The following is a 66,026-nucleotide window of genomic DNA, read 5'->3' on the forward strand; positions in this document are numbered from 1 at the left end:
CTTATTTCTAGTTGAAAATGCTTATTTTTTAATTTAATTGGGATGAAAAGTCAAAGTCTAACATAAAGAACAAGGTATTTCGGAGGGGAGCAGCTCACTTCATATACGGGATAATTTACATTCGTCTTAGTTTTTAACGATGCTCCTTATTTCTAGTTGAAAATTCTTATTTTTTAGTTTAATTGGGATGAAAAGTCAAAGTCTTACATAAAGAAAAAGGTATTTCGGAGGGGAGCAGCTCACTTCATATACGGGATAATTTGCATCCGCCTTAGTTTTTAACGATGCTCCTTATTTCTAGTTGAAAATACTTATTTTTTAATTTAATTGGGATGAAAAGTCAAAGTCTAACATACAGAGCAAGATTTTTCGGAGGGGGCAGCTCACTTCATATACGGGATAATTTCCATTCGTCTTAGTTTTTAACGATGCTGCTTATTTCTAGTTGAAAATGTTTATTTTTTAATTTAATAGGGGTGAAAAGTCAAAGTCTAACATAAAGAACAAGGTATTTCGGAGGGGGCAGCTCACTTCAGATACGCGATAATTTCCATTCGTCTTAGTTTTTGACGATGCTCCTTATTACCAGTTGAAAATGCTTATTTTTTAATTTAATTGGGATGAAAAGTCAAAGTCTAACATAAAGAACAAGGTATTTCAGAGGGGAGCAGCTCACTTCATATACGGGATAATTTCCATTCGTATTAGTTTTTAACGATGCTCCTTATTTCTAGTTGAAAATGCTTATTTTTTAATTTAATTGGGATGAAAAGTCAAAGTCTAACATAAAGAACAAGGTATTTCGGATGGGGCAGCTCACTTCATATACGGGATAATTTCCATTCGTCTTAGTTTTTAACGATGCTCCTTATTTCTAGTTGAAAATGCTTATATTTTAATTTAATTGGGGTGAAAAGTCAAAGTCCAATATGAAGAACAAGGTATTTCGGAGAAGAGCAGCTCACTTCATATACGGGATAATTTTCATTCGTCTTAGTTTTTAACAATGCTTCTTATTTCTAGTTGAAAATGCTTATTTTTTAATTTAATTGGGATGAAAAGTCAAAGTCTAACATAAAGAACAAGGTATTTCGGAGGGGGTAGCTCACTTCATGTACGGGATAATTTCTATTCGTCTTAGTTTTTAAATTTTTTTTTTTTTGGACTTCGAAATTATTCAACTTTTTTTTTACATCTCTAAATCATATCAGAAAAATATAATGGCACTTTTGATTTAAATTTTAAAATATATCATTATTCATAACCATACTCGTATTGATGAGGACTGATGTTTCTAATTAAATATTTTTTTCATGAAAACAAACTATTTTCTTAACAATTTTTTTTTTTGACTTCGAAATTATTCAACTTTTTTTTTACATCTATAAATCATATCAGAAAAATAGAATGGCACTTTTGACATAAATTTTAAATATATTCTTGTGCATACCCATACTCCTATTGATGAGGACTGATGGTTCTAATTCAATATTTTTTTCATGAAAGCAAACTTTTTTTTTTTTACATAAATTTTTTTTGGACTTCGAAATTATTCAACTTTTTTTTACATCTCTAAATCATACCAGAAAAATAGAATGGCACTTTTGATTTAAATTTTAAAATATATTCTTGTGCATATCCATACTCCTATTGATGAGGACTGATGGTTCTATTTCAATATTTTTTTCATGAAAGCAAACTATTTTTTTTTAACTAAATTTTTTTGGACTTCAAAATTATTCATTTTTTTTACATCTCTAAATCTTATTAGAAAAACAGAATGGTAATTTTGACTTAAATTTTAAAATATATTCTTGTGCATACCCATACTCCTATTGATGAGAACTGATGGTTCTAATTCAATATTTTTTTTCATGAAAGCAAACTATTTTTTTTACTTCGAAATTATTCAACTTTCTCTTTTTACATCTCTAAATCATATCAGAAAAATATAATGACCATTTGATTTAAACTTTAAAATATATTCTTGTGCATACCCATACTCCTATTGATGAAGACTGATGGTTCTAATTCAATATTTTTTTCATGAAAACAAACTATTTAAAAAAAAATTTTTTTTTGGACTTATAAATTATTCAACTTTTTTTTAAATCTCTAAATCATATCAGAAAAATAGAATCGCATTTTTTTTAATTTTAAAATATATTCTTGTTCATACCCATACTCCTATTGATGAGGACTGATGGTTCTAATTCAATATTTTTTTCATGAAAGCAAACTATTTTTTTTAACTAAATTTTTTTTGGACTTCGAAATTATTCAACTTTTTTTTTACATCTCTAAATCATGTCAGAAAAATAGAATGACACTTTTGATTTAAATTTTAGAATATATTCTTGTGCATACCCATACTCCTATTGATGAGGACTGATGGTTCTAATTCAATATTTTTTTTCATGAAAACAAACTATTTAAAAAAAAAATTTTTTTTTGGACTTCGAAATTATTCAACTTTTTTTACATCTCTAAATCATATCAGAAAAATAGAATGGCACTTTTGATTTAAATTTTAAAATATATTCTTGTGCATACCCATACTCCTATTGATGAGGACTGTTGGTTCTAATTCAATATTTTTCATGAAAGCAAACTATTTTTTTTTAACTAAATTTTTTTTGGACTTCGAAATTATTCAACTTTCTTTTTTTACATCTCTAAATCATATCATAAAAATATAATGACACTTTTGATTTAAATTTTAAAATATATTCTTGTGCATACCCATACTCCTATTGATGAGGACTGATGGTTCTAATTCAATATTTTTTTCATGAAAACAAACAATTTAAAAAAAAAATTTTTTGGACTTCAAAATTATTCAACTTTTTTTACATCTCTAAATCATATCAGAAAAATAGAATGGCACTTTTGATTTAAATTTTAAAATATATTCTTGAGCATACCCATACTCCTATTGATGAGGACTGTTGGTTCTAATTCAATATTTTATTTTTTTTGAACAAAATTTTTTTTTGGACTTCGAAATTATTCAACTTTTTCTTTACATCTCTAAATCATATCAGAAAAATATAATGAAACTTTTGATTTAAATTTTAAAATATATTCTTGTGCATACCCATACTCCTATTGATGAATTGATGGTTCTAATTCAATATTTTTTTCATGAAAACAAACTATTTTTTAACAATTTTTTTTTTTGGACTTCGAAATTATTCAACTTTTTCTTTTACATCTCTAAATCATATCAGAAAAATAGAATGACACTATTGATTTAAATTTTTAAATATATTCTTGTGCATACCCATACTCCTAATGATGAGGACTGATGATTCTAATTCAATATTTTTTTCATAAAAAACAAACTTTTTTTTAGACTTCGAAATTATTCAACTTTATTTATTTTTTTTATTTTTTTTTGTACGTATCTTAAAATGACAAAATATACTTACGGCTCTAACAATTGTACTCTATGCTTGTTCAGAGACACGATGCGGCTTTCCCACTGTTACTCTATGGCCGGTTATCGACACTACCTAGTTTGTTGCATGTATTAAATCAGTATTTTTTACACAGTGGAACGATAAACACATAGCTAATATCTCTAAAAAGTGAAGATGAAGCATTTTAAGAAAGTGTGTTCACATGATAGTGTTATTGTAGCATTGAATGCTGACAAGGAGCATTATTTGAACTATGAAACAAGTACAAGTGGTAGTACTATTGGAAACGTATGCGTGCATTGTGATGACAGTAAGGAATTGAATTTCTTTGGAGTACCAAAAAAATTCAACTCTTATGATGGTGGATATGCGAGATTGAGATCTCCGGAGATGATCGCACTCAAAGACAATGCCAAAATAAAAATAATCGTTGATAAAGAGGGGCATCTTCTTGCTAGTGCTTGTGGTAACATGTTACCCAGTGTTAAACCATATCGTCAGCTTTCGAGTATTAGCATTCAACGGAAGGTCAAAAAAGAAAGGCCTACTCTTCTACTAATATCATAAACCATATCTTGTCTACGTGCCGAAACTGTTACCTGTTTAAAAATAGTGTGATAATAGACAGTGAAATTGCTAGAAAAATAAAAAGGGCATTGGCAGAAAATATTACTAAGGAATATAAAGATGAATCGATGAAAAAAAAAGTACCAGCAAACGTTACTGCCATTGATCAAACAGTCAATGAACCAAATAATACCAAAGACGAAAAGCATATTGAAACTGTTGATGACACACTATAAAAATTGTGTATGAGTCAAAATGGAATAATGATTATTCTACTGATTACGAACTAAGAGAAGAGAATAGCTACAATATCAAGAGAGAACAGGGTGAACTATTTTATGGAACAGATTCAAAATATCCAAAGTTGTTCATTGATATTAATAATGTATAATAATATATATTTTTGTATTAATATTCTACATGGCATTATTTCATTAAAAATATATTATGCATTACATTGTTATGTTTTCATTATTTTTAGAGTAAGATAGCATATCAAACGTTTAGAATGTCTATTAAAACATCGGAGATGTAAGAAAAGGAATTTGCATACATGTATTGTCAGATACATGGGATAACATTGACAAAATCTTGGTATCAGAATGAATAAATTATTTATCAACATCCGTTGTTGGATATATGATTATGAAAAAATTGTAAGTAAGTAAGTAACAAACTCTTTCTTCAATTCACCTCTTGGATACACAATACAGAAATTTAATTAAGGAAATTATGAAAAAAAATTGTAAGTAAGAAACAAATTCTTTCTTGAAGTCACTTCTTGGATACATAATGCAGAAATTTAATTTAAGAAATTATCAAAAAATTGTAAGTAAGTCGCAAATTCTTTCTTGAATTCACCTCCTGGATAAATAAAAAAGATATTTCATTCTAGAAATTATGACAAAATTATAAGTAAGTAACAAACTCTTTATTGTTTTCACGTATTAGATACACGATGCAGAAATTTCATTCAAGAAATTATGAAAAAATTCTCAGTTAGTAACAATCTCTTTCTTGAAGTCCCCTTTTGGATACACAATACGAAAATTTCATTCAAGAAAATATGGAAATATTTGTAAGTAAGTAACACACTCTTTCTTGAAGTCACCTCTTGGATACACAATACAGATACTTCATTCAAGAAATTATGAAAAAATCGCAAGTAAGTAAGAAACTCTTTCTTGAATTCGCCATTTGGACGCACAATACAGAAATCTAATTCAGTAAATTATGAAAAAAAAAATGTAAGTAAGTAAGTAACAAACTCTATGCTTTTTCAGCATCAATTGTCGGATATGTTGAATAAAATAAGCAAAGTCGACATAGCTTTATTTCATTTTTTAAGCTTAATTACCAAGTCACATGATAGTTACGCTATTGTAGAAAATAATTTCAAAGTACCAAGAAATTTATATCAGGAAATTATGAAAAAAAAATTAGACGGGGTCACGTGCGTGCACGTAACCCCGTCTAATTTTTTTTTTGTTACTAAAAGAAAGAGAAAGAGATTGTTTTTTACTGAGAATTTTTTCATAATTTCTTGAATGAAATTTCTGCATCGTGTATCTAAGACGTGAAAACAATAAAGAGTTTGTTACTTACTTAGAATTTTGTCATAATTTCTTGAATGAAATTTCTTTTTTATTTATCCAGGAGGCGAATTCAAGAAAGAATTTGCTACTTACTTACAATTTTTTTATAATTTCTTATGTGTTTTTTATGTGTTTTTTATGTGTTTTTATGTGTTTTATGTGTTTTTTATGTGTTTATCGTTCCACTGTGTAAAAAATGCTGATTTAATACATGCAATAAACTAGGTAGTGTCGATAACCGGTCATAGAGTAACAGTGGGAAAGCCGCATCGTGTCTCTGAAAAGGCATAGAGTACAATTGTTAGAGCCGTAAGTATATTTTGTCATTTTAAGATACGTACAAAAACAAAAAAAATAAAAAAAATAAATAAAGTTGAATAATTTCGAAGTCCAAAAAAAGTTTGTTTTTTATGAAAAAAATATTGAATTAGAATCATCAGTCCTCATCATTAGGAGTATGGGTATGCACAAGAATATATTTAAAAATTTAAATCAAGAGTGTCATTCTATTTTTCTGATATGATTTAGAGATGTAAAAAAAAAGTTGAATAATTTCGAAGTCAAAAAAAAAATTGTTAAAAAAATAGTTTGTTTTCAAGAAAAAAATATTGAATTAGAACCACCAGTCCAAATCAATAGGAGTATGGGTATGCACAAGAATATATTTTAAAATTTAAATCAAAAGTATCATTATATTTTTCTGATATGATTTAGAGATGTAAAAAAAAGTTGAATAATTTCGAAGTCCAAAAAAAATTTAGTTAAAAAAAATAGTTCGTTCTCCTTAAAAAAACATTGAATTAGAACCATCAGTTCTCATCAACAGGATTATGGGTATGCACAAGAACATATTTAAAAATTTAAATCAAAAGTGACATTACATTTTTCTGATATGTTATAGAGATGTAAAAAAAAGTTTAATAATTTCGAAGTCCAAAAATTAAAAAAAAAAAAATAGTTTGTTTTCATGAAAAAAATATTGAATTAGAACCATCAGTCCTCATCAATAAGAAGATGGGTATGTACAAGAATATATTTTAAAAATTAAATCAACAGTGTCATTCTATTTTTCTGATATGATTTAGAGATGTAAAAAAAAAGTTGAATAATTTCGAAGTTCAAAAAAAATTTAGTTAAAAAAAATAGTTTGCTTTCATGAAAAAAATATTGAATTACAACCTACAGTCCTCATCAATAGGAGTATGGGTATGCACAAGAATATATTTTAAAACTTAAATAAAAAATGCGATTCTATTTTTCTGATATGATTTAGAGATGTAAAAAAAATGAATAATTTTGAAAGTCCAAAAATTTTTTTTTTTAAATAGTTCGTTTTCATGAAAAAAATATTGAATTAGAACCATCAGTCCTCATCAATAGGAGTATGGGTATGCACAAGAATATATTTTAAAATTTAAATCAAAAGTGTCATTCTACTGTCATTCTACAAAAGAGTCATTAAATCAAAACTGTGATGGCAGCTGGCTGTCATAGAGTAGTTACAGTGTGATAGTTTGGGGGCGTATTGCTTACAAAAAAACCTCAGTGGATGACTTGAAAATAAAATTTTTAACGAGAAATGGCTGAAAAGTGTTTTGTGGGGAGGTAGTTTGATGGCAGAAGGATGTTTTAGCGTAGTTATAGTGGGATAGTGGGGGGCCAATTGCTTGCGAAAATACCCGAATGAATGAGTTGAAATAAAATTATTAACTAGAAATGGCTGAAAAGTGTTTTGGGGGAGATGGGGCAATGACAGAGGGGTGTCTTAGCGTAGTTATAGTGTGATATTGGGGGGCAAATTGCTAGCCTAAAATCCGAGCTGATAAGGGTTTATGACCGTAAACTCTATTTTTTTGTAAGAAAATTATGGAAAATACAATTCTCTGGTTCAAATGTGAAACTTAGTTCTATTTTTGGATCGAAAAATACAACTATCTCTGTAAAATCTGAGCTAATAAAGGTTTTTGACCGTAAACTCTAGTTTTTTGTAAGAAAATTATGGAAAATACAATTCTCTGGTTCAAATATGAAACTTAAGTCCATTTTGGATCGAAAAATAAAACTATTTCCGTCAAATCTAAGCTAATAAGGGTTTTTGACCATAAACTCTAGTTTTTTGTAAGAAAATTATGGAAAATACAATTCGTTGGTTCAAATGAGAAAATAAAGTTCATTTTTGGCTAGAAAAATAAACTATTTCTATAAAATCTGAGCTAATAAGGGTTTTTGACGGTAAACTCTAGTTTTTTCTAAGAAAATTATGGAAAATACAATTCTCTGGTTTAAACGTGAAACTTATGTCCATTTTGGATCGGAGAAAAGAACTACTTCCGTAAAATCTGAGATAGTAAGGGTTTTTGACCGTAAACTCAAGTCTTTTGTAAGAAATTTATGAAAAATACAATTCGTTGGCTCATAGGTGAAACTTAAGTCCAGTTTTGGATCGAAAAATAAACTATTTCTGTAAAATCTGAGCTAATAAGGGTTTTTGACCGTAAACTCTAGTTTTTTGTTAGAAAATTATGGAAAATACAATTCTTGGGTTCAAATGTGAAACTTAAGTTCATTTTTGGATAAAAAAAAACTATTTCCGTAAAATCTGAGCTAATAAGGGTTTTTGACCGTAAAATCTAGTCTTTTGTAAGAAAACTATGAAAAATGCAATCCTCTGGTTCAAATGTGAAACTTAAGTCCATTTTTGGATTGAAAAATAAAACTATTCCCGTAAAATCTGAGCTAATAAGGGTTTTTGACCGTAAACTCTAGTTTTTTGTAAGAAAATTATGGAAAATACAATTCGTATGCTCATAGGTGAAACCTAAGTCCAGTTTTGGATCGAAAAATAAACTATTTGTGTAAAATCTGAGCTAATATGGGTTTTTGACCGTAAACTCTAGTTTTTTGTAGGAAAATTATGGAAAATACAATTCTCTGGTTCAAATGTGAAACTTAAGTTCATTTTTGGATCGAAAAATAAAACTATTTCCGTAAAATATGAGCTAATAAGGGTTTTTGATCGTAGAATCTAGTTTTTTGTAAGAAAATTTTGGAAAATACAATTCCCTGGTTCAATTGTGAAATTTAAGTCTATTTTTAGATCGAAAAATATAACTATTTCCGTAAAATCTGAGCTAATAAGGGTTTTTGACCGTAAACTCTAATCTTTTGTAAGAAAATTATGGAAAATACAATCCTCTGGTTCAAATGTGAAACTTAAGTCCATTTTTGGATCGAAAAATAAAACTATTCCCGTAAAATCCGAGCTAATAAGGGATTTTGACCGTAAACTCTAGTTTTTTTGTAAGAAAATTATGGAAAATACAATTCGTTGGCTCATAGGTGAAACTTAATTCCAGTTTTGGCTCGAAAAATAAAATATTTCTGTAAAATCTGAGCTAATAAGGGTTTTTGACCGTAAACTCTAGTTTTTTGTAAGAAAATTATGGAAAATACAATTCTCTGTTTCAAATGTGAAACTTAAGTTCATTTTTGGATCAAGAAATAAAACTATTTCCGTAAAATATGAGCTAATAAGGTTTTTGACCGTAAACTCTAGTCTTTTGTAAGAAAATTAAGGAAAATACAATCCTTTGGTTCAAATGTGAAACTTAAGTCCATTTTTGGATCGAAAAATAAAACTATTTCCATAAAATCTGAGCTAATAAGGGTTTTTGACCGTAAACTCTAGTTTTTTGTAAGAAAATTATGGAAAATACAATTCCCTGGTTCAAATATGTAACTTAAAACCATTTTTGGATCGAAAAATAAAACTATTTCTGTAAAATCTGAGCTAATAAGGGTTTTTGACCGTAAACTCTAGTCTTCTGTAAGAAAATCATGGAAAATACAATTCGTTGGCTCGTAAGTGAAACTTCAGTCCAGTTTTCGATCGAAAAATAAACTATTTCTGTAAAATCTGAGCTAATAAGGGTTTTTGAAGTTTCAAATGTGAAACTTAAGTTAATTTTTGGATCGAAAAATAAAACTATTTCCGTAAAATATGAGCTAATAAGGGTTTTTGACCGTAAACTCTAGTTTTTTGTAAGAAAATTATAGAAAATACAATTCTCTTTTTCAAATGTGAAACTTAAGTCCAGTTTTGGATCGAAAAATAAAAACTATTTCTGTAAAATCTGAGATAATAAGGGTTTTTGACCGTAAACTCTAGTCTTTTGTAAGAAAATTATGGAAAATACAATCCTCTGGTTCAAATGTGAAACTTAAGTCCATTTTTGGATCGAAAAACAAAACTATTTAAGTAAAATCTGAGCTAATAAGGGTTTTTGACCGTAAACTCTAGTCTTTTGTAAGAAAATTATGGAAAATAAAATTCGTTGGCTCATAGGTGAAACTTAAGTCCAGTTTTGGATCGAAATATAAACTATTTCTGTGAAATGTGAGCTAATAAGGGTTTTTGACCGTAAACTCTGTTTTTTGTAAGAAAATTATGGAAAATACAATTCTCTTTTTCAAATGTGAAACTTAAGTCCATTTTTGGATCGAAAAATAAAACTATTTCCGTAAAATCTGAGCTAATAATGGTTTTTGAGCGTAAACTCTAGTCTTTTGTAAGAAAATTCTGGAAAATACAATCCTCTGGTTCAAATGTGAAACTTAAGTCCATTTTTGGATCAAAAAATAAAACTATTTCCGTAAAATCTGAGCTAATAAGGGTTTTTGACCGTAAACTCTATTTTTTTTTGTAAGAAAATTGTGGAAAATACAATTTTCTGGTTCAAATGTGAAAATTAAGTCCAGTTTTGGATAATCATAATGATGAGGACTGATGGTTCTAATTCAATATTTTTTTCATTAAAACAAACTATTTTTTTTAAATTCGAAATTATTCCACTTTATTTTTTTGTACGTATCTTAAAATGACAAAATATGCTTACGGCTCTAACATTTGGTCTCATAGGTGAAACTTAAGTCCAGTTATGGATCGAAAAATAAACTATTTCTGTAAAATCTGAGCTAATAATGGTTTTTGACCGTAAGCTCTAGTTTTTTGTATAAAAATTATGGAAAATACAATTCTCTGGTTCAAATGTGAAACTTAAGTCTATTTTTTGATCGAAAAATAAAACTATTTGCGTCAAATCTGATCTAATAAGGGTCTGTGACCGTAAAGTCTAGTTTTTTATAAGAAAATTATGGAAAATACAATTCGCTGGTTCAAATGTGAAACTTAAGTCCATTTTTGGATCGAAAAATAAAACTATTTCCGTAAAATCTGAGCTAATAAGGGTTTTTGACCGTCAACTCTAGTCTTTTGTAAGAAAATTATGAAAAATACAATTTGTTGGCTCATAGATCTAACTTAAGTCCAGTTTTGGATCAAAAATAAACTATTTCTGTAAAATCTGAGCTAATAAGGGTTTTGACCGTAAACTCTAGTTTTTTTGTAAAAGAATTATGGAAAATACAATTCTCTGGTTCAAATGTGAAACTAAGGTCCATTTTGGATCGAAAAATAAATTTTTTTTCGTAAAATCTGAGCTAATAAGGGTTTTTGACCGTAAACTCTTGTTTTTTTTTGTAAGAAAATTCTGGAAAATACTATTCTCTAGTTCAAATGTGAAACTTAAGTCCAGTTTTGGATATTCATAATGATGAGGATTGATGGTTCTTATTCAATATTTTTTTTCATAAAAACAAACTATTTTTTTTTAAACTTTGAAATTATTCAACTTTATTTATTTTTTATATATTTTTTTTGTACGTATCTTAAAATGACAAAATATGCTTACGGCAAAAACAACTGTACTCTATGATTGCTCAGAGACACGATGTGGCTTTCCCATTGGTATTCTATGTCCGGTTATCGACACTACCTAGTCTATTGCATGTATTAAATCAGTATTTTTTACGCATTGGAACGATAAACACATAAGTCATATCTTTAAAAAAAAGTGAAGATGGAGCATTTTAATAAAGTGTGTTCACATGACAAGGTTATTGTAGCATTGAATGTGTACAAGGAGAAGTATTTAAACTATGAAACAAGTACAAGTGGTAGCACTATTGGATATGTGTGCATGGATTGTCATGAAAGTAAGGAATTAAATTTCTTTGGAGTACCGAAAAAATTCAACTCTTATGTTGGTGGTTATGCGAGACTGAGATATCCAGAGATGATTGCACTCAAAGAGAATGCCAACTTAAAAATAATCGTTGATGATAGAGGACAACTCCTTGCTACTGTTGCAGGTAACACATTACCTACTGATACATCCAATCGTCAGCTTTCGGGTATTAGCATTCAACGGAAGGTCAAAAAAAGGCCTACTATTCTACTAATATCGTAAACCATATCTTGTGTACGTGTCCAAACTGTTACCTGTGTAAAAATAATGTGATAATAGACAGTGAAAGTGCCAGAAAAATAAAATGGGCATTGGCAGAAAATATCACTTTGGAATATAGAGATGAATCGATGGAAAAAAAAGCGCCAGCAAACGTTACTGCCATTGATCAAACAGTCAATGAACCAAATAATACCAAAGACGAAAAGTATATTGAGCCTGTCAATGACACACCAGTAAAAATTGTGTATGACTCAAAATGGAATAATGTTTATTCTAGTGACTACGAACTAAGAGAAGACAATAGCTACAATATCAAGAGAGAACATGGTGAACTATTTTATGGAACAGATTCAAAATGTCCAAAGTTGATCATTGATATTAATAATGTATCATAAAATATTTTTGTATTAATATTCTACATAGCATTATTTCATTAAAAATTTATTATGCATTACATTGTTATGTGTTCATTATTTTTAGAGTAAGCTAGCATATCAAACGTTTAGAATGTCTATTAAAACATTGGAGATGTAAGAAAAGGAATTTGCATACATCTATTGTCAGACACATGGGATAACATTGACAAAATCTAGGCATCAGAATGAATAAATTCTCTATCAACATCCGTTGTTGGATATGTCATTATCAAAAAATTGTAAATAAGTAAGTAAGTAAGTAACAAAGTCTTTCTTGAATTCACCTCTTGGATACACAATACAGAAATTTAATTCAGGAAATTATGAAAAAAAAATTGAGCAAATTCTTTATTAACATTCATTATCAATTGAAGTCGCTTCCTAGACAGACAATACAGCAATTTCACGAAATCTAAGTATAAGAGTGATTAAATTCTATATCAACATCCATTTCTCGGATACATAGGAAAAAGTTGACAAAATCTAAGTGTTAGAGAGAATAAATTTTATTTATCAACATGTTTTGTCAGATACATCGGATAAAATTGACAGAATCTAAGTGTTAGAGTGAATAATTTTTTTTTCAACATCCTTTTTCAGATACATCAAATTAAATTGACAAAATCTAAATTTCAGAATGAATAACTGCTTTAACAACACCCTTTATCGGATATATCGGATAAAATTGAAAAATCTAAGTATCAGAGTGACTAAATTCTATATCAGCATCCTTTTCTCGGATACATAGGATAAAATATCGGATAAAATTGACAAAATCTAAGTATCAGATTGATTAAATTCTATATCAACATCCCTTTCTCAGGTAAATGGGAATAAAATTGACAAAATCTAAGTATCAGATTGATTAAATTCTATATCAGCATCACTTTCACGGGTACATGGGATAAGATTGACAAAATCTAAGTATCAGAGTGAATAATTTATTTTTTATTTACATCTTTTATCAGTTACAACAATTATAATTAACAAAATCTAAATATCAAAGTGAATAAATGCTTTTTCAGTATCCTTTGTCGGATATGTTGAATAAAATTTGCAAAGTCGACATAGCTTTATTTCATTTTTTAAGGTTAATTTAGACGAGGTTACGTGCGCGCACGTAATTTGTGAAATTGCTGTATTGTCTGTCTAGGAAGCGACTTCAATCGGTAATGAATGTTAATAAAGAATTTGTTCAATTCTTTTCATAGTTTCCTGAATTAAATTTCTGTATTGTGTATCCAAGAGGTGAATTCAAGAAAGAGTTTGTTACTTACTTACTTACTTACTTACTTACTTACAATTTTTTCATAATGACATAATGACACACCCAACAACGGATGTTAATAAAGAATTTATTCATTCTTATACCTAGATATTGTCAATGTTATCCCATATGACTGACAATAGATGTATGCGAATTCCTTTTCTTACATCTCCAATGTTTTAATAGACATTCTAAACGTTTGATATGCTAGTTTACTCTAAAAATAATGAACACATAACAATGTAATGCATAACATATTTTTAATGAAATAATGCCATGTAGAACATTGATAAAAAAATATATTATGATACATTACTAATATCAATGATTAATTTTGGACATTTTGAATCTGTTCCATAAAATAGTTCACCATGTTCTCTCTTGATATTGTAGCTATTGTCTTCTGTTATTTCTTAATCACTAGAATAATCATTATTCCATTTTGAGTCATACACAATTTTTACTGGTGTGTCATCAACAGGCTCAATATGCTTTTCGTCTTTGGTATTATTTGGTTCATTGACTGTTTGATCAATGGCAGTAACGTTTGCTGGCTCTTTGTTTTTCATCGATTCATCTTTATATTCCATAGTGATATTTTCTGTCAATGCCGTTTTTATTTTTCTGGCAATTTCACTGTCTATTATCACATTATTTTCACACAGGTAACAGTTTCGGCACGTAGACAAGATATGGTTTACGATATTAGTAGAAGAGTAGGCCTTTCTTTTTTTGACCTTCCGTTGTATGGTAATACCGAAAAGCTGACGATTGGATGTATCAGTAGGTAATGTGTTACCTGCAACAGTAGCAAGGAGCTGTCCTCCATCATCAACGATTATTTTTAAGTTGGCATTCTCATTGAGAGCAATCATCTCTGGATATCTCAATCTCGCATAACCACCAACATAAGAGTTGAATTTTTTGCTATTCCAAAGAAATTTAATTCCTTACTGTCATGAAAATGCATGCATACATTTCCAATAGTGCTACCACTTATACTTGTTTCATAGTTTAAATACTTCTCCTTGTCGGCATTCAAGGCCACAATAACATTGTCATGTGAACACACTTTATTAAAATGCTCCATCTTCACTTTTTTTTTAAAGATATGACTTATGTGTTTATCGTTCCAATGCGTAAAAAATACTGATTTAATACATGAAATAGATTAGGTGGTGTCGATAACCGGACATTGAATACCATTGAGAAAGCCAGATTCTGTCTCTGCGTAATCGTAGATTAAAATTTTTAGAGCCTTAAGTATATTTTTTCATTTTGATATACGTACAAAAAAAAAAAAAAAAAATAAAGTTGAATAATTTTAAAGTTTAAAAAAAATAGTTTGTTTTTATGAAAAAAATATAGAATTAGAACCATCAGTCCTCATCATTATGAGTATCCAAAACTGGACTTAAGTTTCACATTTGAACTAGAAAATTGTATTTTCCATAATTTTCTTACAAAAAAAATAGAGTTTACGGTCAAAAACCCTTATTAGCTTAGATTTTACGTAAATAGTTTATTGTTCGATCCAAAATGGACCTAAGTTTCACATTCGAACCAGAGAATTGTATTTTCCATAATTTTCTTACAAAAAACTAGAGTTTACGGTAAAAAACCCTTATTAGCTCAGATTTTACGCAAATAGTTTTATTTTTCGATCCAAAAATAGACTTAAGTTTCACATTTCAACCAGAGAATTGTATTTTCCATAATTTTCTTACAGAAAACTAGATATTACGGTCAAAAACCCTTATTAGCTCAGATTTTACAGAAATAGTTTATTTTTCGATCAATAACTGGACTTAAGTTTCACCTATGAGCCCAATTGATAGAGCTGTAAGCATATTTTGTCATTTTAAGATACGTACAAAAAAATAAATAAAAAATAAATAAAGTTGAATAATTTCGAAGTTTAAAAAAAAAGTTTGTTGTTATGAAAAAAATATTGAATTAAAACCATCAGTCCTCATCATTATGAGTATCCAAAAATGGATTTAAGTTTCACATTTGAACCAGAGGATTGTATTTTCAATAATTTTCTTACAAAAGACTAGAGTTTACGGTCACAACCCTTATTAGCTCAGATTTTACGGAGATAGTTTTATTTTTCGATCCAAAAATGGACTTAAGTTTCTCATTTGAACCAGAGAATTGTATTTTCCATAATTCTTTTACAAAAAACTAGAGTTTACGGTCAAAAACCCTTATTAGCTCAGATTTTTACAGAAATAGTTTATTTTTGATCCAAAACTGGACTTAAGTTTCATCTATGAGCCAACGAATTGTATTTTCCATAATTTTCTTACAAAAGACTAGAGTTGACGGTCAAAAACCCTTATTAGCTTAGATTTTACGGAAATAGTTTTATTTTTCAATCCAAAAATGGACTTTAGTTTCACATTTGAACTGGGGAATTGTATTTTCCATAATTTTCTTATAAAAAACTAGAGTTTACGGTCAAAAACACTTATTAGCTCAGATTTTACAGAAATAGTCTATTTTTCGATCCAAAACTGGACTTAAGTTTCACCTATCAGCCAACGAATTGTATTTGCCATAATTTCCTTACAAAAAATAGAGTTTACGGTCAAAAACCCTTATTAGCTCAGATTTTTACGGAAATAGTTTTATTTTTCGATCCAAAAATGGACTTAAGTTTCACATTTGAACCAGAAGATTGTATTTTCCATAATTTTCTTACAAAAAAATAGAGTTTACGGTCAAAAACCCTTATTAGCTCAGATTTTACAGAAATAGTTTACTTTTCGATCTAAAACTGGACGATCCAAAACTAGAAATGGCTGAAAAGTGTTTTTTTTTTGGGGGGGGGGGTTCGGTCGATGACAGAAGGGTGTCTTAGCGTAGTTATATTGTGATAGTGGGGGCCGAATTGCTTGCGAAAAAACCCGAATGAATGAGTTGAAATAAATTTTTTAACTAGAAATGGCTGAAAAGTGTTTTTTGGGGGGGATGGGTCGATGACAGAGGGGTGTCCTAGCGTAGTTATAGTGTGATACTGGGGGGCAAATTGCTAGCGAAAAACCCAAATGAATGAGTTGAAATAAAATTTTTAATTAGAAATGGCTGAAAAGTGTTTTTTGGGGGGGATTGGTCAATGACAGAGGGGTGTCTTAGCGTAGTTATAGCGTGATAGTTGGGGCCGAATTGCTTGCAAAAAAACCCGAATGAATGAGTTGAAACAAAATTTTAACTAGAAATGGCTGAAAATTGTTTTGAGGGAGATGGGTCGATGTCAGAGGGAGGTCTTAGCGTAGTTATAGTGGGCGAGGGGGAGCCGAATTTCTAGTGAAACACCCAAAAGTATGAGTTTAAAGAACATTTTTTAATATTAAGCACGGAAAAAATACTTTTTGCAGGAGATAGGGCGATGGTAGCCGCCTTTCATTGAGTAGTTATAGTTAGATAGTTTGGGGGCGTATTGCTTACAAAAAAACCCGAGTTGATGACTTGAAAATAAAATTTTTAATGAGAAATGGCTAAAAAGTGTTTTGAGGGAGATGAGTTGATGGCAGAAGAATGTCTTAGCGTAGTTATAGTGTGATAGTGGGGGGCAAATTGCTTGCGAAAAAACCCGACTGAATGAGTTGAAATAAAATTTTTAACTAGAAATGGCTGAAAAATGTTTTGGGGGAGATGGGGTCATGACAGAGGTGTGTCTTAGCGTACTTATAGTGTGATAGTGGGGGGCGAATTGCTAGCCTAAAATCCGAGCTAATACGGATTTATGACCGTAAACTCTAGTTTTTCGTAAAAAATTATGGAAAATACAATTCTCTGATTCAAATGTGAAACTTAAGTCCATTTTTGGATCGAAAAATAAAACTATTTCCGTAAAATCTGATCTAATAAGGGTTTTTGACCGTAAACTCTAGTTTTTTGTAAGAAAATTATGGATAATACAATTCTCTGGTTCAAATATGAAACTTAAGTCCATTTTGGATCGAAAAATAAAACTATTTCCGTAAAATCTGAGCTAATAAGGGTTTTTGACTGTAAACTTTAATTTTTTGTAAGAAACTTATGGAAAATACAATTCGTTGGCTCATAGGTGAAAGTTAAGTCCAGTTTTGGATAGAAAAATAAACTATTTCTGTAAAATCTGAGCTAATAAGGGTTTATGACGGTAAACAATAGTTTTGTCTAAAAAAATTATGAAAAATACAAGGCTCTGCTTCAAACGTGAAACTTAGGTCCATTTTGGATCGGAAAATAGAAGTATTTCCGTAAAATATGAGCTAATGAGGGTTTTTGACCGTAAACTCTAGTCTTTTGTAAGAAAATTATGGAAAATACAATTCGTTGGCTCATAGGTGACTCTTAAGTCCTAGTTTTGGATCGAAAAATAAATTATTTCTGTAAAATCTGCGCTAATAAGGGTTTATGACCGTAAAATCTAGTTTTTTGTAAGAAAATTATGGAAAATACAATTCTTGGGTTCAAATGTGGAACTTAAGTTCATTTTTGGATCTAAAAAAAAATATTTCCGTAAAATCTGAGCTAATAAGGGTTTTTGACCGTAAAATTTAGTCTTTTGTAAGAAAATTATGGAAAATACAATCCTCTGCTTCAAATGTGAAACTTAAGTCCATTTTTGGATCGAAAAATAAAACTATTCCCTTAAAATCTGAGTTAATAAGGGTTTTTGACCGTAAACTCTAGTTTTTTGTAAGAAAATTATGGAAAATACAATTCTTTGGCTCATAGGTGAAACTTGAGTCCAGTTATGGATCGAAAAATAAACAATTTCTGTAAAATCTGAACTTATAAGGGTTTTTGACCGTAAAATCTAGTTTTTTGTAAGAAAATTATGGAAAATACAGTTCTCTGGTTCAAATGTGAAATTTAAGTTCATTTTTGGATCGAAAAATAAAACTATTTCCGTAAAATCTGAGCTAATAAGGGTTTTTGACCGTAAACTCTAGTCTTTTGTAAGAAAATTAAGGAAAACACAATCCTCTGGTTCAAATGTGAAACTTAAGTCCATTTTTGGATTGAAAAATAAAACTATTTTCGTAAAATCTGAGCTAATAAGGGTTTTTGACCGTAAACTCTAGTTTTTTGTAAGAAAATTATGGAAAATACAATTTTCTGGTTCAAATGTGAAACTTAAGTCCATTTTTGGATCGAAAAATAAAACTCTTTCCGTAAAATCTGAGCTAATACGGGTATTTGACCGTAAACTCTAGTCTTTTGGAAGAAAATTATGGAAAATACAATTCGTTGGCTCATAGGTGAAACTTAAGTCCAGTTTTGGTTCGAAAAATAAACTATTTCTGTAAAATCTGAGCTAATAAGGGTTTTTGACAAAAGACTAGTTTTTGACAAATTTTCTTACAAAAGACTAGAGTTTACGGTCAAAAACCCTTATTAGCTCAGACTTTACAGAAATAGTTTTATTTTTCGATCCAAAAATGGACTTAAGTTTCACAATTGAACCAGGGAATTGTATTTTCCATAATTTTTTTACAATAAATAGATTTTACGGTCAAAAACCCTTATTAGCTTAGATTTTACAGAAATAGTTTATTTTTCGATCCAAAACTGGACGATCCAAAACTAGAAATGGCTGAAAAGTTTTTTTTTTGGGGGGGGGGGGATGGGTCGATGACAGAGGGGTGTCTTAGCGTAGTTATATTGTGATAGTGGGGGCCAAATTGCTTGCGAAAAAACCCGAATGAATAAGTTGAAATAATATTTTGAACTAACAATGGCTGAAAAGTATTTTGTGGGAGATGGGTCGATGACATAGGAGTGTCTTAGCGTAGTTATAGTGTGATAGGGGGGGGGGGGGCAAATTGCTAGCGATTCAAAACTGGACTTAACTTTCACTTCTGAGCTAACGATTTGTGTTTTCCATAATGTCCTTACAAAAAACTAGAGTTTACGGTCAAAAGCCCTTATTAGCTCAGATTTTTAAGGAAACAGTTTTATTTGTCGATCCAAAAATAGAATTGAGTTTCACGTTTGAACCAGAGAATTGTATTTTCCATAATTTTCTTGTAAATGACTAGAGTTTACGGTCAAAAACCCATATTAGCTCAGATTTTACGGAAATAGTTTTATTTTTCGATCCAAAAATGGACTTAAGTTTCACATTTGAACCAGAGGATTGTATTTTCCATAATTTTCTTACAAAAGACTAGATTTTACGGTCAAAAACCCTTATTAGCTCAGATTTTACGGAAATAGTTTTTTTTTTATCCAAAAATGAACTTAAGTTTCACATTTGATCCAGAGAATTGTATTTTCCATAATTTTCTTACAAAAAATTAGAGTTTACGGTCAAAAACCCTTATTAGTTCGGATTTTACGGAAATAGTTTTATTTTTCGATCCAAAATGAACTTAAAATTCACATTTGAACCAGGGAATTGTATTTTCCATAATTTTCTTACAAAAACTAGAGTTTACGATCAAAAACCCTTATTAGCTCAGATTTTAGGCTAGCAATTCACCCCCCACTATCACACTATAACTAAGCTCAGACACCCCTCTGTCATCGCCCCATCTCCCCAAAAACACTTTTAAGCCATTTCTAGTTAAAATTTTTATTTCAACTCATTCATTGGGGTATTTTTGCAAGCAATTCGCCCCCCACTATCACACTATAACTACGCTAAGACATCCTTCTGCCATCAACCCACCTCGCCACAAAACAATTTTCAGCCATTTCGCGTTAAAAATTTTATTTTGAAGTCATCCACTCGGTTTTTTTGTAAGCAATACGCCCCCAAACTATCACACTATAACCACTCTATGACAGCCGCCTGCCATCACAGTATATCCCCCCAAAAATATTTTTTCAGAGATTTCTAGTTAAAAATGTTATTTCAACTCATTCATTTTGATTTTTCGCTCGAAATTCGCCCCCCACTATCACACTATAACTACGCTAAGAAACCACTCTGTCATCTACCCATCTCCCCCAAAACACTTTTCAGCCATTTCTAGCTAAAAATTTTATTTCAATTCATTCATTTGGGTTTTCTCTAGCAGTTCACCCCCCACTTTCACACTATAACAACGCTGAGACATCCTTCTGCGATTAACCCAACTCCCTCACAACACTTTTCAGCCATTTCTCCATAAAACTTTTATTTTGAAGTCATCCACTCGGGTTTTTTGTAAGCAATACGCCCCCAAACTCTCACACTATAACTACTCTATGACAGCCGGCTGCCATCGCACTATCTCCCCCGAAAAGTATTTTTTCACAGATTTCTATTTAAAAATGTTATTTCAACTCATTCATTTGGGTTTTTGCTAGCAATTCGCCCCCCACTATCACACTATAACTACACTAAGACAACCCTCTGTCATCGCCCCATCCCCCCCCAAAAAACACTTTTTAGCCATTTCTAGTTAAAAATTTTATTTCAACTCATTCATTCGGGTTTTTTCGCAACCAATTCGCTCCCCACTATCACACTATAACCACGCTAAGACATCCTTCTGCCATCAACCCATATCCCCCAAAACACTTCAGCCATTTCTCGTTAAAATTTTAATTTTCAAGTCATCCAGTCGGGTTTTTTTGTAAGCAATACGCCCCCAAACTATCACACTATAACTACTCAATAACAGCCGGCTGCCATCGCACTATCTCCCCCCAAAAATATTTTTTCAGCGATTTCTAGTTAAAAATGTTATTTCAACTCATTCATTTGGGTTTTTCGCTAGCAATTCGCTTCCCACTATCACACTATAACTACGCTAAGACACCCCTCTGTCATTGACCCATCTCCCACAAAACACTTTTCAGACTTTTATAGTTCAAAATATTATTTTAAACCAGTCATTCGGGTTTTTTCGCAAGCAATTCGACCCCCACTCTTACAATATAACTGCGCTAAGAAACCCCTCTGTAATTGACCGATCCCCCCAAAACGCTTTTAAGCCAGTTCTAGTTAAAAATTTTATTCCAACTCATTCATTCGGGTTTTTTCGCAAGCAATTCAGCCCACAGTACAGCACTATAAGTACTCTAGGACACCCCGTTGCCAACAGCCCACCATTTTTGTATTATACAGAATACATTGATAAAGTAAAGATATCCGTTATTAAAATTCTTTTCTTTCCATCTACATCTCTCTTAGTAACAACTTTTTAGTATACTATAACGCTAAACTCTATTTTAAATTGACAACACTGTTCAAACGCCACTTGTGTATTATACAGAACACATCAAAAAAGTAAAGCTAGGTCGACTCATAGGACCATTTTATCATCGTTAACCATTTCCATTGATTGATATTGTTCCAAATTAATAATAAATAAGCTATGAGTTAACAACCCCGAGGGGTTACCTTAACTGATAATCACCAATTCGCAAATGCTATACCCTTTTTTTTCTCCACCTTCATACGATCCAATTCGCAAATGTTATCTATTTCTGTTTTTTTCCCTATTATTCAATTAATATCGTTCGTATAGTCCAATTCGCAAATGCTAAACCCCTTTTTTTCTTCACCTTCATAGGATCCAATTCGCAAATGCTATCTACCGACACATTCATAACAAACTATTCTTGACTAAAGGAAATTGTTCGAAAAAATCAGAAATCACTCCTGATAGCAGATCCTTCAATAAAATGAAACAGCGGATAATGCATAGGTTATAGACAGCTTTTCCTACAAAATCCATCCTAAATACGCAATTTGAGAATTTATAGTTTTCGATTAAAAAAAAACAAAACAATAATACTGTGAAAAAGGATTTGACCACTTTATAGGTATGCCCGCTTTTTACAATGTGGACGTGAAAGTGTAGTGTATATTCTTGTAGGCGTGAATGTAGGCGTGAAACTGTGCACACCCATACTACTAGCAACCCCCCTCTATACGTAATGATTTTTGTTCGGTTTAATTATTATTGTTGCTCCTTACTTTCATTTGAAAAAACTTGTTTTTAATCCTTATTTCATAGCTTACAAGGTCGACGGCAGATTACGACAAGAGTTCCTTCAATTAGCAAATTTAATAGACACAAAAGGAAAAAGTAAACCAGTACCATGTATCCATATCATATTCCTGAATGTCCATCGAAGAAAGAATAACCATTCTTTACCAATCTCGACTCAGAAAAAAAACTTCAAAATTTATCTTGGACTTCTCTTAAATCAAACAGTTTGTTGTAACGAGCTGTAAGTAAGGAGCGACCCGGCTCAATAGTAACCGAAACTCTAAAAACGGAATTTTGATAACAATACATACATCAAAAGAATCAGATTTTTATACTGATTTCAAATATATAAGTTTCATCCAGTTTAGTCCTACCCATCAAGTTACTCGCCTGAGAAAATTTGCCTGATTTTCAAAAAAAGGGGGAAACACCTTCTAAAAGTCATATGACTTTAATGAAAATCACACCATCAGATTCAGCGTATCAGAAAACCCTACAGTAGAGGTTCCATGTTCCTATATGAGAAAACGTGGAATTTTGAATTTTTTGCCAGAAGAAAGATCACGGATGCGTGTTTATTTGGTTTTTTTTTGGAGGGGTGATCGTATTGACCCAGTGGTCCTAGGATAACGCGGGAGGGTCCATTTGAACGAAACTTAAAAGTTCTAGTGCCCTTTTTAAGTAACCAAAAAAATGGAGGGCAACTAGGCCCCCTCCCTGGATGATTGTTTCCCAAAGTCACCTGATCAAAATTTTGATATAGCCATTTTGTTTAGCATGATCGAAAAATTAATAACTATGTGTTTGAGGGTGACTTAATCCCCCACCGTCACGGGGGAAGGGCTGCAAGTTATGAACTTTGCCCAATGTTTACATGTAGTATTGGATATTGGGAAGTATACAGACGTTTTCAGGGGATATTTTTTCTGGTAGTAAGGGGGGGGGGTCGGAGGTTACATGGGAGGATCTTTCCAATAAGGAAGTTTTCATGGGGGAAAGGAAATTGCTATGAAGGGGGCGCTGACTTTCCCGGCAATATATAAAAAAAGATCAGAAATTAAATAAAAACTGAAAGTAAACTGAAAGTTTTTCAACTGAAAGTTAGGAGCAACATAAAAAATTAAAACTAACAGAAATTATTACGTATATGATTGGGTACACCCCCTAGTCAATACCTCGCTCTTTACGCTAAAGTTTTTTTTTAATACTTTCATAAGAGCTATTTAATCTAATTAACGGCCTTTGTGATTAAGGGCTAATTTTTAAAGAACTGGAACAAAATTTGAACTATAGCGTAAAGAGCGAGGTATTAACTAGGGGGTAAACCCCCTTATATACTTATTAAAAATATATGAATATAGAAGTTTTTTATGTAAGTTAATTTGTAAGTTACATATATTTATTACTAATAAAAATGCTCATAAATAAAATTAAATAGCTTTCGAGAAAGCCATTTATCCAAAAACAGTAAAAAGTTAATATGCAAATTAAGTTTTAATTATTCATGTACGGTGAGCCAAAATGAAAACCTGCATTATTTCAAAAAAGTTCATACATTAAATAAAAATACTGAAAGTAACTGAAAAGTAACTTTAAGTAAGGAGCGACATTAAAACTAAAAAAAAACCCAGAAATTATTCTGTATATAAAAGTTGCTGTCCCCTCCTCAACGCCTTGCTCTTTACGCTAAAGTTAGACTCTTTCTCACAGCTCTGTTTTTTAAAACAATTAAAAACTTTAGCGTAAAGAGCGAGGTGTTGAGCAGGGGATATCCCCTTTCATATACAGAATAATTTTTGTTCGTTTTAAGTTTTAATGTCGCTTTGAGCTGCCTTATCCCTTATAGGATGAAGCCTCTCCCTTAGGCTCCATCCCTCTCCTTTATATAATGATTTTTGTTTTCGTCTTTAATTAATTTTTCTAATTGGCAACCCCATTTTCCAAGGAATATTAGTCTATTAATACATACGTGGCCCAAAATTAGTAAGCAGAATCCCAATTTCATATGTAATATTTGGACTTAGGATATTATTGACGTTTATTTTGACTTTTCAAAGCAACTTCTTTCCATTTTCATATTTTACTTTGGTAGCATAAGTAGGATATCAAATTAAACGATTAAAAAACTCATTATTTTTAGTCATGGATTTTTTTTTTATTATCAATCACAATTGTTCCACAAAGGATTTAAACACAATGGTTGGGCCCAGGAATAATATAAAATACAAGTATAATTAAATTCCGATGATTATATTATTTACTTATGAGGAATAGTTTAAAATGATGAAATTCAATACCTATTTTCAACTACTATATAATCTACAAGGAGATAAGAGAGGCTGGAAAAAAGGAATGATTAAGATTTGACTTAGATAATCAACCAAAGACTACAAGACCCTCTTTTTAGGCAGCCATTTTGTTTGAATATTCTCTCAATCAGCCTCTGCCACGTAATTAACAACCTTGAAAGAGTTGATAAAAGTCATTATTTTGAAATTGTTTACTTTTTGCCACCTGTCTGGACTTGTCGAGGAAAAGCAAACCTTGGCCCAGGACATTATTTATCAAATATTGACGAAGACAATATTTGATATTGTCTTCAAAATTTCCCTATTGTTTTTAAGTTGTATTTGTTTGATTATTTATCAGTATGTTATCTTTCCAATATATGTTTGAATCCTATCTAATTGACCTGCAATTCCATACATAAATTTGTTACTTATGCATGTAAAGGAAAATATGTTCAAGTAAGAAGACTTAGTTTATTTTAAGTTATCAACATTTTTCGATTTAATGTTTTTCCCTATGTTGTACTGATATAAAAACTGCTAATTATGTTGACCTGGACGACGCGGCATTTGCATTCTAACCTGAGTAGTTCCAGTAATCAGGTAGTTCCTCTGGTTTTGGTGAGCTTTTTGGGATGAAAAATCTATTTTGAACTAAATTATCTCTTATGGGTTGCCTCGTAGTAGTAAAGTTTAGCGAAGGTTGCACAAAGCCTATATTCATATTTGCTTTGGAAGTCTCGTCCCGGCCAATCTATTGATTCTAGTGCTTTAGAGATGACCGAGTCTGAGTGGGTGGCTCATTTTTGAGGTAATTTGACTAAAGAGGTTATACCGAAGCTTAAAAAGAAGTTTTCTTGTGAGTGGACTGGGATTTGTGTTCGCCATTTCGAGTTTGCCAGCGATTACCTTTTTGACCATATTGCTTTACTGTTCCAGATGATTTATACAATAGGAGTTGTGCCCGATTGCACAACTCCGGTTCTGAAAAAAGGGAAACCGCTTTCTCAACGTTCGTCTTATAGCCCATTACAGTTTCTAGTGTTTTATCTAAGATTTTTGAGTTGTTGATTACTGATCATATTTGACAACAGTGTGTCATGCCTCCTTTTCTGTGTTGGTTTCAACCGCGTCTCGGTTTCTACCAAGCTTTAAACAGTTTATGTACAATATTAAAGGATGCTGAAAGGTCAGGTTCATCTGACCTTTCAGGCTGAAAGGCTTTGGCTATTGACGCATATGACATTAGTAATGCTTTCGAATCTCTAATTCATTCTCAGGCTAGGCATGAGTTATTAAAAAAAGGGTATCTGTTGATGTAGTTCGACCTCTTTATTGTATGTATACACACCTCTGAGTACGTTTAAAGATTGGATCCTCGCTTCTTCCTTCAGAACTCCGTGTGAATCTTGGAATTAAACAAGGGGCAATTACCTCTCCTACTATTTATAATAACACGACCGTAAGAGCCCAAGGGGATTTTTTGCCTTGTTGCATATTGAACGGTGTTAGTGTGTCTGTTTTACGTTATTAATTAAAATTACTTTTTCCACAAAATTAGTTTTTCAAAGATAAGTAAAGAACTCCATTAAATCAAGAATTAGCAAAAATAAAATCAAATAATCTACCAAGCGTGAAACTACCACAAATTAGCATCGATAAAAAAATGAAACCCAAAACGAACAGAAATTACAATAAATAACCGAGACAAACTCAAAACGAGCAGGAATTAACATAAGTTGGGCTCAAAACCCCTATGCCTTCCCAAGGCCAGAACAAAATTTGCACTTTACTGAAAAAATATAATTATTTTTACTTTTATAACTTTAATAAATGAAATAATATTAACATTTTGATTACTAAATATATATATATATATATATATATATATATATATATATATATATATATATATATATATATATATATATATATATATATATATATATATATATATATATATATATATATATAATATATATATATATATATATATATATATATATATATATATATATATATATATATATATATATATATATATATATATATATATATATATATATATATATATATATATATATATATATATATATATATATATATATATATATATATATATATATATATATATATATATATATATATATATATATATATATATATATATATATATATATATATATATATATATATATATATATATATATATATATATATATATATATATATATATATATATATATATATATATATATATATTTTTTTTTTTTTTTTTCAGTAAAATGCAAATTATGTTCTGGCCTTGAGAAGGCTTAGGGGTTTTGAGCCCAACTCATATTAATTGCTGCTCGTTTTGAGTTTGACTCGGTTATTAATTGTAATTTCTGTTCGTTTTGGGTTTCATTTATTTATCGATTCTGATTTGTGGTGATTTTACGCTTCGTAGACTATTTGATTTTATTTTTTGCTCATTTTTGGCTTAATGGAGTTCTTTACTTTTCTTTGAAAAACTTATTTTGTGGAAAAAGTTTTTTAAATTAATTTCTGTTCGTTTTGTATTGACATAGTCTTTTCAGGGAAAAGAAAATAATACTTTAAATCTTTTCCTTATTTTAAGACTTGACAGTTTGGCCTGCTATTTGTATGCTGGAGAACATTTTTCAGTAATTTTTAACAACATACACAATTTAAAAATCTGTACACAAACAGTAGTGTTTAATTTAATGTCATACCTACAGTAGTTGACCTAAAATGAAAAACTTGATACCATTCGCAAAAAAATCTTTTTTTGATAGCTTGGATACATTTACGCTAATTTGATTTGGTTAAATTTTAAGAGCAAAAATAGCCTCGAAAGTTTGAACATAATACCCTCAGTCATTCTTGGGATACTGCTTAGATGCTTTATTTGAAATTAGCATTAACACAGTGCATTTTGATTTAAACTTAAGACAAAATTTAGTTTTTCAAAACATAATGGGCAAATGGGAGGGTAGGGATGGGATGGAGATGGGTTGCCCTCCAATCACTTTCGACTATTATAAAGGGCATCAGCCCTTTCTATTTTCAATCAAATTAGCCCTTTTCGAAGTTCCTACGACAAATCCTTTGATAAGAAGTGCCCTGGTCTAAAATAAAAAAAAAATACATTGTACCCAAATCGATATTTACTATAAAAATTTTAAGCCTTCCAATTACTTTTGACTATTAAAAAGCGCACTAGGCCTTTCCATTTCCAATCGAATAAGCCCTGTTTGAGTTTCTACGACAACGCTTTCTATAAACACCTTATATGCCCCCAGGGAATAAATTACAACTCTTACCCTAAGGGCTGTGAAGGGGGTTGTCATCCTCAAAGACCTAATTTTTAGAACTTTCAACTACGTTAAACAAAATGGCTATCTCAAAATTTTGATTGGATGTGTTTGGGGAAACGATTGGCGTGAGAGGTGAGTTAGTTCCTCTCCAATCACTTTCAACTTTAAAAAAAAGGCACTAGCCCTTTTAATATTCAATCAAATGAGCCCTTTTGAAGTTTATAAGACATCGTTTTCAATATAAACCTTATATTCCCCCAGGGCATATCTTACAACCCTTGCCTTGAGGGCTTGGGGGGGGGGTTGTCATCCTTAAAACCTAATTTCCAGAACATTCGACTACGTTAAACAAAATGGCTATCTCAAAATTTTAATTGGATGTGTTTGGGGGAACGGTGGGCGTGAGAGGGGGATAGTTACCCTCCAATCACTTTTGACTATTAAAATGGCACTAGCCCTCTCAATTTCCAATTGAATAAGCCCCTTTTGAAGTTTTTACGACAACACTATCTATAAAAACCTTATATGCCCCCAGGGTATAACTTACAGCCTTTGCCCTGGAGGCTCTGGGGAGTTTGTCATAGTCAAATACATAATTTCAAGAACTTTCAACTAGGTTGGACCAAATGGCTATCTCTAAACTTTAATTGAATGTGTTTGGGGAAATGGTGGGCTTGAGAGGGGGGTTAATTACTCTCCATTCACTTTCGACTATTAAAAGGGCACTAGCCCTTTCAATTACCAATTGAATGAGCCCTTTTGAAATTTCTACAACAACTTTGTATATAAACCTTATATACCCCCAGGGCATAACTTACAACCCTTGCACTAAGGATTTTGAGCAGCTTATCATCGTACATGACCTCATTTCCAAAGCTTTCAACTACGTTGAAGAAAATGGATATCTCAAAATTTTCATTGGATGTGTTTGGGGAAATGGTGGGCGTGAGAGGGGGGTTAGTTGCCCTTCAATTACTTTTGAATATCAAAAAGGATACTGGCCCTTTCAATTTCCAATTGAATGAGCTCTTTTTGAAGTTTAATGTAACCTTTGCCCTGAAGACTCTGAGGGGAGTGTCCTGTTCAAAGGAGTGTCCTGTTTAAAAATGGCAGTAGCCATTTGAATTTACAATCGAATTGGCCTTTTTTGAAGTTTCTACGACAACACTTTCTATAAAAACCTTGTATGCTCCCAGGGAACAACTTACAATCCTTACCCTGAGGGCTGTGGGGGAATGCACTTCTCAAAAGCATAATTTCTATCTGGAAATTAAATACGCTGAACAAAATGGCTATCTTAAAATTTTGATTGAATGTGCTTGGGGAAATGGTGGGCATGAGAGGGGTATTAGTTGCCGTCCAATCACTTTTGACTATTAAAAAGGGCACTAGTCATTTCAATTTCCAATCGAAGGAGCCCTTTTTGAAGTTTCTACCACAACGCTTTCTATAAGAACCTTATATGCCCCCAGGGCTAAACTTACAGCCGTTGCCCACAGGGATGTGGGGGATTTGACATCCTTAAAGACATAGTTTCCAGAACTTTTATCTACGTTGAAAAAAATGGCTATCTCAAAATTTTGATTGGATGTGTTTGGGGAAAAGGTGGGAGTGAGAGGAGAGGTTAGTTCCCCTACAATCACTTTCGACAATTAAAAAGGGCACTAGCCCTTTAAATTTCCAATCGAATGAGCCCTGTTTGAAGTTTAAACGAAAATGCTTTCTATAAAAAAAAACCTTATATGCCCCTAGGGCTTAACTTACAACCCTTGCCCTGAGGGCTGTGGGGGTTGTCATCCTCAAAGACCTAATTTCCAGAACTTTCAACGATGTTGAGCAAAATGGGTATCTCAAAATTTTGATTGGATGTGTTTAAGGAAAAGCTGGGCTTGAGAGGGGGGGTAGTTGCCCTCCAATTACTTTTGATTATTAAAAATGGCAGTAGCCCTTTGAATTTCCAATCAAATGAGCCTTTTTTGAAGTTTCTACGACAACGCTTTCTATAAAAACCTTATAACCCCCAGGGAATAAGTTACAATCCTTGCCCTGAGGGCTGTGGGGGAATGTCCTTCTCAAAAGCAAAATTTCTATCTTGAAATCAACTACGCTGAACAAAATGGCTATCTTAAAATTTGGATTGAATGTGTTTGGGGAAATGGTGGGCGTGAGAGGGGTTCAAGTTGCCATCCAATCACTTTTGACTATTAAAAAGGGCACTAGTCATTTCAATTTCCAATCGAAGGAGCCCTTTTTGAAGTTTCTACAACAACGCTTTTTATAAGAACCTTATATGCCCCCAGGACATAACTTACAACCCTTGGCCTGAGGGCTTTGGGGGTTTGTCATCTTCAAAGACCTAATATTCAGAACTTTTAATTACATTGAACAAAATGGCTATATCAAAATTTTGATTGGATGTGTTTTGGGAAAAGGTGGAAATGAGAGGAGAGGTTAGTTCCCCTCCAATCACTTTCAAAAAGGGCACTAGCCCTTCAAATTTCCAATCGAATGAGCCTTGTTTGAAGTTTCTGCGACAACGCTTTCTATAAAACCTTCCAATCACTTTTGACTATTAAAAAGGGCACTAGTCATTTCAATTTCCAATCGAAGGAGCCCTTTTTGAAGTTTCTACAACAACGCTTTTTATAAGAACCTTATATGCCCCCAGGACATAACTTACAACCCTTGCCCTGAGGGCTTTGGGGGGTTGTCATCCTCAAAGACCTAATTTCCAGAACTTTTAAGTACGTTGAACAAAATGGCTATATCAAAATTTTGATTGGATGTGTTTTGGGAAAAGGTGGAAATGAGAGGAGAGGTTAGTTCCCCTCCAATCACTTTCAAAAAGGGCACTAGCCCTTCAAATTTCCAATCGAATGAGCCTTGTTTGAAGTTTCTGCGACAACGCTTTCTATAAAACCTTATATGCCACCAGGGTATAACTTACAACCCTTCCCCTGAGGGCTGTGGGAGAGTCTCCTCCTCAAAAACATAATTTCTATCTAGAAATCAACTACGCTGAACAGAACGGCTATCTGAAAATTTTGATTGGATGTGTTTCGGCAAATGGTGGGCGAGGAAGGGGTGTTAGTTGCCTTCGTATCACTTTCGACTATTGAAAAGGGCACAAACCACTCCAAGTTCCAATTGAATGAGCAGTTTTCAAAGTTTCTACGACAACTTCGTCGATACGAAGTGCCCTGGTCTAAAGGAAAAAAACAATACATTGTGCCAACATCGTTCTAATATACCCCAGGGTTTAACTTAAAACTCTTGACCCGAGGGCTGTGGGGGAGTGTCCTCCTGAAAAAAATATTTTATATTCAGAAATCAACTACGCTGAACAAAATGGCTATCTCAAAATTTTGATTGGATGTGTTTGGGGAAATGGTTGGCATGGAAGGATTGTTAGATGCCTTCCAATACTTTTCGACTATTTAAAATGGCACAAGCCAATCCAGTTTCCATTCGAATGAGCCCTTTTCAAAGTTTCTACGACAACTCCTTCAATACGAAGTGCCCTGGTCTAAAGGAAAAAAAAAATAAATAACATATTGTGCCAACATCGGTCTTTACTTAGGCAGCGCTATTGCGCTGCCTATTATGCGGATAATGTTCTTAACCTAAGTAGGGCTGTGTTTTGTTTGGAAAAAAGTTTTAGGGAGATTGCTAAGAATTACAACAAGATTGGTTTTTCTTTAAATGCGGTCAAGTCTCAAGTGCTATTATTTACTGAAATTCCTGATAGAGTAAATCTTGGTGATTCTGATTTTATACCACTACAAGAGCTTGTGTACCTTGGTTTACCTATTGGTACATCCCTTAAGTCAACTCGGAAATTACTTGTTTCCCTTATTTCTCCAGGTTTTTATAGAAAGTATTGTCGTAGAAACTTCAAAAAAGGCAGACTCGATTGGAAATGCAAAGGCCTAGTGCCCATTTTAATAGTCGAAAGTGATTGGAGGGCAACTAACCCCCCTCTCACGCCTACCATTCTCCCAAACACATCCAATCAAAATGTTAAGATAGCCATTTTGTTCAACGTAGTTAAAAGTTCAGGAAATTAGGTCTTTGAGAATGATAACCCCCCCCCCCACATCCCTCAAGGCAAGGGTTGTAAGTTATGCCCTGAGGGCATATAAGGTTTTTATAGAACGGATTTTCGGAGAAACTTCAAAAATTTGATTGCTCATTCGATTGAAAATTGAAATGGCTAGTGCCCTTTTTAATAGTCGAAAGTGAATGGAAGACAACTAACACCCCTTCCACGCCCACCATTTCCCCAAACTCATCCAATTAAAATTTTGAGATAGCCTTTTTGGTCCACGCAGTTTAAAGTTCAGGTAATTATACCTTTGAGTAGGAAACTCCCCCCACAGTCTTCAGGGCAAGGGTTATAAGTTATTCCCTGGCGGCATATAAGTTTTTATTGAAATTTTTGTCGTACAAACTTGAAAAAGGGCTCATTCGATTGGAAATTCAAAGATCTAGTGCTCTTTTTAATAGTCGAAAGTGATTGAAGGGCAACTAACTCCCTCTCACGTCCACATTTTCCCCAAACACATCCAATGAAAATTTTAAGATAGCCATTTTGTTCAACGTGATAATTTTCAGGAGGTGGCTCATTTGCTTGAAAATTAAAAGTCCTAGTTACCTTTCTATGAGTCAAAAGGGATCGGAGGGTATATACCCCCCCCCACATACACAACCTCTTTTCTCTAAATGTATCCAAATATTTTGCTTGAAAAAGTCCAACGATCAGATAACAAAAACTTTGGATTCAACGTAGCCCCTCCCGAGCCCAGAGTAAAGATTGTAACTTGTGCCCCGGAAACATATAAGGTTCTTATTGAAGAAGTTGTCTTAAAAACTTCAGAGGGAACTAAAATGATTCAAAATTAAAAGTTCTAATTCCCCTTTGAAGAGGCAATAGTGATCTGATGGTAAGTAGCCCCCACCCTTTTTCCCCAAATGTGTCTGATAGAACTTTAATACAGGCTTTTTGCTCAAAATAGACCAAAGATCATATAACAAAAATCCAGGAATAACATAGCCTCCCAGAACCCTTGGGCAAGTGTTGTAAATTATGCCTTGGGGGTATATAAGGTTCTTATGGAGGGATTTGTCTTATAAACTTCGGAGGGGGGCTCAATTGTAATTGGAATTTCTATTGCCCTTTTGAGAGCCTGTAATACTTTTCTAGTATAAAGGTTTATTGACCCAGGCTAACTACAAAGAAAAGCAATATCTAAGCACAGCACAAGCATTAAAAGCACAAGCATGGGATAGGCACAACAGGGAATTAAGCACAAGCATTAAGCGGGAATTAAGCGGAATGCTACATCTTCCTTCTTTTGTCACTTAAACTGCCTGCATTTCCTCTTACACCAACACTCCACACTCGCTCCCGTTCATCCACTGTGAGCGGGCTTGCACTCTGTAATAAGTACCTTCGGAAAGGTATGTGTAAGAAGGCGCTAGGATCACTTCTTACATATTCACTAACTAGTTCACTTCTTCTTCCTCTCATACTGTCTCTATTTACAAGTCTACTTTTAAAATCACTCTTTAAAGGATCAGTTTCAGGGGGGTTTCTTACAATTCGGCCGTATCTTGTTCATGCTGTCGTTGGTGTTGCGCTTGATTCTAGGGGCGGCACCGCAGTAACGCTCTGGCAGGGGCTAAGGATTTGATTCCAATCCTGGATCAGCAACGGGGACATGAACTGGTCAGTCTGTAACGGCGAGGGTGGTGACTTGGCAGTCGCGTCTGGCACTATGGCATCGTCAAGTCCTTCGCGAACCAAACTTGTTCCTTTCGGACTCCGATGAGGGCGGGCTGATAGGTGCTTGCGGTTCCTCCGCAGAATCGTACCTTCGTTTGTCTGCACCCGGTACGATCGTGGCTGTTTTGCATGAGAAACCACAACATCCTGTTTCCACGGTACGTCGGGCATTTTCTGAATGTGGATCGCGTCGCCGGGGTTGAGCTGATTTAAAGCCTTGGCTGATTTGTCGTGGTAAAATTTCTGGCGTTTCTGCATTTCAGTTCTTTGCTGAGTGAACTGTTTGGTCGGGACGACCTTCTTGTTTAGGTGATGTGTGGTGCATGGTAGGATGGATCTTAGTTGGCAAGACATAAGGAGTTGAGCAGGAGATGCAAACCCATCAACTGGTGTATTCCCGTATTCTAACAGACCCAGAAAGGGGTCTTCTCCATTTTCCATTGCCTTGGTCATGATGTTTTTATAATCTGTACAGTTTTCTCGGCGAGTCCATTGGACTTGGGATACCCGGGGCTAGATGTGCTCAGTGAAATACCCCAGGCTTTGGCAAAATTGATGAATTCCCCGGAAGTGAACTGAGGGCCATTGTCAGACATTAGCTGTGATGGTATGCCATGCCGGGCAAAGTGGGCCTTAAGTCGCGTTATAACCGCGTTGGACGATGTCGTCGTAAGTCTGTCTACTTCGAAGAAACTGCTGTGATAATCGAAAGTTGCTAGGAAACTGGAGCCATTCCATTCAAACAGATCAGTAGCGATCTTTTGCCAAGGGAGCGTTTCTATGCTGTGGTTGATCATCGGCTCCTTCGAGTTGTTCAGCATATGCTTGGAGCTTGTTTGGCATTTTTCTATGTACTGTTTGATGTCTGCGCTGAGGCCTGGCCAGTACACTAAAATCCTTGCTCGCTGTTTGGTTTTCTCGATTCCAAGTTGAGCTGCATGTAGCTGCTGGAGTGTGGCTAACTGCAGGTTCTTGGGAATGATCAATCTGTCTCCCTTGAGAAGAATGCTTTTTGTGTAAGACAGCTCGTGTTGGACGTTCCAGTAGGTTAGGATGTTGGTTGGGCCCTCTTTTCTAGTATTCGGCCAGCCCTCTTGAATCGTTTTGACTAGGGTGCTCAAGGTTTCATACTGTGTTGTTTCCGTCCGTATCTGCTCAAGCTTCTGGTCACTGGCTTGAAGGTTCCGTACTACGTGATGTACATAGATATCCAGATCTTCTTCCAGTTTTGGATCTGTATCGCTAAGATAGAGGCGTGACAGAGCGTCAGCGACGGGGATTTCGGATCCTGGTCGGAACCTCGGACTCAGGTCGTAAGGCTGGAGCTGAAGCATTATTCGTTGCACTCGTGGTGGGGCTTTGTGAATAGGATTTGCTACAACGGTTTTGAGGGGGCGGTGGTCAGTTGTGACGTCATCGTGGCGACCGTACAGATAATGGTGGAAGTGTTAACAGCCATACACAATGGCGTATAACTCTTTTTCGAGTTGCAAATACTTCTGCTCTGTCTTGCTGAGCGATCTCAATGCAAACGCTGTGACCTGCCCTTCCGAAACAAGGTGGGCGCCGAGTCCGTGGCTGGAGGCGTCAACAATGAGTTCGACGTTCTTGCTCTGATGGTTGAAGAACGGGGTGTTCGACATTATAGAGCATTTCAGGTCCTCGAGTCTTTGGGTGTGTTCCTCTGACCAGATGAATGGGTTTGCTTTGGTCAGGTCACGGAGTGGTTTGTTTTTTTGTGGATAGGCTTGGTATGTATTTGGCGAGATAGTTGATCATCCCAAGGAGGGTTAGCAGTTCTTCTAGGCATGATGGGTTTGGCATGTGGTTAATGGCGTGAATCTTTTCGGGATCTGGCCGCATCCCCGTTGAGCTGAATATGTGTCCAAAGTAGCTGACACTGGAGGCTAAAAACACGCACTTATCTTCGTTGAAACGGACACCCTTAGCTAGGGCACGTTCGAGTATCGCTGCTAGGCGTTCATCATGCTCTTCTTGCGTGGCACCGTACACGGTCATGTCATCAATGATGATGAAAAATCCCTCTAGGTCTTCAAAGGCATCTTCCATCCTCCTCTGAAACTCATCTTGCGCTGAGATGATTCCGAAGGGCTTTCGCTTGAAACGATATCTTCCATATATTGTGCTGAATGTCGTGAGGTAAGACGAATCTTCGGAGAGCGGAATTGACCAGTAACCGGAACGGGCATCAAGTTTTGTGAATATTTTCGCTCCGTATAGCTTGGAGGTGACGTCATCTAGAGTTGGAATGGGATAGTGGGGCCGTTTGATGGACTTGTTTAGGTTCACGGGGTCTATGCACAGTCTTATGGACCCGTCCTTCTTAACCATAACCATGGAATTGACCCACTCTGTTAGGGTAATGACCTTTTCGATAATCCTTAGGTCTTCTAGGCGACTGAGTTCTTGCTTGAGTTTATCCTGCATGGCCGCGGGTACTCGTCTCGCTGGGTAGACAGTTGGAGTGGTATTGTCTTTCAGGTATATGTTGCATTCTCCTTCGAGATTCCTGATTCCTTTAAACACTTCTTTGTGCTTTTCCTTCAGGAATGGTACTCTTGAAGATGTTGAATTTACGTTCAGTACCAGCTTAATCAGGTCCAAATTAAGGCTTGAACGGTAGCCTATGATGGGGGCAGCCCTAGTTTCTACTACAAAGAATTGTTGCCTGCTGCTGAGGTTATCTTTGTAGCTGCATGGTAATTCGCAGACTCCAGCTACATGGATCTTTGCTCCACAGTAGCTGGTGAGGTGCTGGCTTGTTGGTTTCACGGTGGGCTTTGGGGCGATGAGGTCAAAGTACTTCCTTGGAATAATATTGACCTGGGCCCCTGTGTCGATTTTGAACTGGACAGGGAACTGATTGTTGATGATCAAGGGTATCACTGCTTCGTCTTTGTTTTTGCTTTGTTCGATGGAGTACAGGAATACGGTTTCATCACTGGAGTCCGCTTTGACAGTATCTTCTTCGACTGAATTTACTGTCTTACTTTGACAAACTCGTGTGAAATGGTTGAGCTTTTTGCAGATGGAGAATGTCTTGCCCTTTGCTGTTCAGACATGGGAGGGGGAGTATGTTCCACCACAGAAGTAGCATGGTTTGCTCTTTGAGCCACTTGCTTCCTGTTTTTTCTGCTGCTGTTCCGGTTTGGGTAGCGTGAGATGGCATCGATCTCTTGCTTTATGGGAATAGACTTAGTTCCATGGAGTGTCTTAAGCTGTGCCTGGGTCACTTCGTGGGTTCTGCACATAATGGTAGCTTGTTCAAGCGTAAGTTCATCACCTTCAGCCAGGAGCTTCTCACGTACGTTCTGGTTTAGTATTCCACAAACTATGCGATCGCGGACCATTTCGTTTGGGTCTGAGTAAGAACATGGTTTCACTAATGTCTTGAGCTCTGTAATATATTTCTCTACACTTTCAGCCTCAGTTTGGTCTCGTTTTTGGAACAGATACCGTGAAAAAACTGTGTTCTTCTTTGGTAATGCATATTCCTTTAATTTCTCAAGGTATCGTTCAATTTTGTTCCGCTCCTCGTCTGCAATGGTGAACGTGTTGAATATTTCTCGTCCTTTTGCTCCAGCCCCGACAATTAGGTAGACACAGAGAGCTTTGTCTGTTTTGCCTGCCAGTGGGCCTGCAAACATCAGTTGGGCATGCTCTTGGAAACGGTCCCATTCTTCTGCTAGGGAGCTGGCTTCCCAGTTGATTGATGGCTGTAGTACATCAATGAGATCCCACTTCTGACACCATGTAATACTTTTCTAGTATAAAGGTTTATTGACCCAGGCTACCTACAAAGAAAAGCAATATCTAAGCACAGCACAAGCATTAAAAGCACAAGCATGGGATAGGCACAACAGGGAATTAAGCACAAGCATTAAGCGGGAATTAAGCGGAATGCTACAGAGTCAATACTTATCAGAAGGAAACTAGCCCTCTCCCCTCCAAGACCCTTTTTTCCCAAGTGCATCTGATCAAAATTTTGAGAAAACTATTTTGGTCAAAATAGTTAAAGTTCAAATAACACAGCTTCGGGATCAACACAAACCCACAGAGCTCGGGGGTAGGTGTTGTAAATTATGTTCCAGGGGCATATAGGGTTTTTGTAAGGGGTGGTCGTATAAAGTTAAGAGGTTGCTGATTTGATTGGAAATTGAAATAGTTACTTTCTTAAGAGGCATCAAAAGTGATCAAAGGAGATCCCCCCCCCCCTCACCTTCAGTTCCCCAACTGCACCCGATCAAAAATTCGAGATAGCCATTTTGTCTAAAATAGTTTAAAGATCCAATAATGAAAATTCCGGGTCAACACAACCCCCCCCCCCAGAGCCCACTAGAAGTGTTGTAAGTTATGCCCTGGGGGCATATAAGGTTTTAAGTAAGGAACAGTCGTATAAATTTGAGGGTTGGCTCATTTGATTGAAAATTGAAAGTTCTAGTTACCTGTTTAAGAAGCATCGAAAGTGATCCGAGAGCATTCACTTCCCCCTCCCCCCTCCTTACCTTCTCTTTCCCTAAATGCATCCATAATTTGAGATAGCCATTTTATTTGAAATAGTCAAAAGATGAGAAGGAAAAACTTCCGGGCCAAGATACCCCCCCCCACAGAGTATGGGGTTTAGGTTGAACCTAATTGTTTAAGGTTGTCAAACGATCAGATAACATAAACTTCGGGTTCGACATAACCCCTTCAGAGCCCAGGGTAAGGGTTGCAACTTATGCCCCGGAAGCATATAAGGTTCATATGGAAGAGGTCATCCTATAAACTTCACAGAAGACTCAAATGATTAGTAATTGAAAGTTCTAGTTCCATTTTTAAGAGTAGAAAGTGATCTGATTGTAACTTGCCTCCCTCCACCCCCGTCGTAAGGCCAAAAGGCGAGAAACTTTTATTTTTTTCCCAGAGGCACTTCACATAGAAAGGAAGGTCTTATAAATTTTGGAGGGTGCTCATTAAATTGAAAATCGGAAGTTATAGTGCCATTCTTAAGAGTCAAAAGTGATCGGAGGGTAAATAGATACCTCCCCATACCCTTGTTTCCCCAAATCAATCTAATAATTTTTAAAAAAAATAGTTCAAAGATCAGATAACAAAAACTCTGGGGTGACAAAAACCCCCAAGGCCCTGGGACAGGCGTGGTAGGTCATGCTGGGGGGGGGGGGCATATATGGTTCTTATGGAAGAAGTGCTCCTATAAATTTCAGAGCGAGTTTATTTGATGGGAAATTGAAAGTTCTAGTTATTTTTAAGAGTCATTAAATTGATTGGTGGGTATCTGCCCTCCCCCCCCACACACCTTCTTTTCCCCAAATGCGTCAAATCAAAATTTTGAGATGTCCATTTTGGTTGAAATTAATTGAAAAAACTATTTCCACAATATAAGTTTTTCAAGGAAAAGTAAAAAACTTCATTAAACAGAAAATGAGCAAAAATAAAATCAAATAATCTACCAAGCGTGAAACTACCACAAATCAGCATCGATAAATAAATAAAATCCAAAACGAACAGAAATTACAATAAATAACCGTGTCAAACTCAAAACGAGCAGAAATTAACATAAGTTGGGCTCAAAACCCCCTATACCTTCCCAAGGCCAGAACATAATTTGAACTTTACTAAAAATTTTAATTTTTTTTACTTTTATAACTTCAATAAATCAAATAATATTAACATTTTGATTACTAAATATCAGTATATGTATATTAAACTGACAATGCACATTAATTTGTATTTTTTTCAATAAAGTGCAAATTATGTTTCTCAAAATTTTGATTTGATGTGTCTGGGAAAATGGTGGGCGTGAGAGGGGCGTTAGCCTTTCTCCAATCACTTTCAACTATTAAAAAAGGCACTAGCCATTTCAATTTCCAATCAAATAAGCCCTTTTGAAGTTTCTACGACAACGCTTTCAATAAAAACCTTATATATGCCCCCAGGGGATAACTTACAACCCTCGCCCTGAGGGCTGGGTGGGGGAGTTGTCATCCTCACAGACCTAATTTCAAGAAATTTCTACTACGTTGAACAAAATGGCTATCTGAAAATTTTAATTGGATGGGTTTGGGGGAATTGTGGGTGTGAGAGAGGGATTAGTTACCGTCCAATCACTTTCAACTATTAAAAAGGGCGTTATCCCTCTCAATTTCCAATTGAATGAGCCCCTTTTGAAGTTTTTACGACAACTCTATCATTAAAAACCTTATATGCCCCCTGGGCATAACTTACAACCTTTGCCCTGGGGACTCTGGGGGGTTTGTCATCCTTAAAAACATAATTTCCAGAACTTTCAACAACGTTGAACAAAATGGCTATCTCTAAGCTTTGATTGCATGTGTTTAGGGAAATGGAGTGCGTGAGAGGGGGGCTAATTAATCTCCACTCACTTTCGACTATTAAAAGGGGCAATTTCAATTTCCAATCAAATGAGCCCCTCTTGAAATTTCTACAACAACTTTCTATATAAACCTTATATGCCCCCAGGGTACAAATTACAACCCTTGCACTGAAAGCTTAGATGGAGTTTTTATCCTAAAAAACCTAATTTCCAGAAATTTCGACTACGTTGAACAAAATAGAAATCTCAAAATTTTGATTCGATGTGTTTGGGGAAATGGTTGGCGTGAGAGGGGGGTTAGTTGCGCATTTGAGTAAAAACCTTATATACCCCCAGGGCATAACTTATAACCCTTGCCCTGAAGACTATGGGGAGAGTGTCCTGCTCAAAGGTATAATTTCCTGAACCATAAACTTCGTGGAAAAAAATGGCTATCAAGAAATTTTGATCGGAGGGCACTAGCCATTTCAATTTCCAATCGAATTAGTCATTTTTGAAGTTTCTACGACGACGCGTTCAGTAAAAGCCTTATATGCCCCCAGGGCATAACTTAAAACCCTTGCCCTGAGGGCTGTGGGGGAGTGTCCTCTTCAAAAACATAATTTCTATCTGGAAATCCAAAACACTGAGTAAAATGGCTATCTAAAAATTTTTATTGGATGTGTTTGGGGAAAATGTGGGCGAGAAAGGGGGGCTAGTTGCCCTCAAATCACTTTTGACTATTATAATGGGCACTAGACCTTTGAATTTTCAATCGAATGAGCCCTTTTTCGACTTTCTACGACAAAGATTTCAATAAAAACTTACATGACCCAGGGAATAACCTATAACCCTTGCTCAGAAGTCTTTGGGAGGAGAGTCTTGCTCAAAGATATAGTTTCCTGAACTTTAACTTCGTGGAACAAAATGGCTATCCTAACATTTTTATTGGATGTGTTTTGAGAAATGCTGAGCGTGGAAGGGGTGTTAGTCGCCTTCTAATTACTTTTGACTATTAAAAAAGGGCACAAGCCATTTCAACTTCTAATCAAATGAGCCCTTTTTGAAGTTTCTACGACAACGCGTTCTATAAGAACTTTATATGCCCCCTGGGAATAACTTACAACCCTTGTCCTGAGGGCTGTGAGGAGGTTTTCATCCTCAAAGACCTAATTTCCAGAATTTGAAACTACGTTTAACAAAACGGCTATCTCAAAATTTTGATTGGACGTGTTTGGGTGATTGATGGGCGTGGGGGGGGGGCTAGTTTCCCTCCAAACACTTTCGACTGTTAAAAAGGGTACTAGCCCTTTGAATTTCCAATCGAATGATCCTGTTTTGAAGTTTTTACGACAACTCCTTCTATAAAATCCTTATATGCCCCCAGGCCATAACTTAATACCCTTGTCCTGAGGTTTGTGCGGGAGTGTCCTCCTCAAAAACATATTTTGTATCTGGAAAACAAATACGCTGAACAAAATTGGCTAGCTCAAAATTTTGATTGGATGTGTTTGGGGGAATGATGGGTGTGGGGGGCTAGTTGCCCTGCAATCACTTTTGACTATTAAAAATGGCACTAGCCCTTTGAATTTCCATTCGAATGAGCCTTTTTTGAAGTTTTTACGGCAACGCTTTCTATAAAAACCTTATTTGCCCCCAGGGCATAACTTAAAATCCTTGCCCTGAGGGTTGTGGGAGAGTGTACTCGTCAAAAACATAATTGCTATCAGGAAATCAACTACAATGAACAAATTGGCTATCTCAAAATTTTTATTGGATGTGTTTGGATGACTGATGGGCGTGGGTAGGAGGGAGTCTTGTTGCCCTCCCAACACTGCTCACTTATAAAAATGGCATTAGTTCTTCGAATTTACAATTAAATGAGCCTGTTTTGAAGTTTCTACGACAACGCCTTCTATTAAAACCTTATACGCCCCCAGGGCATAACTTAAAACCCTTGTCCCGAGGGTTATGGGGGAGTGTCCTCCTCAAAAACATATTTTCTATTTGAAAATCAACTACACTGAACAAAATGGCTATCTAAAAATTTTGATTGGATGTGTTTGGGGGAATAATGGGCGTGGGAGGGGGGGCTAGTTGCCCTCCAATAACTTTCGACTATTACAAAGGGTACTAGCCCTTGGAATTTCCAATTGAATGAGCCTGTTTTGAAGTTTCTACGACAACGCCCTCTATAAAAACCTTATACGCCCCGAGGGCATAACTTAAACCCTTGTCCTGAAGGTTGTGGGAGAGTCTCCTCCCCAAAAACATATTTTCTATGTGGAAATCAACTACGCTGAACAAAATGGCTATCTCAAAATTCTGATTGGATGTGTTTGGGGGAATGATGGGCGTGGGGGGGGGGGCTAGTTGCCCTCCAATCACTTTCGACTATTAAAAAGGACACTAGCCACTCCCATTTCCAATTGAATGAGCCCTTTTCGAAGTTTCTACGACAGCTCCTTCGATGCGAAGTGCCCGGAGAATGTTTGGGGGAATGATGGGCAAGGGGGGGGTGGGGTCTAGTTGCCCTCCAATCACTTTCGACTACTAAAAGGGTATTAGCCCTTTGAATTTCCGATCGAATGAGCCTGTTTTGAAGTTTATACGACAAATCCTTCCATAAAAACCTTATATGCCCCCAGAGCATAACTTAAAACCCTGCCTGAGGGTTGTGGAGGAGTGTCCTCCTCAAAAACATATTTTCTATCTGGAAATCAACTATGCTGAACAAAATGGCTATCTCAAAATTTTGATTGGATGTGTTACGGGGGAATGATGGGCGTGGGAGGGGGGGGGGCTAGTTGCCCTCCAATCACTGTCGACTATTGAAAAGGCTACTGGCTCTTTGAATTTCTAATTGAATGAGCCTGTTTTAAAGTTTCTACGACAACACCTTCTACAAACAGCTTTATGCCCCCAGGAAATCAACCAGATAGAAAGAAATCTATCTGGAAATCAACTATGCTGAACAAAATGGCTATCTCAAAATTTTGTTTGGATGTGAATGGGGGAATGATGGGCGTGGAGGGGGCTAGTTGCCCTCCAATGACTTTCGACTATTAAAAAGGGCACTAGCCATTCCAATTTCCAATCGAATGAGCCCTTTTCCAAGATTCTACGACAACTCCTTCGATACGAAGTGCCCGGGTGGAGAAAAAACACACTGTGCCTACATCGTTCTTTACTTACGCAGTGCTAGCGCGCTGCCTATGAAAATGTCAAGCCTTCCAATCACTTTTGACTATTAAAAAAGGCACTTTTACTCAAAAAAGCCCTTTTTGAGTTTCTGCGACAACGCTTTCTAAAAACACCTTATATACCCCCAGGGTATAAATTGCAACTCTTGCCCAAAGGACTGTTAAGATGGTTGTCATTCTCTAAGACCTAATTTCCAGAACTTTTAACTACGTTAAACAAAATTGCTATCTCAAAATTATGATTGGATGTGTTTGGGGAAATGGTGGGCGTGAGAGGGGCGTAAGTAGCTCTCCAATAACTTTCAACTATTAAAAAAGGCACTACCCCTTTCAATTTCCCCTCAAATGAGCCCTTTTGAAGTTTCTACGACAACGCTTTCGATAAAAACCTTATGTAACCCCAGGATATATCTTACAAACCTTGCTCCAAGGGCTGGGGGGTTGTCATCCTCAAAGACCTGATTTCCAGAGTTTTCTACTACGTTGAACAAAATGGCTATCTGAAAATTTTGATTGGATGTGTTTGGGGAAATGGTGGGCGTGGGAGGGGGGCTAGTTACCCTCCAATTACTTTCAACCATTAAAAAGGGCACTAGCCCTTTCAATTTCCAATTGAATGAGCCCGTTTTGAAGTTTTTATGACAACACTATCTATAAAAACCTGATATGCCCCAAGGGCATAACTTACAAACTTTCTTCTGGGAGCCGGGGGGGTTTGTCATTCTTAAATACATAATTTCTAGAACTTTCAACTATGTTGAACAAAATGGCTATCAATAAACTTTGATTGAATGTTCTTTGGGAAATGGTGGGCGTGAGAGGGGGTTTAATTACTCTCCACTCAATTTTGACTATTAAAAAGGGCAATTTTAATTTCCAATCAAATGAGCCCTTTTTGAAATTTCTACAACAACTTTCTATATAAACCTTATCTGCCCCCAGGGCATAACTTACAACCCTTGCATTGAGGGCTAATTTCCAGAACTTACAACTACGTTGAACAAAATGGATATCTCAAAACTTTAATTAGATGTATTTGAAGAAATGGCGGGCTTGAGAGGGGGGGGGGGTTAGTTGCCCTTCAATCACTTTCGACTATAAATAGGGCACTAGCCCTTTCAATTTCTGATTGAATGAGCCCTTTTTGAAGTTTCTACAACATCTTTTTCTATAAAAAAAACTTATAAGCCCCCAGGCAAAACTTACAACCCTTGCCCTGAGGGCTGTGGGGGGAGGGGTTGCTTTCCTTAAAGAACTAATTTCCAAAACTTTCAACTTCGTTGAATAAAATGGCTATCTACAAAATTTGATTGGATGTGTTTGGGGAAAAGGTCGGCGCGAGAGGGGGGCTAGTTGCCCTCAAATCGATTTTGACTATTAAAATGGGCACTAGCCCTTTGAATTTCTAATAAAATAAGTTTTTTTTCAAGTTTCTATGACAAATACTTAAATAAAAACCTTATGTGCCCCCAGGACATAACTTATATCCCTTGTTCTGAAGACTGCGGGGGAGTGTCCTTCTCCAAGGTATAATTTTCTGAACTTTAAATTGCGTGGAACAAAATGGTATTTCAAAATTTTGATTGGATATGTTTGGGGAAATGATGGGCGTGGAAGGGGTGTTTGTTGCCATCCAATTACTTTCGACTATTAAAACGGGCACTGGCCATTTCAATTTCCAATCGAATTAGTCATTTTTGAAGTTTCTACGACGACGCGTTCAGTGAAAGCCTTATATGCCACCAGGGCATAACTTACAACCCTTGCCCTGAGGGCTATGGGGGAGTGTCCTCCTCAAAAATATAATTTCTATTTGAAAATCAAAAACACTGAGTAAAATGGCTATCTAAAAATTTTGATTGGATGTGTTTGGGGAAAAGGTGGGCGAGAGAGGGAGGCTAGCTGCCCGCAAATCACTTTTGACTATTAAAAAGGGCACTAGACCTTTGAATTTTCAATCGAATGAGCCTGTTTTCAACTTTCTACGACAAATATTTCAATAAAAACTTATATGTCCCCAGGGCATAACTTATAACCCTTGCCCTGAAGACTGTGGGGGGAGTTTCCTGCTCAAAGGTATAATTTCCTGAACTTTAACTGCGTGGAACAAAATGGCTATCTCAAAATTTTGATTTGATTTGTTTGGGGAAATGGTGGGCGTAGAAGGTGTGTTAGTTGCCAATTTTTTCTACGACAATTTTTTTTATACGAAGTGCCCTGGTCTAAAGGAAAAAAATAATTAATAATAAATTGTCCCAACAGCGTTCTTAAATGTCCCCAGGGCATAACTTAAAACCCTTGCCCTGAGAGTTGTGGGGGAGTGTCCTCCTCAAAAATACATTTTCTATTTGGAAATAAACTAAGCTGAACAAAATGGTTATTTCAAAATTTTGATTGGATGTGTTTCGAGAAATGGTGGGCGTGGAATGGGTAATAGTTGCCTTCCAATCACTTTCGAGTATTAAAAAAGGCGCAAGCCACTCCAATTTCCAATCGAACGAGCCTCTTCCGAACTTCCTACGACAACTCTTTCGATACGAAGTGCCTTGGTCTAAAACCAAGAAAAAAAATAATACATTGTGCCAACATCGTTCTTTACTTAGGCAGCACTATTGCGCTGCCTATGATAGTTCAACAATCATATTACAAAAAAAGCTCCGGTGTCGCTATAAACCCCTCCCACCCCAAATCACGGGGGATGGGTTTTAACTTATGCCCTGGGGACATATAAGGTACAAACTTTCGAGCCTTTGGGAGCATAAGAGGTAAACTATTGAAGGGACTCAAATGACTAGAAAAGATTTTTACTAAGACGTACTGCGTGTTTGGTGCTTTACTAAAACGAATTATATTGAAAATATTTTTTTATTACTTATCATATTATTGTAAACAAAATGAAAATTTCAGTGAAACCAGGCAAGGATTTACCAATAGGCTCACAAGGCCTTGCGGCTTTAACTATCACCGAAGTTTTCAGGATTTTCCCTAAAATCTTGCAAAAACGTATTCGTAAAAGAAGTGGGGGCATTTCAGGTCCTACGACGCCCACAGCCACTACTCCTTTCTTCCAATGGTTTAAGAAGAAGGTTTAACGGCGCATTCCTGTTTGTGTAACCAGGTGATGGAATATTTTTTCAGTTTTGGCAAGATTCCCAGGATTCCAAGTGTTTCAGTATTTTTTTTTTTATATGATTAATCTGAGTATGGTCAGGATAATGCACAAGTACTAATAAATAGTTATTAGCCTATTTATTAAAGGTAGCACACCCTCATTTTTAAACGGTCAGATAGGAAAACTAACATGGGATTCCGATGGCAGCCCTCTGACGTCAGGACAACCCCTTCAATCTATTCTACGACACAGATAGAAGATTAGCATGGAATTTCCAAAACAGCCCTCTGACATCAAGACACACCCTCGTACTTTAAATAGCTCCACACCTAAAACATTTCTTGGCATTTTATTTTTTCGCCCGAAATGTTCAAAGTATTTTTTTTTATTCTTTAGTTCTTTTTCCTCGCTAGGACTTGAAAGATCAACTCCCTTCCAATAGAATAGCACTCCAAGCAACAGCACTAAATCGCCATTCCCAATATTCTGTCCTATTCAATGCTTTCAAGAAATAACAAATTCCCGTGACCTTAGAAGACACACCTCTGTCAATTCCATGACACATCTGGCGGGATTCCAAGCTTTTGTAAGTTTTCTCCTGGCCAGGTCTAACATCGATGATACGCAGACAAAATTGCTCTAAATGTATTTCTAGCAATGAAGACAGATTGGGTGTTTAAATTGTGTAAACACCTTCATCTTGCTAAACAATAAATCTTAAGAACACAGACTTTGTAAATAAGAGTTTTATTATTTCAAACAAATTTTCAACATATAACAAATTTATAACAAATTTGCAACAATATTAAAACAGTGAAAAAAGTAGTTAAAACACAACAAAAAAATAAAAGGTATAAAAAGCATTATAGTAATATACATGAATATGTGAATAATTAAAATGAAATTTGCATATTAATTTTACTTTTTTCGGGCTAAATGGCTTTCTCAAAATTTTGATCTGACGTAACTTACGAAATAACTAACGTAACTTACTTCTATATTTGTATATTTTTAGTACGTAAATGAGGGGTTCTCTCCCTAGTCAATACCTCGCTCTTTACGCTAAAGTTCCAATTTTGTTCCAATTCCTTAAGAATGACCCCTGAATCACAAAGGCTGTTTAATTAGAATAGATAGCTTTTTTGAAAGTGCTAAACAAACTTTAGCGTAAAGAGTGAGGTATTGACTATGGGGAAAACCCCTTATATACGTAATAATTTCTGTTCGTTTTAAGTTTTAATGTTGCTCCATACTTTCAGGTGAAAAAACTTGTTTTTTATTTAATTTCTGATCGTTTTTTTAAATAATGCTGAGAAATCTGGCGCCCCCTCAGAGAAACTTCCCTTCCCCCATGACAATATCCTCCATGGAAAGATCCTCCCAAGTAACCGCCTCCTCCAGCCCCCTTCACTCTTGAAAACGTCAGCCTACTTCCAAATAACAAACACTATAAGTAAACAATGGGCAAAGTTCATAACTTGCAGCCCTTCCCCCAGGGACTCTGGGGCTTAAGACCTCCTCAAAAACATATTTAGTAGGTTTTCAACTATGCTGAACAAAACGAATATCTCAAAATTTTGATCCGATGACTTTGGGAAAAAATGAGCGTGGGAGCCCTGTTGCCCTCCAATTTTTGGAGGGCAAAAATTGTTTTGCCCTCCAACGTCCTGTTTGCCCTCCTGCTGCCCTAGTCACTTAAAAAGGGCACTAGAACTTTTAATTTTCTTTCAAATGAGCCCTCTCGCAATATTTTATGACCACTGGATTTATACGATCACCCCTGGGAAAAAAAACAACAAATAAACACGCATCCGTGATCATTCTTCTGGCAAAAAAAAAACAACAAAATTCCACATTTTTGGAGATAGGAGATCGAAACCTCCACAGTATGGTTTTCTGATATGCTGAATATGATGGTTGGATTTTCAATAAGATTCTATTACTTTTAGGAGGAGTTTCCTCCTTTTTTAAAAAATAAGGCAATTTTTCAGGCTCGTAACTTTTGATGGGTAAAACTAAACTTGATGAAATTTAAACATTCGAAATCAGCATAAAAATCTGATTCTTTTGATGATATCTACTGGCATCAAAGTAGATACCAGAAAGTTACCACGATATATATATATATACATATATATATATATATATATATATATATATATATATATATATATATATATATATATATATATATATATATATATATATAGTTTTATAGTATTGACTTTAACATAGATTTCGACTAATCGTTGGTAAGGATTTTTTTTTGTAGAGATTGGATGTCATATTCGGTAATTAAATATGGTCTTTGGACAAGACATTGGATATGCTACTTTTGTAACTTACCTTAGACCTTAGATCCTCCTGCACCACAAGAAGCGCTTAGGGTTTTTAGGATGAGTCACCAGTTATCTCTTATCGCTGTGACCACCCAGAGATCTTCCCATTTGGGTTGGATTGTCACAATTAGATTTTCGGGGTCAGCCCAGTAACTGTATCTTAGAGTGTTTTTGGGGCGTCCTATTCTTCTGGTACCATGTGGCTGCCACTGCCACTTCTCTAACAGCATTTGAAATATTTGCTATTTGCATAGTTATTTATCTTGTTTATTGACGATTTTGATGAATAAGCAGATTAGACAATGTTAACTATTTTATTCCTCTGATGTTTTCATTGCTTGTGATCATTTATAATCTACTTTTAGTTCAATATTGAGTAAACCAAACTCCTTTTCAGCCAAAATTCTCCTTAATCAGTCTTTACCGAAAGTATAAAGTGCTTAGTATGGCTCACTATCTCGAAGGATTTGAAACAGAAGGCTATTTGGGTAAAGGAGGATACGGTGTTGTATTTGAAGCAAAGAGCAAATGTGATAAGGTCAAATATGCAGTGAAACGTATTTCTCTGACACACAGGTTTGATGTTTTAACTGACATTTTTCGTTAGCTTTCCTTAGCTTTTTTTAGCCATACTGATAGTTCTGTAACAGAAGACCCACCCATTAAGCATAATTGTATTTCCCACTCTTAAATAATTGTAAGCGTCCCCAAAAAGAAATATATTTTTACCAAAATTTTAAATAAAGAACTATCCAAATATTTTGCTGGGCACGATAGGTCGGAACTTGTTTTAGTCCAAAAAAATGATCTCAGCTGGACTGGCCTACCATGACAAAAAATAGACTGAAAGATCCTAAGAAATACAGCGGAAATATGGCCTGTGGAAAGAAAAAAAATTACAATCACGAGGGATAGTTCGCCTGTATACAAATAAGTGTTTTAAGCGTTAAAAACAGAAATAATCTATAACTTATCCATTTAAAAGAGAAAAAGGTGAAATCTAAAAGTTAAAATAATGTGAAAAATAACTCAAAACCATTTACATACAAATATGACTCCTTGTTGCAGAGAGAGAGCAGAGTTTTTATAATTTTTTATATATGCCCTTATGAACACACACAAAAGCAATGAAATAAAATAATAAGAAAAGGAATTTGAAATGAAATTATCTTATTTTGTTGTGAATTGGAGAAAGATAGCATCATGTAGTGTTCATGTAATTTCAAAACTGCAGATGCTAGAATAATAATTTTTTTCGAATTAAATAAAAAAACAAGTTTTTTTTTAATAAAGCTTAAAAATAACAGAGATTAATACGAATTGAGGGGTTGCCGCCCCCTCAACAACTGACTTTTCAAGTTAAAGTTTTTTGGTATTTTTATATAATTTTCTTTTTGTTCTAATTAAACGTCACTTGTGTTTCAGGAGTTGTTATTAAAGAATTTGGACAATATTCAAACTTTATCTTAAAGAGTGAGGTTTTGAGGGTGGGGCAACCCTTCTCATATACGTAAAATTTCTTTTAATTTTACCTTTTAATTTTGTCTCTTACTTTCAATTCAGAAAACTTTTTTTTTTATTTAATTTTTGGTCGTTTTTTTAAATAATGCCAGAAATCTGGCTTGTCCTCCATGGAAAACTACTCTCTATCGAAACATGCTCTAGACAGTTCATTCCCAGGGAAAATGTATTTTGGACAACTACCATTAACATCTCTATCCGTAAAATTTAGTCGACAAAGAAAAAAAAAGACAAATAAAAATAAAATCGTATAGGACGTCTTGCAAATTCCCCCAGTATACAGTTTCCCCTGAAAAGTTCAACTCTATAAAATTTCCCTCTCAATTGAAAATTTGTCCCTTGAAAATGTCCCCCAGTAGAAATTTCACACCCCAATCCAAAAATGTATGTCCACTTCCCGATAACAATTACTCTACGCATAAAGTGGGAAAACTTTTATCACTTAAAGAACTTTGTCCAGAGACTTTGGGGGTTATGTTATCTGAAAAGGCATAATTATTGGACCTTAATACTCTGCTGAACAAAGCGGTTATCTCAAAATTCAAATTTTGGGGAAATTGGCTAGGAGGGGGGCTAGTTACCCTCTAATCTTTTTTGTCACTTGAAAAGTGCACTAAGACTTTCACTATAAATTATCCAATGAATGAGCCCTCTCCCAACGTTCTAGGAACGGTAGTTTGATACGATCAACCCTGAAAATGAAAGCCAAAAATTAACACTTCTGCGTGATATTTCTCTTGGCTAAAAATAAAAAAATTTCAAATTTTTAGGTAGGAGCTTGAAACGTCTAAACCAGGGCTCTCTCTTACGCTGATTCTGTTGGTGTGAATTTTTTTAAGACTCATTGACTATAAGAGGGTGCTTTCCCACTGTTTTGAAAATCAGAAAAATTTATCAAGCTCTTAGCCTTTGATGGAAAAACCTAAATTTAATGAATCTTTTATATTTGGAAGTAGCACAATAAGTTGATTCTTTTAATATGTCTATCAATATAAGAAATTCCGTTTTTTAGATTTTCGGTTACTATTGAACCGCATAACTTTTTACTTATATTAGTTCATTGCCATAAACTGTTTGAAAATTCTTGCGGACTTAGCCGCTTCCCTTCGAAATATAAAATTCCATTTTAGTTTCGATTCTGTTTTAATGCTGTCTTGTACAACGATACAAGATTATGTTTGAGACTGTTCAGAATAAAAAGTTTTACTTTACCGCACAAAAAGCTAGTGCAAAGTAAGCATCGGGACTGTTCCGACTTTTTTTGAAGAATCAGAAAAGAACACGGCTTGAATCAAATTGTTTCAGTTGCTATTCTGTTTTTAGCAAAAAAGGAAAACAGTAGTATTTTCAATCCTTTAAGCTTGAAGATGGAAAATGGTAGGTGATAACTTTTCTTTTAACATTATAAAGTTGAAAATAGCGTCATTTCTTCGAGCCTTGAAGCTTATCACTTAAAAAAAAAAAATAAAAAAAATGCAGTTTTGTAATTTATTGGAAATTTTCCAGGCACACTGCTATTGCATGAAATAACAAACGATCAAAAATGTCAATTCCCTTGGCACCACAGTAAAGGTAATATACAGTAGCGAAAAGTCCTTTGCTCGCCATTCAAAATTTTGGACATATATCTAAAACCACACAAGCTTTATGATCCCGCTTTCACGCATGCGCAATTAAAAATGTTTCCGATACAAAACCAAGTAGCAACGGGAACTAAGGCTCTGAAGTATATGCTTCTGTTGACGTATTGCTCTGACGGTCCGTCAAATCACCTAAGTACAGGCTATGAAATGTGTGTCATGTCTGGAGAAACATTTCGCTACTATATATTACCTTTACTGTGGTCGTCACACCAGTAGTAGGGGGACTAAGACGCTGTAAGGCAATATCTGCCATCGCTGAAAAGATTTCTTCATCTTGGATCCCAAAAATGAATGGTTTCAAATCTGAAAACAATAGTTTTTAGTCTCTCCTGAATTTCTCGTCAGGGTTGCCAAATGCGAAGAGTAGTACTTTTCACTAAAAGTATCATAATTGAGAAAGTGTGGTGCCACTTCCCGTTCATGTTTTAAAATAAATGCGGTATTATGTCAATACCAGGATTAGCCTAAGCTATTTTGGAATTTAGATGGTTCTGGAAATTACAATTGAATTAAGAGCGTGTGAAGCAGTAAGGAAAAATTGAATACACGACAGAATTTCTCAATTCGATTAAAACTGCAGATTTTCCTCCCTATTGCTTGGAACTAAGGAACAAAACGATGATTATACCAATTACACTGGGTAGCAGCCAAAAAAATCGTCAAGGGTTTCTCAACTGATTGAGAGTAATTTCGGTGTTCTCAGTCCGAATTCATATTGCACATCACGTCACATCACATTCATATTGCTCTATCAGCTGAACCTTTTGAGATACAGCCATATGCCAACCTGACGAGCTATACATATGCTAATATCAGGGGGTTTTGAGTTTAATCATATTTTTCTTGAAGAATATATTGAATTACAACATAAAATTATTTCTCTAAAGTAGCTGCACACGATTATGCGTGATTGCAAGGTTGTGTAATTAACCCTTAGCCAATCAAATTTATTCCAAATTTCATTGTCTGGTATTAACCTGCGTTTTTCTATTTCTTTCCTTGGATTGATATGGCTTTGGTGTGATTGTAATACAGGAATGATCCTGACGTTCTCTGCTACATCTGTGGAGATTACACGCTGTTAGTGTACAGGAAAAACATCACAGAATTTATAAAGCGCACCTAGAAGGCTTACTTTGAAGTAAAGCTGGCTGCCCAGGATAAGTCCTGGGCACCACACACGGTGTGCAAGACTTGGGTTGAATGCTACCAGCAGTGTACCACGGGCACAAAAACTTCACTAGAGTTTGGGATTCCGACGGTTTGGAGGGAGCCGTTAGATGATGCATTGGATTGTAACTTCTGTGCCATCAATACTACTGGCATCAACCGAAAGAATCAGCACTGGAAGAAAAATTACCGGTCTCCCAGTCCATATATTTGTTTGCTTAAGGAATATAGTAAGAATATGGTTTGACGAATGATTTACAGACAGACAAACAGCAATAATTGAAGTTATCTGGTCTGATCCAAAGTACCAGGTAAAACTGATAAAACAAAGAGTAAATGCAATTTAATGCCCATTCGTGGTTTATTTAGGATTTCCCCCAACAACGATTCTGGGCTCTTTCGTCAATACCTTATCCTATAAGTGTTTTCTGGATTTTTTTTTCATATGATCTCCATGATCTGTTTTTTTCATATTTCAAAGCTAGTAGCAATAAACTATTTACATTTTATTCGACTATTTGATATTGTTGATCCTACTTATTACACTGATTACAGAATATCACTACCTGTCGAAAAAGCTTTGCGGGAAGCAGAAACCTTGGTGACCTTGAATCATCCGAACATAGTTCGATTTTATACTTCGTGGTTGGAAACCCATCCAGCGGGATTCTATTTGGATCATGATTCAAAATGGTAAGATGGAGTACTGTTGTTTCACGTTGTTTTAAATTTGGTATACTCTGAAGATTATAGTAAATACAAAAATAAAATGACGTATGTTAAAGGGAAAGAGAATTCTTTTAAAGAGAATTTTTTTTCAAAATATTGTCCAAACCTTCTTTTAGCAAAAATTTTGCAATGGAAACACTACTTTCGGAAGCTAAAATATACTAAGCACCAGAAATCAATTTGAATTAAACTTTAAAATCCAAAGAATCGAGCAAAAGCAAGTAATGTTAAAAGGTCAATTAGTGTAAGATTTTTTGTGAATAAAATAAATAAAGTAAAAAGCGAATTTAATGAAATAAAATTTATAATCTAATTTCAGCTCGAATAACGTTCCCATTTAAAGATATTGATTTGGGTTAGGTTAGGCAGATCTACCTGCTCCTAATCCAGATGTCTCACTTTGTAAAGGCCAAAGGCCAGATTTAATCAATACTACTAGCTTTCGAGTTTTATTCAATTTTCAAATACGAAATTTTTTGAAATTTGAACATTCAAGTTTGAAAGTTTGCAGTGAAGTACGGTTCGCAGGTTTTAAGAATAAAATGTGTCAATAGGTTGTCTTTCTTGGTATTATAAAGCTGTCTAATCCTCAACACGTTTGTGTAGTTTGAGACAGATATTAGTAAAAAAAAACAGTTAAAAAACAACTCATTTTTAAACTTTTTGCTAGTATGGGCTATGGTTATTTATTACCTTAAATATTGATTATAAGCAATCCTTTGTTCAACAGGCCTCTTAAAGCCTGTAGGGATAGCTAATGTCCATGTTCCTAATAAGGGGGACCTACCATTGTCCCTCGAAACTGTTGCTTTGAATTTAAATTCTAGGTTCCATGATAATCGACTAATCCTTAACTTAAAGAAGTCGGAATTTATTGTTTTTGGGAAAAGTTCACAGTCAGTGAGGTGTGTGTCATGTCAAGCTATTAGTATTGTAATTTCCGCCAGAAGAAGAGTAAATATATTCAGACATTTGGGTATTTATATGAATTTGACTTTGTCGTTTGAATCAGTGTCTAGGAATCTCGGATCTTTGCATTAATTGAAGTTTCTGTTTCCGTACCAGAATATGAGGATTTATATTTTTTATTAGTTGAATGTTACTGTTGGGACCTTTGGCCCCTTTTGTATAAGAAAAATGCCCTTTTTTATAAATTTATCTAACAATATTGCAATAGCTGCAATGTTTGGGCCCCGGGATAGGCTTTTATTACGAGACTTCTGAAGGAATCCACTAATTACCTAATCATAGGCAGCGCGATCGCGCTGCCTCAGTAAAGAACGGTGTTGGCACCATGTATTATTTTTTTTCTCCATACCCGGGCACTTCGTATCGAAGCAGTTGTTGTAGAAACTTTGAAAAGGGCTCATTCGATTAGAAATTTGAGTGGCTAATGCTCTTTTTAATAGTCGAAAGTGATTGGAGGGCAACTAGCCCCCCCACGCCCATCATTCCCCCAAACACATCCAATCAAAATTTTGAGATAAACATTTTGTTCATCTTAGTTGAGTTCCAGATAGGAAATATGTTTTTGAGGAGGATACTCCCCCACAACCCTCGTGGCAAGAGTTTTAAGTTATGCCTAGAGGGCATATAAAAACGATGTTGGCACAATGTATTATTTATTATTTTTTTTTCTTTAGAGCAGGGCACTACGCATCGAAGAAGTTGTCGTAAAAACTTCGAAAAGGGCTCATTCAACTAGAAATTGGAGTGGATTGTGCCCTTTTAATAGTCGAGATTGATTTGAAGGCAACTAACACCCCTTCCAAGCCCAAGTTTTCCCGAAACACATCCAATCAAAATTTCGAGATAGCCATTTTGTTCAGCGTAGTTAATTTCCAGATAGAGATTATGTTTTTGAGGAAGACACTCCCCCACAGCCTTCAGGGTAAGGGTTGTAAGATATGCCCTGGGGGCATATAAGGTTTTCATAGAAGGCGTTGTCGTACAAACTTCAAAAAAGGCTCATTAGATTGTAAGTCAAAGAGCTAATACCTTTTTTAAGCCATTTTATTCAACGTAGTTGAAAGTTTTGGAAAATAGGTCTTTAAGATGACAACCCCTCCCCCCAAAGCCCTCAAAGCAAGGGTTGTAAGTTATGCCGTGGGGGCATACAAAGATTTTATTGAAAGCGTTGTCGTAGAATATTCAAAAGGGCTCATTCAATTGGAAATTGAAAGGGCTAGTTCCGTTTTTAATAGTTGAAAGTGATTTGATAACGACTAACGCCCCTCTCACACCTACCATTTTCCAAAACACATCCAATCAAAATTTTCAGATATTCATTTTGTTCAATGTAGTTGAAAGTTCTCGAAATTTGGTCTTTTAGGATGATAACCGCCTCAGAGCCCTCAGTGCAAGGGTTGTAAGTTATGCCCTGGAGGCATATAAAGTTTTCTTTGAAAGCATTGTCGTAGAAACTTCAAAAGGGCTCATTCAATTGGAAATTGAAAGGAATAGTGCCTTTTTTAATAGTTGAAAGTGATTGAATAGCGACTAAAGCCCCTCTCCTGCCCACCATTTTCCCAAACACATCCAATAAAAATTTTGAGATATTCATTTTGCTCAACATAGTTGAAAGTTCTTGAAATTAGGTCTTTTAGGATGATAGCCCCCTCAGAGCCCTCAGTGCAAGGGTTGCAAGTTATACCCTGGGGGCATATAAGGTTTACATAGAAAGTTGCTGTATAAATCATAGGCAGCGTGATCGCACTGCCTAAATAAAGAACGATGTTAGCACAATGTATTATTATTTTTTTTCATACCAGGGAACTTCGTATCGAAGGAGTTGTCGTAGAAACTTGGAAAAGGGCTCATTCGATTTTAAATTGGATTGGCTAGTGCCCTTTTTAATAGTCGAAAGTGATTGGAGTGCAACTAGCCCCCCCCACCCACGCCCATCATTCAAACATATCGAATCAAAATTTTGAGATAGCCATTTTGTTCAGCGTAGATGATTTCCAGATAGAAAATATGTTTTTGAGGAGGATACTCCCCCAGAACCATCAGGGCAAGGGTTTTAAGTTATGTCTTGGGGGCATATAATAGTTGAAAGTGATTGGATAGCGACTAAAGCCCCTCTCCTGCCCACCATTTTCCCAAACACATCCAATCAAAATTTTGAGATATCCATTTTGTACAACCTAGTTGAAAGTTCTGGAAATTAGGTCTTTTAGGATGATAGCCCCGTCAGAGCCCTCAGCGCAAGGGTTGTAAGTTATGCGACTAAAGCCCCTCTCCTGCCCACTATTTTCCCAAACACATCCAATCAAAATTTTGAGATATCCATTTTGTTCAACCTAGTTGAAAGTTCTGGAAATTAGGTCTTTTAGGATGATAGCCCCGTCAGAGCCCTCAGTGCAAGGGTTGTAAGTTATGCCCTGGGGGCATATAAGGTTTGCATAGAAAGTTGTTATATAAATCATAGGCAGCGTGATCGCACTGCCTAAATAAAGAACGATGTTGGCACAATGTATTATTATTTTTTTTTCATACTAGGGAACTTCGTAGAAAAGGAGTTGTCGTAGAAACTTCGAAAAGGGCTCATTCCGATTTTAAGTTGGATTGGCTAGTGCCCTTTTTAATAGTCGAAAGTGATTGGAGTGCAAATAGCCCCCCACCCCATGGCCATCATTCAAACATATCCAATAAAAATTTTGAGACAGCCATTTTGTTCAGCGTAGATGATTTCCAGATAGAAAATATGTTTTTGAGGAGGACACTCCCCCAGAACCATCAGGGCAAGGGTTTTAAGTTATGTCTTGGGGGCATATAATAGTTGAAAGTGATTGGATAGCGACTAAAGCCTCTCTCCTGCCCACCATTTTCCCAAACACATCCAATCAAAATTTTGAGATATCCATTTTGTTCAACCTGGTTGAAAGTTCTGGAAATTAGGTCTTTTAGGATGATAGCCCCGTCAGAGCCCTCAGTGCAAGGGTTGTAAGTTATGCGACTAAAGCCCCTCTCCTACCCACCATTTTCCCAAACACATCCAATCAAAATTTTGAGATATCCATTTTGTTCAACCTAGTTGAAAGTTCTGGAAATTAGGTCTTTTAGGATGATAGCCCCGTCAGAGCCCTCAGTGCAAGGGCTCTAAGTTATGCCCTGGGGGCATATAAGGTTTGCATAGAAAGTTGTTATATAAATCATAGGCAGCGTGATCGCACTGCCTAAATAAAGAACGATGTTGGCACAATGTATTATTATTTTTTTTTTCATACTAGGGAACTTCGTAGAAAAGGAGTTGTCGTAGAAACTTCGAAAAGGGCTCATTCGATTTTAAATTGGATTGGCTAGTGCCCTTTTTAATAGTCGAAAGTGATTGGAGTGCAAATAGCCCCCCCCCCACGGCCATCATTCAAACATATCCAACCAAAATTTTGGTTGGATACCCCAGAACCATCAACTCCCCCAGAACCATCAGGGCAAGGGTTTTAAGTTATGTCTTGGGGGCATATAAGAACGATGTTGGCACAACGTATTATTTATTATTTTTTTCCTTTAGAGCAGGGCACTTTTTATCAAAGAAGCTGTCGTAGAAACTTCGAAAAGGGCTCATTCAATTGGAAATTGGTGTAACTTTTCCCTTTTTAATAGTCGAAAGTTATTGGAGGGCAACTAGCCCCCCCCCACGCCAACCGTTTCCCGAAACGTATCCAATCAAAATTTTAAGATAGCCATTTTGTTCATCGTAGTTGATTTCTAGATAGAAATTATGTTTTTGAGGAAGACAGTCCCCCACAGCCCTTAGGGCAAGGGTTGTAAGCTATGCCCTGGGGTAATATAAGGCTTTTTACAGAAGGCGTTATCGTAGAAACTTCAAAAAAGGCTCATTTTATTGGAAATTCAATGGGATAGTGGCCTTTTTAATAGTCGAAAGTGATTAGAGGGCAACTAACTCGCCCCTCACGACCACCTTTTCCCCAAACACATCTAATCAAAACTTTGATATGGCCATTGTATTCAACGTAGTTCTAAGTTTTGGAAATTAGATCATTGAGGATGACAACCCTCTCCACAGCCCTCAGGGCAAGGGTTGTAAATTATGCCCAGGGGTATATAAGGTTTTTATAGAACGCGTTGTCTAATAAACTTCAAAAAGGGCTTATTTGATTGGAAATTTAAATTACTAGTGCCCTTTTTAATAGTCGAAAGTGATTGGAAGGCAACTAACACCCCTTCCACGTCCACAATTTCTCCAAACCCATCCAATCAAAAGTTTGAGACAACCATTTTGTACCACGCAGTTCAACGTTCAGGAAACTATACCTTTGAGCAGGACACTCCCCTCACAGTTTTCAGGGCAAGGGTTATAATTTATGCCCTGGGGGTATGTAAGGTTTCTATTGAAATCTTTGTCGTAGAAACTTGAAAAAGGGCTCATTCGATTGTAAATTCAAAGGGTTACTGCCCTTTTTAATAGTCGAAAGGGATTGGAAGGCAGCAAACACCCCTTCCTCTCCCACCTTTTCCCCAAAGACATCCAATCAAAATTTTTAGAAAGCGATTTTGTACAGCGTAGTTGATTTCCAGATAGAAATTATGTTTTTAAGGAGGACACTCCCCCAGAGCCCTCAAAGAAAGGGTTGTAAGTTATGCCCTGGGTGCATGTAAAGTTTTTATAGAAAGCGTTGTCGTAGAAACTTCAAAAAAGGCTGTTCTGGAACTTCAAGTTCCAGAAATCGCGTGGATTCTTCCTTCTTCAAAATCCCAAGCTTGATAAAGAGAGCTGTACGGACAATAGCTTTGATTGGTTGGACAGAGATACAGAGCGGCAATGGAACTAAGCCAAGGGATGGTATAGTCGTGAATCCATAAGCCAACAGGTAGATGCAGTAGAGAGTTATAAAAAAGAGAAAATGCGTTTGGTGATTTTGAAGTTGGTGTTATGTTTTGTTTTTTTATGCTCTGACCTATGGCGTGGCGGCGGTCATTTTTCTTAGGAGGGAGATGTTGGGACCTTTGCCCCCTTTTGTATAAAAAAATGCCCTTTTTATATATTTATGTTCAATTGCAATATGTAAACCCCAGGATAGGCTTTTATTACAAGACGTTTGAAGGAATTCACTAATTAGCTAATGTCTAAAAAAGCTAGGTGAGCGATGACTCACATAGCTTTAATTTACAGCCCTAAAAGCTTCAAAGGATACTGGGCGTTTAATATGATTCGGCCGTTCATCACCTTTGGTCAGAGGTGCGTGCACGGAAGCGTGTCGAAGCATGTCTACATTAATTGTAACAGTTTTTAGTTCTTGTTCAGTTTTTGAGTTTTTGTAAATACGTTAAAGTGAATACAGTAAGAAAGCTTGTCTTCATAATCTTTGACTTTTTAACCTAGGTGGAGTCCGGGAGCCTACAGCAAGGCTGAGATTAGGTTAGCTTGGTATAGGAAAAGAATCTTATACTAAGCCAGATATCTTTCCTTGAGGGGGAACTAGGGGCGTTCGATCTTTAAAGTACCTGGGGGCCAAATAGTATGGTACTCTGATACCATTCAGAAAGTACACTTGCCAGAGAACCCTGATGGTTGCGTAAACCGCCAGAGACGGGACAAGCAGAAATCCGTGGCTTGTAGAAGTTACAATGGGTTTTAGGGTCCCAACAGTTTACTCTGGTGGCATTAGAGGTTTTCCCCAATTTCAGTGAAGAAGGTCATCCTCTTCGCCCTCCCCCAATAGTTACTTGAAATATTGCCCGAGTGTCTGGATGTTGACTTTCCCTTCGCATTTACGAGGACTCCAAATTGTTCAAAATAAATCAATAAGAATCCTGGACCATTTTTTAACACACCCTAGGAAGATAGAAAAATTATCTGACACAAAAACATCTTTTTTATTTCTGGGTATTCTTGATTTGCAACAAATTTGTCATCTTAACTTGGGCATATGGTTTTCAAACATCCAGCGTAGTGATAATTTTTTCCATAGCATGAAACTTTTGGTTAAAAATAAAAATTGTCATTTATCAAGAGCTAGGAATAATTACCTTTTCCGGTTTGTTAAAAATGATAGATCAAGACTAAGTCTGAGATATCGACTTGCCCAGATTGCCAGCAAATATAAGCTATTTGATATAGCAAGTGAATCATCTTCACTCAATATATATAAAGAAATTAAAAGAGATTTCCGCCTAAAGTAGCATGGATTGAATGCATTATTGTTAGTTTATGTTGTAAATCCCTTCCCGATATCCGTGACTCAATGTTTTCTTTGTTTTTTTTTCTTTTTCTTTTTCTTTCTTTTTTTCATTTCTCTGTGCTCCGTGAAAGTTATTGAAGTGGAATTTATTTTTCCTTTACTATTAAAGGAGACGTACGAGTTGCCTCTCAGTCTCCTTTGTACCAATTTTGTGTATAGTGTTTTTGGTTAATAAAGTCAAGTCAAATCAATGGACTAATAATCCATATCTCAATATAACCAATTAGTTCTGCTGAAAATTCATCGATGTTGCAAAATACACCTCAAGCCTCCTTTGTAAGAAATAGTATTTGTAGCATATCCATCTGTAAGCCCAAATAAGTCAATAAGAAACCCCAAGATCATGTAAAGCCCAAGACATGTAGATCATGTAGATCATAAAAAAAAGAACTTTCTATGTGGCTCGACACAACGCACGCTTTTCAAGCTTATTTTTAACCAAACCCAGGTGCTGAGACATCGGAATACTCTGTGAAATAGAGTTCTACACGCTAGACCCTGAGAATATAATAGGGATGGTGACCCTGGTTTGACTTAGATGTCGGGCAATAAATTCACTAGCTTTACGTGTTTCATAAAGATCCTTGTCACTAAAATAATCACGAAAGACTGCAGGATTCCAACACAATTCCAACATGGATAGGAAACATTCCAACTTAGTATTCACAAAACTGACCCCATTTGCAACTTGTTGAAACAAGCAGCAGTCTCATACATACTTTGAATATACCCAACAATAAGACTCATAGTTTATTTTGAAGAACCTGAACATTTTAAAAATTCACAGAAAAATTCCTTGCCCATTACATACAGACATACAAAATATATGGGTAAATTAAACCAGGGTGTTAAAGCAATAAGACTCTCGGGGGCACAAAATTTTTAAAGCGTTTAATATCTCTAAGGCCATATGCCACCTTTGCTTAACACGTAATCATTGTGGCGTTTACACGTAAGATTACGATCAATGTAAAAACATAAATCGTAAATTTCCACAGCTCAAGTGACAGCGAGGCCAAATCAAGGGGGGGGGGGCTAGGGGTTTTGACCCCTCCCCCAATAAAAAATCTTTGTCTGACTCCTAAAAATGTTACAGAAATGAATATAAACAAATGTATTTCTTCCCCCCACGGAAAAAATTTTGGATACGGCCCTGGCGACAGGCCCATTATAGACTTTATTCTATGTCTAACATCACCCGTAATATAATCTCTGGAATATAAAATATATATTGTCATTGCAAGGTTAACTTGTAGCAAATTCCATCTAGTAAAAACGGAAAACTTTTTAAAATACTATGCACTTTAAACACAAGACTTGAGGTTATTTTACCACTCATATAACTTCCATTTGTCTCAACACAAGGCTATTTTTTTTATTTGGTTTGTGGTTAGTGCACTGGTTTGAGAATCCTTTGTCCGAGGGGCACAGATTCGATGGCTGGTGTTGCCGGTTATTTGGTTTGGGCGGGGGTCAGTGACGTGACTCTGTAGGCTCATCCAGAGTCGAACTAGCTCTAAACGGGTACCTGGAGAAATCTGGGGAAGGTAAGCAGAAAGTGTATGTGAAAGCACAGGATTGCTTGCTTCTCCCTCATTGAACTTCCTGGCTGAAGGGCCAAGAAAAGGATATCAGCGCCACCGGTTTGGACCTTAAAGGTCTAGTGCCGTCATACTTACTTATTTAATTATCGCTTCAACTCTACAAAATCTGCGTAATCCTGACTATTAAGACGTTACTCACATAACAAATTTCTATTATTCGTAGTATATATTATCTCGTCAGGAGAAAGCTTTATGGGGTCTTCCTTCTTTTGTTTAGTCATCCAGAAGAGACATGCTTTTAGGAATTCTGGCAAATGCTCCCAGTGTAAAGTTTCCCCTGAAAAATTTACCCCCTTGAAACTTCCCTCCCCATGGAAAATTATCCTTGTGGTAAATCCCCCTATCATAAAATTCGTCCCCCCCCACCCTCCAAATATCTGCAGACTTCCCAATAAAAAATACTATTAATAATAACAAAAACAATGGGCAAATTTAATAACCTAAAGATCTTTCCCCAGGGGCTGTGGGTCATGATTTCTCGAAAGACCTAGTTATTCGGCTTTTTAGTTATATCGAACAAACAGCTATCTCGAAATTTTGATCATAAGATTTTGAGAAAATAAGAAACTTAGGAGGGGGCCTAGTTGCCATCCAATGTTTTTGGTCGCTTAAAAAGGGTACTAGAACTTTTAATATCCGGTTCAATAAGCACTCTTTCGATATTCTAGGACCACTTGAGCCGGGTCTCTCCTTACTTACAGTCTGTTGCCACAAACTGATTAATGAGGGGCATAGGCAGCATAGTGTCTAGGGGGGGGGCAGTCGATAGTGTGATGGAAGGCCGTTTATCAACTTCTTTTACAACCATCTGCTTTTTCAGCCATGTCTAATGTAAATTTGAAGGTCTAGGGGGGGGGGGCAGCTGCCCCCCTGCCCCCCCCTTCCTACGCCTATGTGATTGATTAAGTAAAAAACACGTTTATTTTTTAACTGAAAGTGAGGAATGACATTAAAACTTAAAACGAAGAGAAAGTATTCCGTAAATGAAAGGAGCTGTCCCCTCCTCAATACCCCGCTCTTTACTCTAAAGTTTCTTGCTACTTTGAAAAGTAGAGTTTTCACAAATAGTCAAACTTTAGCGTAAAGAGCGGTGCGTTGAGGAGGAGAAAGCCCCTTTCATATATAAAATAATTTCTGTTCGTTTTAAGTTTTAATGTCGCTCCTTATTTTCAATTAAGAAAAACTTTTTTTTAATTTAATATGTGAACATTTTGCAACTAATACAGGTTCAAATTTGGCATACCGTGCATGAAAAAATTAAAATATAATTTGGTTGCTAATTTTGTAAAATATCCCCCTCTCCCCCCGTGTAAAATTTCCTCTGGAAAGACGCTGTGTAATATCAGCTAGAGGCACAAAGGAGCTTCATTGGCAAAACTAAAAAGCTAACAAAATGATGTTTCCCAAAGCTAAAATTACAGATGCATGAAAGTATTTTTTTTGCTGTAAAAGTGTAATAAAAAAAAACAACTAAGGATATGCTGTTGTTGATAATAATAAACAACTGTTTAAATAAAAGCACGCCTATTAAATAGTTTCGGAAAATGTCGTTACTACAAATTCTAGAGTCATTTTCCCGCTTTATGAAACAGAGGACATGATTAGTTAACAATTTCATTATGCAGTTTAAAGAGCAATGTATTTATGTGGGGCAGCCCCCTCATACACGCAATAATTTCTGTTCGTTTTATGTTTTGATGCTGCTCCTCACTTTCAGTTGAACAAACCTCTTTTTTAAAATTTTCTAATCCTTTTTAGATATTGCCGGTAAATCCAGCTTCCCCCTCCATGGAAAATTCGTTTTCCTTACGGTATTCCCATGATCTAAAGCTCTTCCCCATAAAATACTCCCCCAAAAGGAATTCTCCCCAAATAGTTCCATTCTACCTGAAAATTACCCCTGAATAATTTTCTGCGGTTAATAACAGCTGAAATTGTTTTCTTAGTCCACTTCTATTTGAAAAAGACTTTTATTTCTGATTGTTTTTAAAATAATGCCAAAAATATCCCTCCGTGGAAAAATTCTTCCAAAATACTCACCCCCCCTCTCGCCACTCCCTAGTACGAAGGTGCTCCCGCAGAATTTATTCAGTAGAAAACTCCCCCATGGAGAAATTCTCCCATGGAAATCCCCCCGTAGGGAAGGATAATATAGAAAATTTCAAACCGGGTAAACATTTCCCCCGGATAATGCCCCTAAATATTTCCACATATAAAATTGAGTCGGCAAATAGAAAGTAAGACAAATAAAAATAATTTTGTACATGAATCCTGGCAAATTCCAATGGTGCAAAATTTTGCTTGGAAAATTTATGTCCGGGAATTTTTTTCCCCGTTGAAAATCATCCGCGTAGAAAATATCCCTTGCAGAAGTGCTCTCCAACCGCTTCCCGAAATATGTCTGTATACTTCCCAATAAGAATTACTATATGTAAACAATCGGCAAATTTCATGACTTACAAACCTATCCCCAGGGGCTGTGGGGGGTTATGTTATCCTCAAGTACATACTTACTGGGCTTTTCCACTATTCTGAAAAACAATACTGATTACAACAATTCCAAAATCTTAAAAAAGAAAACCAAAAGTGTGAAGCTTAGTAGAAATCGTTGTTGGAAATCTGACTTGCTGTAATAATCAAATATCTTTTTGAATAGACCGCAGTAGGAAAATACACTAAATTGCCTAACGAGCAAAAACTGTTAATTGTAAAATATTTGTACATATTTTGACATGGCATCACAAAAATTCCAGAACCTTAAAAAATAAACTAAAATTTTGAAGCTTAGTAGAAATCGTTGTTAGAAATTGGACTTGCCTTAATAATCAAAAATATTTGAAAAGAAACAGTATAAAAAATACATCAAGTTGCGTAAAGAACAAAAAACTGGTAGTTGCAAAAAGATTATATATTTTTTAACTAGGGGTTACAACAATTCGAAAATCTCTAAAAAAAACTAAAAGTTTGAAGCTTAGTAGATATCATTGTTAGAAATCAGACTTACTTTAATAGTCAAATATCTTTGAAAAGACTGCATTATCAAAAGCCAGCAAATTGTCTGCGGTTAGCAGACAAGGGACAATGAGAACACATATATAGAAGCCTGCCTCGTACCAAGTGCCGGGGCCTGGTGGCTGTTAATTACAAAACATTAGTATATAATTTAACAATGAATTAAAACAATTCAAAAACCTTAAAAATGAAAACCAAAAGTATTAAGCTTAACAGATATCGTTGTTAAAAACCAGACTTGCTTTAATAATCAAAT

The 66,026-nt window shown here is 35.2% G+C and overlaps 1 protein-coding gene across 1 annotated transcript; it reads left to right on the forward strand.

The window, feature by feature from the left end:
• Positions 1-25,193: 25,193 nt before the first annotated feature.
• On the forward strand, positions 25,194-60,266 carry LOC148941755 (uncharacterized). The gene is made up of 4 exons (XM_089104346.1): positions 25,194-25,249; positions 49,284-49,462; positions 53,776-53,913; positions 60,086-60,266. The coding sequence occupies exons 2-4, from the start codon at positions 49,332-49,334 to the stop codon at positions 60,204-60,206; spliced, it is 390 nt and encodes a 129-aa protein (XP_088960472.1). The 5' UTR covers positions 25,194-25,249; positions 49,284-49,331; the 3' UTR covers positions 60,207-60,266.
• The last annotated feature ends 5,760 nt before the right edge of the window (positions 60,267-66,026 follow it).

This window comes from Artemia sp. Qi Xiang Cuo, chromosome 18, assembly GCF_049724085.1.
Source record: "Artemia sp. Qi Xiang Cuo chromosome 18, ASM4972408v1, whole genome shotgun sequence".
Taxonomy (NCBI): domain Eukaryota; kingdom Metazoa; phylum Arthropoda; class Branchiopoda; order Anostraca; family Artemiidae; genus Artemia; species Artemia sp. Qi Xiang Cuo.

What these genes read in the sequence shown, in the direction of transcription:
- LOC148941755 (XM_089104346.1), top strand. Translation starts at nt 49,332, where the DNA reads ATGGCTCACTATCTCGAAGGATTTGAAACAGAAGGCTATTTGGGTAAA. An exon ending in CGTATTTCTCTGACACACAG is followed by an intron (nt 49,463 to 53,775) that starts GTTTGATGTTTT and finishes CACTGATTACAG; the next exon opens with AATATCACTACCTGTCGAAA. An exon ending in TTGGATCATGATTCAAAATG is followed by an intron (nt 53,914 to 60,085) that starts GTAAGATGGAGT and finishes TTTAATTTACAG; the next exon opens with CCCTAAAAGCTTCAAAGGAT.